Genomic DNA, 60,454 nt, shown 5'->3' with positions numbered 1-60,454 from the left:
GTGGCGACTCCATTTTTCATATAAAAACCCTTTTTGAACTATTTTTCTTGGGTCAAATCGTCGCATTTTCAAAAGTCCCATTTAGACCCATTTTTGTTTTTATCAATAAAATTCATTTTTCCCAAATCAATAAAATTCAACAAAAGACAATTATTTTATTTTTTTCCAAAAAAAGTGGGGCGCGACAGTTGGCGACTCCACTGGGGACTTCCTAAGTGGGTCCAAGCATTTGATTTAGCCATTCTTTTCCTTTTTTCTACCCTTTTTATGTATAGCATTTGGATATTAGGATTGCATTTTCCCTTTCTAGGACTTTTTGCCACGTACGCGCATATCAAACTACTCCCTCACTCACGTATGTATGATTGGATGATGGGATGTATGATTGTACTTGCTTTATCTCGCGCTTTGCATTTGCATTTTGGGGGGGGTGTGTGTCACCCTTAGAGCCACGCGTTGGTTCTTGATCCCTCCCCTCCAAACGAGCACTAGCATACGTGCATACGCTTTAGTTTTTTCACCCTTCATTTATTTTTCTTTTAGTGGCTTGTCACGCCACTCCACCCTATTAGGATTTTAGGCGACCCACTTGGACATGTGATCGTATCACGACGTGTGCGTAGCATGATCCGAGGGGTCACTCAATCTTCCGCTTTAAACTTTGGGTTGATAGCCTTTAGTTTTTAGTCGAAGGTTGAGGGTTTTTTATAGATTCACTCAAACATGCAGCCGTAACACGACGTGTGCGTAGCGGTGTTTGGGGAATCGCTCGAGCCACCGACAAAGGGCCTTGGGATTGATGACCCTTGGCCACGAGTCTGAAGGCTTGGGGACCTGAGCTTATTGAGTCTAGATGCATTAGTGAACCCCAACCGCATGCATCCATATAGTTCACCTAGGGTAGAGTCTGCCTTGCCCTAGTAGGGACACCATTCACGAGGGGAGGGATCCCACCCTTTTCCTTATTTACTTTTCCTACTTTTTATATCATTTAATTGTCCAACGTGTTATGTGATTATGTGTTGAACTAACTTTCCTTGTCTCTTGCCTTTGCATTCACAAACGTTAGGAAATAAGAGGTCGGGCATGACCTTCTTTTAGGACCTACCCTTAGATAGGCTATTGCACATTTAGAAATTTCGGTATATTTTGTTCATAAATTAATGTCATACCATTTTTAGGCTTACCCTGGCAAACAAAGGGCTCCTTAGGTCACGTCTCATTTCAAATCGTATTTTTCCCTGCTTTGATAAGAATGGCATCATGCATAAGCCTTAGAAAGGGAATGCCACCTAGGGAATCCCGCATTAGGGACAAGCCAACCTAAATCCCATGGGTATTTAACCCAATTTTTGGGATTTGCACGTTTAAATTCCTGTTAACCAGAGAAATGGGACCTGTAGGTTAGGTATTTAACTCCGGTTTTGGTTTCTAGATGGAAAGCCCTCGCCGAGTGCAACAGATGTTAGTAGTGCCGCCGGAGGTACAAAGATGGCCCACGTTACTCTCACCCAATGAGATTAACCAAATAGCTGATCGATTAGGACACATCGGGGATTTCAAGGACGTTAAGTCCGATGGATATTTGGTAGAAGCTTTGGTGCATCTATGGGACCCCACTTGTTCTGCTTTTAGATTTGGAAAAAGGGAGATGACCATAACGATTGAGGAAGTCGCCGGATTTCTCAGTTTGCCGATTCAAGGAACTGCCGTGGTATTGCCGCTAGTATCTAACAAAGCTGAATTTTGCCGTTTCACTGGGTTAAAGGAATCAGTACTACAAGGGGCAGACCAAAATATAGAGGTGAAGTTCTTATTTGATCGATTTGCGCTAAGAGATGGTTTTGAGAGGCATCGAGGGGACTTCTCGTTTACTTCCAAGGAAGCGTGGGATCGAAAGAGAGTCTGGGTATACGGTTTAGTCATGACGGGAACCTACTTTTTTCCTAGGAAAGACAAAAAAATAGCCTTCAAGCTCACTAGAATCCTGTATGACTTGTTTCTCGGAATTAATGATAGGCCGTGTTCCATTATTCCTACCATTTTGGCCGACATCTTCATAGCCTGCACTACCTGTCAGAAAGGGAAAAAGTTCTTTTGTGATTCAAATTTGATCTTACATATATGGGGAATGGAGCATTTCATGAGGCGACCGGCTATTTCATCGAGTCTACCAATGTTCGCATACAACTGGATAACCACGCATCACAAGAGAATTAACAGAGACAGTTTGCCGCGCAATGCATCTGAGTTTGTGGATTTCTTGAAGAACGTGACCGATCAAAATATTAGATGGGTGTTGGATTGGACCGATTGTACTAAACCTGTTCTTTGCACTCAGGCATCCGAATTCATTCTCCTACTGGGTACTCAAGGGATTACCGCGTACGTTCCAAAAAGGTTTCTCAGACAATTAGGGCGTACTCAAGAAATACCACCCGTGCTTGACATGAGCGAAATCACCATTATTTTTAACTGGGGAATGTGCCCAAATCAAATCCCTATGAAAGATCGGATTATTGACGCCTGGGTGACGCTATCTGATGATGTGAGTTTTAGATACATCCCGGAGCTCAAGCAGAAGGGTTTGACGACTTCACAATACGAAGACTGGGTAGGAAGATCCGTTGCGCAAGAAATTCAAGATGAGCCATCTGAGGAGGTGAAAAAGTTGAAAGCCATTATCGAAGCAAAGGATAAGGAAATTCTGCAGTTAAGTAAGTCTGCCGAATCATACAAAGGGATGGCCGAGCAAAACAAGCAATTGTATGAAAATGAACGAGGAAAGCGTCAAGAGCTGAAAAGGAAATGTGCAGAATTATATGACCAAACTGAATGTGTTAGAATTTCATATGCTAGGGAAACAAAGGACTCTGTATTGGATAGGTTCAAAAGTTTTGGCAATCTTGTACGGAATCGTCTTCGTGACATGATGTAAATATTGGCAGGTTTATCAATGAAGATGATTTTTCTTTTGCTCTCATTTTGGATTATTGTCGAAAACAGGTTTGTATTACGGGTCCCATTTCAAAGGTGTTGCATCATGCTAGGCCTACCCTTGGCACAAAAAGGGTTCCCCAAATAGGACATGCATCCGAATTGTTTGAATAATTACTAACTCATGTCTTTTTCTTTTTTCTCTTTCTGAATAAATTGCAGAAATTCAGTAATCATTGGTTTATCTAAAGGAGTTCTTTCTTCATTTCAGGTAAAATTTCAAAATAGCTTTTCGAAAAAGCCCCATTATTACGCGATCCCGAAGTAGAGCCCAAAGGAATCGTGTAGACATGAGTACTCAACCAGAATCATCCGAAAAGTTCGTTGCAACTACCCAGCCGGAAGCCGCAAGTCCTGGGGTTCAGTTGACTGAGTTACTCACAAAATTTGGGGAAATGGCGTCAGAAATGGCCACTCAGAAGAAGTTGATTGACGAGCTCGTTAGTAGCGGAGTGCAACCTGAGCCTGTACCCGCTACACAACCACAATCCGAACCATTTGTTATTCCTCCATTTCAAACCACCTTTGAGGGAACTTTTAACCCGCAATATGCTTTTACTCAAAATCCTCCTTTCTACCCTCCTTATGGTCAAGGATTTCAGCCTCAAAGCGACCCAAACATGCATCAGAACCCACCAGCTTTTTATCAAACCACCGCGGAGCCCGTGGTGCCGGAGCACACTTTTCAAAATAAGCCAGAAATGGGAGAGTCGTCTGCCCAGATTAATATGAAGTTACTTAAACGCTTGGATCGTTTTGATGAATTTATCAGGAAAAGCCAAGGTTTAAGCAAGCAAGGGGTGCTGGATTACGATGATTTGTGCCTATTTCCAAACGTACAACTGCCGGAGGGGTTCAAGACTCCGAAGTTCAACAAATATGATGGCACGGGCAACCCAAAGACGCACTTGCGCTTGTTTGCTAACAAGTTGGGCAAGCCAGTGGATGACGAGAATTTGCCGTTGAGATTATTCCCAGAAAGTTTAGAAGGGGATGCTCTCGACTGGTATTCCAACCTAAAGCCGGAGGAAGTGAAGACCTGGCTTGATCTGTCCAATGCCTTCATTAGACAATATGAGTATAACTGTGAGCTAGCGCCAACTCGGACTACTCTGGAAGGAACGAAAAGGCGACCATCTGAAGATCATAAGACATATGCTAAGAGATGGAGAAAAATAGCTGCGAAGGTGGAACCACCGATGACTGAGGATGAAATTATTCGCACATTCATAAAGGCGCATGATCCTCCATATTTCGAAGAAATTTTCCGTATGACTGGTTGTTCATTTGCTGCCATTGTGAATAAATTGGAAGAGTTTGATGACTTTGTAAGAGCCGGGAAAATTGTCAACGTCTCTGCTCTCAAATCCCAGTTGGATGCTTTACAAGGTCAAGGAAGCAATGTGAAGAAACCGCCATTCAAAAAGAAGGAGGGGGATGCAACCTTTATTTGGAACCAAAGCCCTTCACCCCGACCCCGATACCAACACAATCCAACCTACCAACCACATTACCCTTACTATCCAAACCCGTATCCTGTATATACCACCAACATCCACCACCCTCGACCTCGCCCAAACTATCCAAACCCACCTTCAGCCCCTTTTCAAATTTCCCAACCAAATCCACCTCAAAACCGACCTCGCCCTCCATATAACCCAAGATTTCCTCCACCAAATAGACCTGTTTACAACCATCCTCAACCTCTTGAATCTTACAACCGACCACCTAGCCGTACATTCACCAATTTAGGCAGGCCTCTGGACCAATTATATGACCAGTTGAAGGCCGCCGGGAAAATTGGTACAGTACCCCCTCCTACCTACCCATATGGCATGCCCGCGTGGTATAATCCACAAGCTGTCTGTGCTTATCATTCTGGGGCCCCCGGACATGCCACCTTTGATTGCAAGGCGCTTAAGCATAAAATCCAAGATATGGTTGAAGCCGGGGAGATTGTAATTCGGAAAAGGGAGGCGCAAGGGCCGAACGTAAATAGGAACCCTTTACCGGAACATGCAAATATCATTGGGATTATTCTGGATGACACGGAGTATGTGGAACCGGTCAAAGAATTGACAAGGGAAGCTGAAGTGTTTGGGGTCACAGACCAACCCTTTGTCATAGAATTGCCATTTGAAGAGGACGAAAAGCCCTTTGTTTTGGATCTCACGCCAGCGGAGAGTGAGGCTTTGGAGCCAGTAATCATCGAATTCCCGAAGCAGGAGCCTGTTCTGAGTCTGCAACAAGTGCCATGGAATTACAATGAACCTACTGTACAGATTGGGGAAAAGTCAATCGCGAAGGAAGAAGTGTCAGTGGTCACCAGATCAGGGAAAATCGTAAGTCCATTTGAAGCTACCATCCCGATTCAAGCAAATAATTCCGAGCCACCCGCCAAACCAACAATCACTGAGAAGGAAGCCTTGGATTTTCTTAAAAGGCTCCAGAGAAGTGAATACAATGTGATTGAGAAGCTAAGCAAGTCACCTGCCCAGATATCCATGTTGGATTTACTTTTTTCTTCAGATGTGCATAGGGATGCGTTGATCGAGGTATTGACTAAAGCTCAAATCCCTAGGGACATTTCTGTTGATAATTTTTCGCACGTGGTTGGGAGTGTGTTATTCACCAAGCAAATTACTTTTTCTGACGAGGAATTGCCGGCGGAAGGCATTGGACATAACAAGGCCCTGTATATAGTTGTTAGGTGCAATGGGAAAAGGCTGCCGAAGGTTTTGATTGATAATGGATCCGCGCTTAATATCTGTCCTTGGAGCACCTTGGAAAAGCTGGGATTACAAGACATCAAGTTGAGGCCTTCAGGGACCATAGTCCGAGGTTTTGATGGAGCACAAAGAGAGCCAATAGGAGAAGTGGATTTAGTAGTTGAAATGGGACCTGCCCAGTTTCAAATAACCTGCCAAGTCATGCACTTTCCTAGTGTTTACAACGTTTTGCTTGGAAGGCCCTGGATTCATAAGTCCGGAGCTGTGCCGTCTTCATTGCATCAGTTGCTGAAATTTGTAGTAAATGACAAGCTGATAACTATATTTGCCGAAGAGGATTGCCTTGTAATCACCGATTCTGGGTCAAAAGAGGATGGAAGCCGAAACGTCACCATGACTCCTCATAGCACGGCTGATATCGTCTCTGTAAGTTGGATCACAAACGAGGAGCGAGTTCTATCAAGGGCCAGTGTCATGATGGCTAAAGAAATGATCCGTGGAGGCTATGAATTTGACAAAGGGCTGGGACGAGATCTGCAAGGAATTTTAAAGCCAGTGGAGATCGTGGAGAAAAATGATTCGTTTGGTTTGGGTTTCCGACCAACTGCTAAGGATATCAGAGAAATGAAGGAGCGCAAGAAAGCGGAGAAAGAAGGAAGGCAAAGGGCTCTTGACATTCCACCCCTGCATTATACTTTCCCACGACCAGCCGAGGTGATCATGTCAGAAATCAACCCAATTGACGAAATTGAAGCTAGTTTGGCCCAATTGTTCGTTGGGGCAACCTTTGAAGACAGTGTTCCAGGCGAAGCTGAGTTTCCTGACATCCCCGAAGGATCAATTCCCAATTGGACAGCCGAGTTCCTGCCTGTTCGGAAGGAGTTTCGGTAAACTGAAAGGGGTTTATCATTCATGTGAATTCATGAAAAGTTGCATCTGTAAATAGGCAATGAAAACAATTTTACTTTTTGACTAACATTTTCGCATGTAAATATTGTTAAGTTTTCATTTCCATTTGCTTTCTGCTTTCAATCAATGGTCTTTATGAAAATGCACAAGTTGTTCTTGTCATTGTTGTGTTGTTTATTTGCTTGTTTATATTCATATTGCTTGATTCATTTGTTTGTTGTATGCTTATTTACTTATTATCCCACATTCGTTAATTCTTTCAGATGGCCAAAAATAAAATTATTTGACCCTTTGGATATCACAGTTCTGGAATACGATAATGGCAATCTCTATATCACTCACGACTTGGAGATCTGTGAATCCGAACTCCAAAGCGAGAGTGATAATGAGGAGGTATTCGATTCTTTTGCAAAGGACCTTGAACAATATGAGGAAAAACCAAAACCGAACCTGGAAGAAACAGAAAAGGTTAACATTGGCACTGAGGATGAGGTTAAGGAGGTGCAAATTAGTATTCATTTGAATGAAAGGCAGAAAAAGGAGATGCTTGAATTTTTGGCTATGTTCCAGGATGTATTTGCGTGGTCCTATGATGATATGACTGGCATTTCAACTGACGTGGTGGTGCACAGGTTACCCACAGACCCTTCTTTTCCACCCGTAAAGCAAAAACCCAGAAAATTCAAACCAGATATGAGCCTCAAAATAAAAGAGCAAATTGAAAAACAACTCAAAACCAACATTATCATTGTTTCCCATTACCCAATTTGGCTTTCAAATCCTGTCCCTGTTCCAAAAAAGAGTGGAGAGGTGCGAGTTTGTGTTGATTATAGAGACCTTAATAAAGCCAGTCCTAAAGATGATTTCCCTCTACCAAACATTCACATTCTCTTAGACAATACTGCCGGACATGAGATTGAATCCTTTTGCGATTGTTTTGCTGGCTACCACCAAATTTTAATGGCAGAGGAGGATAGGGAGAAAACGGCTTTCATTACCCCTTGGGGTACCTTTTGCTACCGAGTCATGCCTTTCGGTTTAAAGAATGCTGGAGCAACATATCAGAGGACCATGACAACCCTATTTCATGATATGATCCATCGGGAGATGGAGGTCTACGTGGATGATATTATAATCAAGTCTAAAAGGGCAGAGGATCACTTGGTTGATCTGAAGAAATTATTCGAGAGGTTACGGAAGTACAATTTGAAGCTAAATCCTGCAAAATGCGCCTTCGGAGCACCTGCGGGTAAGCTGTTGGGATTCATTGTTAGCAAGAAGGGCATAGAAATAGATCCGGCAAAAATCAAAGCAATTCGAGATATGCCAGTGCCGAAAACTCAGAAGGACGTGAAAAGCTTCTTAGGGAAGATCAATTTCATTGGGAGGTTCATCGGCCAACTAACTGCCACATGCGAGCCGTTGTTCAAATTATTGAGAAAGAATGTGCCGTTGTATTGGAATGAGGAGTGTCAACAGGCTTTCGACAAGATTAAAGATTATTTGTTGCATCCACCAGTCTTAGTGCCGCCCAAACCGGGCCGACCTTTGATTATGTATTTATCTGTACTCGATGGAGCAGTAGGGTGTGTTCTAGGTCAGCACGATGAATCCGGAAGGAAAGAACAAGCCATTTACTATCTAAGCAAAAAGTTCACGCAGTACGAGGCTAATTATTCATTCATTGAGAAAAGCTGCTGTGCATTGGCCTGGGCAGCCCAGAAGTTGAGACACTATCTGTTGAGTCATACCACGTATCTTATTTCCCGGTCTGATCCTTTGAAGTATCTTTTGGAGAAGCCGATGCTGACTGGGCGTTTGGCGAAATGGCAAATAATTCTATCAGAGTTCGACATTGTTTTCACCTCACAAAAGGCGGTCAAGGGGCAAGCTATAGCTGATCATTTGGCGGAAAATCCAAGGGATGATGATTATCAACCACTCCGTACTTATTTCCCCGACGAGAGGGTCCTATTTGTAAGCGCTGCAGATGATATAAGTGAACAAAGTCCTGAATGGAGGCTTTTCTTCGATGGAGCTTCAAATTCTCTCGGAGTTGGAATTGGAGCTGTTTTGGTGTCACCCGAAGGGAAGCACTACCCTGCCGCTGCCAAATTGCAATTCGCTTGCACGAATAACATGGCTGAATATGAAGCCTGCATTTTTGGTCTCAAAATGGCTTTGGAAATGGAAATCAAGGAGTTGATAGCTTTTAGTGATTCAGATTTGCTCGTGAACCAAACTTTGAAGCAATGGATAACCAAAGATTCAAAAATTCTACCCTACCATTGTAGTCTGCTCACTCTGGCCAAGCAATTTCAAAATTTGGAATTCAGACATCTCCCTCGAGCCCGAAACGCATTTGCTGATGCTTTGGCCACTTTAGCTTCCATGATCCAGTATCCAGATGAATTAAAAATCGAACCAATCCAAGTTCAACTTCAAGACAAGCCTGCCCACTGCTGGGTTGCAAATGAGTCTTTTGACAATGTTCCTTGGTATAGTGATCTTAAGGAGTTTCTTAAAACTGGGTCTTACCCTCTGCATGCTGGTACAAAAGACAAGAATTTTCTGCGTAGAATGGCTTCCAAATTCTTCTTAAATGGAGAAGTGTTATACAAAAGAACCTCGGATTTGAACCTTTTAAGGTGCATTGATGAGGATGAGGCTCAATATATGATGAAAGAAGTGCATAGTGGCGTTTGTGGACCTCACATGAATGGCCATTTGCTAGCAAAGAAAATCATGAGAACCGGATACTTCTGGCTTACTATGGAGCATGATTGTATAGACTTTGTCCGGAGATGTATAAAATGCCAAATGCACGGTGACATTATACGCGCTCCACCCACTGAGTTGCATAGCATGACCGCCCCGTGGCCTTGTTCAATGTGGGGTATGGACATGATTGGTACAATCGATCCTCCTGCTTCAAATGGACATCGATTTATATTGGTGGCAATTGAGTACTTTACCAAGTGGGTTGAAGCAGAGTCATTCAAACATGTCACGAAGAAGGTAGTGGTCAATTTCCTGAGAGATCACATCATCTGTCGCTTTGGGGTACCTGAAACGCTTATCACGGACAATGCCAAGAATCTGAACAATGACATGGTAGATGGACTATGTGAGCAGTTCAAAATCAAACACCGCAATTCTGCCATTTATAGGCCTCAGATGAATGGAGCTGTAGAAGCCGCAAATAAAAATCTGAAGAAAATTATCCGCAAAATGACAGAAAAGCATCGCGATTGGCATGAAAAGTTGCCTTATGCATTAATGGCGTATCGGACTTCTATCCGGACATCAACTGGGGCAACGCCGTATTCACTCATGTATGGAATGGAAGCTGTGTTACCAGCTGAGGTTGAAATTCCTTCGTTGCGAATCCTTATGGAGACTAAATTGGAGGAGGCCGATTGGATCAAGCAGCGCCATGAGCAATTGACTTTGATAGATGAGAAGCGATTCAATGCTATCTGTCATGGGCAATGCTATCAAAAACGTGTGGCCCGAGCTTACAACAAAAAAGTTCATCGGAGGGCATTTGAAAAAGGTGATAAGGTACTGAAGCGAATTTTGTCAATGCAAGATGAAGCTAAAGGCAAGTTCGCTCCAAATTGGCAAGGGCCGTTCGTTGTCCAAAAGGTATTACCTGGCGGAGCTCTTATTTTGGCGGAAATGGATGGACGGGTTTTCCCTCAACCCATCAACTCAGATATGTGCAAAAAGTTTTTTATTTGATCATGCAAATTTTCTTTAGAAATTCATGCAAATGGCGAAATGCAAGTCAGGCCATTTTCTTTTACACTAAAAACATTTTATCTCTACTTGTCCCCTTTGAGCCATCAGAATTGACAAAATTTTCGTTTGATAACCCCTGAGAATTGCAAACCCCACACTGGGGCAAAATTTTAATTTTTGAAAGAGAGATGAGCAAAAGAAAGGGAAAAGAACCCCACACTGGGGCAAATTTAGTTTTCAAAGAAAAATGCAAAAAGTGAGGAAAATGCAATGAAAAATGCAAAAAGAGAAAAAGCTGATCAAACTGGGGCAAATTTTCCTCAGTCTTGGAGTTGTTTTCGGATAGTGCAATCTCAAGTTATTTCACCCTTCGTATCAAATCTGCTTTCAACCTTCAACCTTTTTCAAAGCACCCCACCTGACCTCATCACAAAGCCCAAAGTCCTGGCTTCCGTCATTTGTTGCATTTCTATTAGCAAAATTTGATAATCAACTGGCAAGTGATGTCCGTAATGCCTTCGCCTAATCTACAAGGGAAGTGCATTTTACTGATGCCTGAAACCTTTAACTCATATTTCTGAGTCGATCATGGTCGAGATGTGTCTTTATTCTTTAGGTGAAAACCCGAAAGGGCGCCTTGTCAAAAAAAAAAAAAAAAAAAAAAAAAAAAAAAAAACAAAAAACAAAAAGAAAAGACAAAAACAAAAAGAAAAAAAACAAAAAGGAAAAGGAAAAGCAAAAACAAAAAGGGGAGGGGCAACCTTGGTGAAAACCCGGAAGGGCGTCAAGGAGGGTTTTTCGCAACGGACGAGCGCAAGAAGGAACAGCTGGTGACCTGGTTCATTTAGGGGCTTCCTCATATTTGTGATACTTCTGCCAATATCGGATTCCGAAGAGAAAATATCCAAAGTTTTGAATATGATATTCGTTGGTTAAATTTGTATTTGTTCTTTACAAATATTCTTTTGCAAAATGTATCTTTATAAACCTCTTGGTTGTTCTCAATTATTTGTGTATGAATGCTTATGATTGTATACATTCTTTTGCATGCTCATTTTTGTTTAACATAGGAAATCATCTTGCATATACGTTGATTTTATATGACTAATTTTCATGCATCATTCTTGCACCATCGAATTCAAATGAATGATAAACCCTGAGGTTTGTGCAAAGATAGGGGATTCAATCATCAGTTACAGGGAGTAACATACAACAAAGCTACCACCTGGATTGGGTGACGTGGTAAATCCGTATTTTATCAGTCTCAGAAATTGAAAGGTTTCAAGTTCGACTAAGGCAGACGCCGCCGAGCCGAAATAAAAGCATCACAAGACTTATGTTTACACGATTCTCTCAAGGCAAACCGGATCAAACAATGGTGGCAAGTCCATTATTTCTTCTTTTCTTGCAGGAATGTTGCATTCACAAACAAAAGCAGTCACTCTCTTTTTGGCACCTAAACCGATGTCAGACAAAGCTTCCCAGTAAACAAGGATAGATGTTATTTGCAAGACTCGATCATAAGAAACAGCATCAGCTATCGTTTCAGTCACAGAAATCCAAATTTCCCTCTTGGTACAAAAGTTGAACTATTCTCAGGTAAAAAATTTCAATCATCTCTCAAAACTTCTCCCTCTCTATGTTGATCAGCCCGTTTTAAATTCTGTTCGGGCCAGTCCCGTTTTTAATTCCTGTTCGAGTCAGTCCTCGTTTTAAATTTCTTGTTTCGGGCCTGTTCCCTCCTTAAAACTCCTTTCGCGGCCATCCGTTTTAATTCTGTTCCGGCCAAGTCCCGTTTTTAATTCTGTTCGGGTCAGTGTCCTTTTAAATTTCTTGTTCGGCCAGTCCCGTTTAAACTCCCGTTCGGCCAGCCCCTTTTAATTCTTTCGCCAGTCCCGTTTTAAATTCTGTTCGGCCAGTCCCGTTTTTAAAAATTCCTTGGTTCGGGGCCAGTCCCGTTTTAATTCTGTTCGGCCAGTCCCAAGTTTTAATTCCTTGTTACGAGCCAGTCCTTTATAACTACCTGATTCGGACCGTCGTTTTAAATTACAAATGGTTCGGGCCGAGTCCCCGTTTTAAATTTCTGTTCGGGCCTAATCCCGTTTTTAAAATTCTGTTTCGGGCCCAGTCCCTTTTAAACTCCTCGTCGGGCAGTCCCGTCTTAAATTCTGTTTCGGCCAAGTCCCGTTTTAAACTTCGCTGCTTTCGGGTTCAGTCCCTTTTAAATTTCTGTTCGGCCAGTCCCGTTTTAAACTCCTGTTCGTCCAGGTCCGTTTTAAATTAAATTCTGTTCGGCCAGTCCCGTTTTAAATTCTGTTCGGGCCAGTCCCGTTTTAAATTCCTCCCGTGTTCGGGCCAGTCCCGTTTTAAATCCTGTTCGGGCCAGTCCCGTTTTAAACTCCTGTTCGGGCCAGTCCCGTTTTAAACTCCTGTTCGGGCCAGTCCCGTTTTAAATTCCTTGTTCGGGCCAGTCCCGTTTTAAATTCCTTGCTCGGGTCAGTCCCGTTTTAAATTCCTTGTTCGGGTCAGTCCCGTTTTAAATTCCTCGTTCGGGTCAGTCCCGTTTTTAAAAATTCCTGTCCGTTCGAATCATTTTGCAGCCGAATACCACAGGTAAGTATTTGGTGTCTACTTCTTTGTCTCAAGTTTTTTCAAAACTCAAACAAAGAGGGGCAAACTGTAGACACCAAATTTTTAAATAATTTGTATGTTGCATCTAATTCATGATTTTGTTTTAGATTGTCTGCATTTTAGTTGTTACCTTTTTATTTGTCTTTTATTTGCTAATTATTTGTCATATTAATTTTGTTCACGTTTTAGTTTTAGTTTTAGTTTTAAGTTTTAACGTAAAATTTGTGAAAAAAAGAAGGGAAAAATGATGAAAAATGATGAAAATGAAAGAAAAATCGAAAATGGTAATTTTGTTATTTTAGTTTGTTTACTTTGATGTGTTTGTAATTAAAATTGTTGTTTTTATTTAGTTTTACTATTATTTTTGTTAAATTATTAAGTTGAGGAAAAGAAAAAATGATGAAAATTGATGAAAAATGGAAAATTGTATTTTTGTTGATTCTAGTTTATTTAGTTTTTACTCATTGTTAATTAAATTACTTTTTTTTGTTGTTTTTGTTGTTTGTTATCTTTTTCTATTATCAGTTTTATTCAATTAATTTCAAAAAAGGAAAAAAATCAAAATAAAAATCACAACTCCATTTCGGCCGAATCCATTTTTCCACTTCATATACTAGCACCTTCCATCCTTATTGCCGGTTCCATCTTCCATTATCACATATATACTCAACCTCCACTACCGCGAATGACTGGATTATTCCAGCTTCTACTACTCAACACAATATCTCCGGATTCCATTTTTGCTTGTCTGCCTTGAGCCGTGAGTGACTAACTACTTTGGAGTTAACGACAGAGAGAAAAAGGGAGGACCGAACTTCAATCCCAGCTTCACCGTAAGACCAACCGAGAGAGTGTGAGTAAGAGGAAGGGTGTGGACCGTCTGCCTTCACCTCCTTCACCACTGCTGAGATATCATTTTCTTCTTCATCTTCCATCAGCTGGGCTCGACCACAACCACCAACTCCACAGCTTACACAAACCGAGCTCAGCCTTGAGCTGAGACGCAAGCTTGAGCAAGGGAGAGGAAGAGTTGCGGGCTGCAATTTCTGGACAGCCGAGAGGAGGGAAACATTTTTTGGCAGCTAGCCGAGGGTGTTGAGCTCCAAACTGAGGTAATTTCTGGACCTAGACTAGATGTTTATAGGTTGATGAAGTTGTTTAAGGGCATGCATGTGAGGATTGTGTGGTTAGATGATAATTTAAGTTATAGAAAAATCTGTTTGTGAAGAAAATGGTTGCCGAGAGTTTAAGCTGGAAATTTGCAGTTTCGGTTGACCAAGTTTTGGTGATCTGAGCTATATGTATGTTTAACTAACCAAAGTCTGGATGATTTAGCTCTGCATGAAACTAATTAACCTTGATTAAGTCCGAAAATTGAAAAGATACAAAGTCAGATTGCATACAAGCCAACCGGGAGCAGGATTGTTTGAAATTCTGGTTAGATATAAAGCTCCTGCCGTGAGCTTGATGCACTTGTTTTATTTTGGCTGCTGAATGGGTCTGAATTTGGACAATCTGAGCATGAAAGATGTTTATCTAATTGGATTTTGGATGATTATCAGGATTAGAGTCTTGCATGTGTTAAGTTTCGCAATCAAATGGTAAAAACAAAGCTGTGGAAAATTCTGTCTTGGCTAGAAATTTTGCCGTGAGCTTGCTTGGAGTAGTGCAGCTTAAATTGGTTTTGATTTTTGTAATTTGGGCTTATAATCATAAATATGCAGCTAATAATGAGTACTTAGGCCCTGCATGTAGCCAATCAGTTTGATAAAACAGAGGAATAAAAATTCAAAAGTGCAATCTGCCTTAAGGCAAGATCATCCGGGCTAAACAGAAAAATTTCTGGAAATTTTGATGGTTATGGATATTATTTGAACTTGATTTCGGATCCAATCTGATAGATAGTTTGTTATTTGGTCTTGCATGTGATCTTTATGGCTGGGAATTCGGTTGTATGGCTGGAAAATTTTGTTGGATGTTGCTGGATTGTTAGACCAATCTTCCAGCTTAGCCGATGGAGTTGTTTTGGGTATTTTAGTATGAAATTTGCTGGAAAGTGCTTGATCCTCGCTTGGTTGTGTGTTTAGCTAACTAAATACTGGATGATTAAGCCCTGCATGAGATTAATTGGCTGTGTGTTTAGCTAACTAAATACTGGATGATTAAGCCCTGCATGAGATTAATTGGCTGTGTGTAAACCAGAAATTTGAGTGAAACAAAAATCTGTTGCACGCATGTTTATTCCAGAAATTTGCATGATATCTTCTTGGGTTTTTTGTTTGTTTGGATTATGATGGTGGGTTTAGTTATGGGCTTGGTCTAAAGTTGTGACGTTGAGTTTAATTACATCTAATCAAGATTGTGATAAGTATCTGAGTTTATAAGAAAATTGCAGAAACGTTTCTCACATCATTTTTGCTGTATTAGTTTTATGCTCTATTCGGCAACAGCTTACAAGTCGGTTTCATCACTTTGTTTGTACATTTAAATCTTGGGTTTGATTTAGTTGATAATTGATAGTTAAAATCTGGGTTTGGTGAACTCGTTTGCATGATGAAATCTCGGCTGAAATGGTGTAAAAATTGCAAAGAGATTGCAGCAGCCTTTTGTTTTTTTTTCCCTTTACATGTTTGCATGATTTTCCAGAGTTTGGCATGAAATATTTCTAAATTTTCTACCTGATTGGATGGTGGTGAATATGAAGTTTGGGTCTAGATTAAAGTTGTGTGTTTGGGTTTGAAATCCGAGCTTGAACAATAAGCTGTGCGTTTGGTTTTGTCTTGGAAGCAAAAGAGAGCATGTTGCATTTTTAGTTGCAGTAGTTTAAGTCTCACGTAGCTTGCATGAATTTGCATGGAAAAATTGTTTCAAAATTGCCTCTTAACCCCCTCAAGTTTCCCCTTATGCCAGTATGACCCAAAAAATTGGGAAAATCAATCAAATTGACCTCTCAAATTTCTTTAGTTTTTGCAATCAAGTCACTACTTGTTTTAAATTTTACATGGGCTGTTCACCTTCCTTTAAATGCCTTGGATTGATCCAATTTCATGTTTACTTTTATCTTTTGTGATTATTTCTGGATTAAAGTGATGCTTTGTCTCTTGCTTTTGCTGCATTACCTGCTTCCTTTGAGTGTAGTGGAGAAAGATATTTGACTCACAGTAGCGAATTGGTCATACCTGATTTTAATAGGGATCTATTGCAGTCTACTTTTATTGATGTTATTACATCTATTTTCTTCTCAAAAGGTCCTAAGGAGGTGTTAAGATTCTTCATTTTTTTTGGCACCCTTGTTGATGGAAAATCTGTATTCCGAGGGGTTTAGTGTGTGTTTGGAGGATTTTTATATACCAAAGAAACAAGTTTCCTTCGTAGGTTGCATGTTTTTGCATGAAAAGAGTTCTTATAATAGCTCTTTAACCCCTCAAATCCCTTCTTATTCTATCATGGCCTAAGCAATTGAAAAGATTAATCAATTGGGTCCTTCGAGTTTCCTTTCCCTTTTAACTTGGATTTTCATTTGATGAATATGGACTTGTTTGATTATCTAAAGGGATCTAATGGTTCAATTTCATAGTTATTAGTGGTTCTTTAATTTTTGTTTTTGAAGAATTTGTGTTGTTTGATTTACTATTAAATTGGTACATTAATCCTTTGTTTAGTGGTTGTAGCTCCAATTTAGAACCTTTTCCAACTTATTAGCACCACAAAAGGGGACGGTATACTTTCTTTTATTTTTTTTTGTATCTCCCTATGTGATCCAATTTGCTAAATGAAAATTGCATGCCTACTTGGTTTTCTTAAATGTTTATTAATGCCTTTCATTTATTTACTTTTATTTTATTTTTAAATCTTTCTTTTATTTTCATTTATGGGGTATGTGTACACCTCTTGGCTTGTAATAGATAGGGCATAGCAAGTAATTTGGTCCATTTTCCCTTTCCTCTTTGTTTTAGCTAGCAAATGTAATAGTTAGGGCTTTAATCGTCTTATTTGTCTTGCATGCTTAGTTACTATGTGTTAATTTGCTTTGTTAGGTCCTTGCATCTAGTCGAGCATGCTAAGTGTTATGTGCTATATGTTTATGAGTGTTTTGCATGTCTACTTGCTTTCTATATTTATAAATGAATGTGATGGATGAATGTACGTTTCCGCTAGTCCAATGCTAGTCGGAATTCGTAGAATGGGCTAGTCCAACGCTAGACCCTTAGGGATTTCCCCTCGTTAGTACATGTTTGCATGTTCACTGCATTTCATGCATTTTTTTAGTTTTATGGCATTTGGCATGTCTCTCTAACCTTTCCCTTTCATTTTAGACCTTTGCATTTCATGCTAGTTATAGGGTCCATTTGCCTGAGAAACCCCCTTGGGTAAGGGAAACGAGCGAGTGTGGCTTCAAAATAGCCTTAGCACGCTAGTTTTTCCTTCTAATCAAAGGGGAAATTAAAATCACAAAAATTAGAGGTCATTCCCGTACCCGACCTGATGCATTCCTCTAAGTTCATGCATTTTCATATCATTTTCTCACTATTTTCCTCACTAATTATATATTTTAAGTCCACACTCATTCACTTTCTTTACCTTTCACTTCACACATTGCACCTATTTTACTTATATATTTACTATTTTCATTCACTTGCACACGAGCATTCATATTTTTATTCATTTGCACACAAATACTTTCAAATTGCACACATGCACCTTTTTTCTACACTTTGCACGCTTACACTCTCATTTGAGTCCTCATTTGCGTCGTTCATGATTTTCTATGAGGTCTTTCCTTATTGACCTTCACAATTCATGTGAATGGGATCAAAAGCCTCATCAGAGACATTTCTAGACTTAAGATTGCATTTCTCATCCATTAGTCATATCCAATTTGCAATACATACTTTGGGTAGAAAATATAGGAAAATAAGGGTTAAATCACGCAACTAGCCTTGGTTAGGTCGAAGGGGTGCCTTGGATTTTTATCCTTGCCTTCCCCTTCGTCAAATGTGACTCCCGAACCTTTTTCTTTGTTTTACGTGGACTAGGAGTCGTTTAAAAAGGGTTTTCTTACTTTTTTCTTTAAAAATTTCATTTTTTGGGTGACTTGGTACACCCTAACTCTATACCAAGTGGCGACTCCATTTTTCATATAAAAACCCTTTTTGAACTATTTTTCTTGGGTCAAATCGTCGCATTTTCAAAAGTCCCATTTAGACCCATTTTTGTTTTTATCAATAAAATTCATTTTTCCCAAATCAATAAAATTCAACAAAAGACAATTATTTTATTTTTTTCCAAAAAAAGTGGGGCGCGACAGGACTCCTAGTGCAAATCAATTTTTCATTAGCACAAAGATAGGAAATCCGTTTCTGCTCTCCATGTGGGCCAGGTTTGTGTAGCTTTTAGAAGTCTCCCACGTGTGGAGCAATTATCTCAAGAAGGTCCCCCTTTTCAGCACATTTCAGTTCCACTTCCTGTAAATAGGTCCAAATACCAAATATAAGTATATGTTAATAATTAAAATAATATTTAGCAAGGACAAAGAGGAAAATTAACAATAAAATTACTAATAATTGACACCCTATCATGCACACTTGCACATACAAAGACGGGTAAAATATTTCAATGGCTCTCAAACTGTTACAAAATTTAACTTTTGACTCTACAATTATTAATTGATAAGTTACTCTTCCAACTAATTAAACCATATAATCCTAACCCTTCCGTCAATTTGAGTCATTATGTTTAACAACAATAGCATCATATGCACAACATTGGCCCTCAAACTATTATAAAATTTAAATTTTAACCCTTCAACTATTTATTAATAAATTTTACCCCTCTAACTAATTAAAACATATAATCCTAGCCCTTCCGTCAACTTGAGTTGTCATGTTAAATAGAAACATTGCCACTACGTGATAGGGGCATAATGTAGATTTTTTTTTTTGGAAATAAGATTTTTGAATTTTTTGGGAATAATGTAGATAACATTTACTCAAAAGAAAATTCATGACATATTAAAAATAAGAATAAATATAAACCACTTTGTAAGTGAGTCAAAACACACTTAAGTAGGATGGAACTTAATTAGCGATTTTCATGATAGGAGAAAATTCTAAATATTTGGTGTAAATGAATGTAGAAGGAACTCATGAAGTGGTTTTCTTTCAAAAAAAAGGGAAAAATTTATTTTGTTTGAAAAAATTTGTGTTAAACATTTTATGGGCCGTTGTCATTAACCTTTAGTTTTGATAGGAGAGGACTAAATTATTTTCATGGAAAATTCAGGAGCTACTCCAAAGAATTGGTATAAATAAATATAAGATCTTTGGTTCCAATACAATGTCTAGGAAGGAACATTTTTTTTTTAAAGCGTAGGTAGGAGATTTCGAAATCACGACTTCTAACTTATACTCTTTGCCCTAGTAACACACATCCCATCCCTTATTTATTTTCACGGTAAGTTTAGGTGACAATTCAAAAATTTTGCTGCATATAAATATTGGAAGGACCCACCACATTTTCTTTAAAAAAAAATTCATTTTCATCTAAAAAAATTTGGTATGAATTCTCAAAGGGACTTTGTCTTTAAGTACCTTGGCTTCAATCCACCAATTATGAGGGAATTAAATTATTTCCATTGTAAAATTTAAGGACAAATCGCCAATTTGGTCCTTAAACTTTTTCACTTAAACCAATTTAGTCCTTCACGGTTTTTTTTTTCACCAATTTAATCCTCAAACAATTTTATCGAGTTCAATATAAGATTTATTGGGCGGTGCCACTGCATTTTATGTATTTTCCACAGCGGACCAGGGGTATAATTGGAATGACAGGTATAATTGTCTAATTATAGGGATTAGAATAGCAGCTCTGTTTCACGATAAGCAAAAGAAACCTCTGCAAATCGACCCACAGTAGCTGATAGAAATTAGGGCAGAAACTTCGACAAGCAGAAACTGAGGGAGAGACTTCGACAAGCAGGTGAAATGCAATCAAGCAGAAACTTCGACAACTCCGCCTCAAGTTTATGTAGCAGCCAACACTCAAATCTGGATAGCCGAGCAAGTGGGCATTCGACAGGGGTGAAGAGAGAGAGGGTAGAATTCTACAATGGGAATGAGGTAGTATTTTGCCATTGCCGTGAAGAATGTAGAATTGTAACTTCATGGACATTTGCGAACCCAGGCAAAAGATTTCATGGATGCATAAATTATGGGGTAATTTTTACAATTAATCACGACATATTGTTTGTATATTTTGATGTATTATGTAATTTACTACAACTAATGGCTGATATTAATGGTCATTGTAGACCTCAAAAGCCTGCAATTATTTTCTGTGGTATGATCCACCTATGCAACAGATGACAAAAAATATGATGGCGAGAATTTTGAAGAATTTGAGGAAAGCTGAGGAAGAAAATAATTTCATGAAAATTGAAATGTGTAAGTTTGAAAAATAGAACAAGGCGCTCAAAAGTGAAATTAGGAAGTTGAAAGCAGCAAGGAAGTGGTTGATGGTAGTCGTGGTTTGCATATATATTATGGTTATTGTTGTACTATTACCCAGTGGCAATGAAAGGAATGTCAACTTAAAAATGCTACATTAGATCCTGTTGTATGAAGTTAGAAGTTGAGTAATTGCTTCATGTAATTTGAATGCCGTAATGTTGGAATGTAGACATGGGTGTATGGAACATGTTTATGCATTAAAATGGAACATTGTCTCGAATGATGTTTTTGTAAATTAATCGAGAGATTTTGTCAGTTGTTGCTGGGCACATTTACTGAAACGAAATGGCTATAAAATGATTGAGAGATTTTGTCAGTTGTTGGGCATATTACCTTGAAAGATGTCTTTGTTAAAATTTAACAGAGATTCACCTCAAGTTGTATAAAAAATTTGACAGCATTTCATCCTAAATTTCGATAATCCCTACTCGCACAAATACCCCATATAAACTGCTAAACAACAAGAAGAAAGTCAAAGTAAATGGTATAGGAAGAGTGCGAATAGAAGTTCATAGTCATCAACATAGGTGCGACATTGCCAATATAGCAGGCTGATTTTACTTCAGCATTGAATTCGTTTTAGACAAAATGCAGCCACATCAAATCATTAGAAGTTGACACATGTATATTGATCAAAATACATCAAATTCCTATTGTTAATCCAATTAGTATCCATTGACAAAACAAAAGCTCTTAATGTACAAAACAGAGCATGTCCCACAAAATAGAAGCTTTTTATTCCCAAGCTCTATTCAGTTGACTGGGCGACAATATCATCTTCTTCATCCAACAGCCTATGTGCCTACACAAATAAAGGCACATGTCAAAAGCCATAAACAGTCTTGTTTTAAGTCATGTCAAAATCATTGTCCAGCAAATGTGCAAGACATGCTGTTTGTTTCTGTTTTAATTACTTGAACTTACTTTCTCCTTTTTCCTAGTCATTTTTCCCTTTGATGGAGGGAATGGACCAAAAACAGTCATAGCAGCCTTTCTTTTTCTCCATGCTTGAGCTTGCCAGGTTGCACATGTTTGCCGGTTATGTCCTAAGCCATGACAGAAGGAACACTTGGTGAATTTCTTTTGCACTTCAGGTAGTTCTTCTTGACCCGATGGTTGTAAATCAATAACCTCTTGTTCATCAATAACAGCCTGTGCTTTATCACCTGACCATGAAATAAAGTTAAAACAAGTAACAAGTACAAGAATAAAATTATCATGAGTTACATGGAAAAATCCTAAATTGCTGACCACTTGGAACATCTGGCATTGAGCTAGATTCCAGAGGTACTTCAGTCGGCTCCTTCCCGAACACTTGATCTGCACATGTCAAAGCATCATTAGTTAAGTATTACACCATAAATCAGTGGATGAGGGATAGGTCAAATTACCAGATTTTTGTGGACAAGTTCTCTTGTTATGGCCAAGTGCCTTGCATTTGCTACACTTGTTGGAGTTGGACGGTGGTGGCCTTTTATTGGTAGATGCACCAAGCTCATTAGAAGGTACCAGCAGTGGACACTTTCTCACTGTATGCCCCTTTTGATAGCATTTTGTACATGTCATTCTAACAAGGCCAGATCTAGAAAGTTTGGTAACCCCCTTCGAATTAGGCCTAGGCTCTTCTGGTTCCCTTCTTCTTACTTTCTTTGGCCGACCAGGTAACTTCAACTTCAAGGGTGGTAAGACAGGATCTTTATCCGATTGCACCCAAACATTTGGACCACTCAAAGGAGCAATTGCTGGCTCATAAGCCTTCAAGTAACTTTCTCGCAAGTAGTAATGGTGAACAAGACTTTCTGGCTCTTGACCTATTAAAGAAATACAACAAATCACATGGCAGCATGGCAATCCAGTCAACTCCCATCTCCTGCAGCTACAAGTCTGCTGCTTTAAGTCCACCACATGTTTGCCTCCATACATATGTGTAACCTCAAATTTATCTTGATCAGACCATCTCGCGATGTTTGCAGCTGCTTCTGTTTTTGCCTTCTCCAGTTTCTTTTGAATTTTTGGGCAGATCTTATCACTCCTCTTCTTCATCCACTCCCTTTTTGTACGAAGCCTTTCCATTAGATAGATTCTAATAGTCTCAAGCATTCCAAGGATTGGCTTTTCCCTTGCATCCATTATGACCGAATTAAAGCTTTCACATAAATTATTAAGGAGAATGTCACACTTGGCAGCCACTCGAAAGTGTGATCTTGACCAGTGATAGGGAGAGGTGTTGTCACTTAACCACTTCCAAGCAGCTACATCATAATCCCTTAAACACTCCATATGATTTTCGAACATCCTCATGTACGATGACCTTGCACATGTCCAAAATCTTTCCTTCAATGCTTCACCCGGATGATTTTTTTTGAAGTTGTTGTGCAAGTGCCTTACACAATGTCTGTGCTCAACATCTGGAATGACTTCCTGAATTGCAGATCCTAAACCCTGCAAAATAGACAAATGCAAGTTTAGCACAATCAGTAAGCATTCATATATATGTAATAAACATATATAAACAATGTAAGTTGATCTTATTCACCTTCTGTCTATCACTTATGAAGCTCCAATTTCTTTGATCATTGATAGATAGGTCATATTTCAAGAATTCAATAAACCACTTCCACGACCTCTTATTTTCTGCTTCAACTACTGCATATGCAACTGGATAAACACAGTCATTTGGATCTATCCCAACTGCAGTTAATAACACACCCGGATGTGGACCTCTCAAGTGGCAACCATCAGCTCCAATTATCTTCCTACAACCAGATTTAAATCCTCTCTTCAGTGCCTTGAAACAAATGTAAAGTCTTTGAAATTTTTGTTTTCCAGAATTTTTATCTAATGTAGTCTCTATGTACACTGTAGAACCAGGATTTGCCTTCATTAGTTCATCACAATAACCCCACAATCTCTTGTACTAATCTTTGTAGCTCCCATGGATCAAAATTTTTGCCTTCATGAATGTCTTATAAACTTGAGTTTTAGTAATGTTTACATTCAACTCTATGTGTACCTTATCCTTGAACTCAGAAACTGTTATTCTCTTGTTCATCCTTAGAAAGTCCACATATTTTCTTGCTAAGAAACCTGAGGTAGCTCTGATAAGGATTTATTTTACGTATTTTTAAGTGCATTTTATTAGTTAATTTTGGTTTGATTATTTAATTTTATTACTAAAATAACTAGGTTTTGGTAAAAATATATGTTTTTGGTAAAAGTGGCTAATACGGCATTTTTATGGATTTTAATGGTAAAAACTTCATTTTCTTGCAGGTTAATGATCCAATTACCAAATGATGTCAAATGAGGTGAAAAGTAGATAGTTGGTGATGAATTCAAGTGGTAAAAAAGAGAAATGAAGTGAAAAACATTTAAGTGAAGAAGTGCATCAAGACAATTTTGACACTCTTCAATATTTCGACTATATTTAGAGCTATCCTTATCGGATTGAGGTGATCTTTATACCATTTTAAAGCTAAGAAAGAGACCTACAATTGTTATGAAGACATTGAAATCAAATTCTACTATTTTCATGGACAAAAAGTTAGAATACAAAAGCTGCATTCTGTGGTCGAAAATCGAAACAGGGGTTTGACCAGGTGATAGTATTTCGATCATATATCAGGCTACAAAGCTCCGATTTGGATGATTTTTAAAGCATTGGAAAGCTAACTCAAAGAGTTACAACTTTTGTGTTTTGCACAAAAGCTAGTTCAGCCTTCATCATAGAGAAAATCGCAGTTGAAACAAGGCCAAGTTGAAAACGTGAGTTGATGCCGCGTTTTGTGTAGTCGCGTTTTGTAGCCGAAAATCTCCAATTTGCTCAGCCATTTCTCTTGTGTTCAGACTACTTTCTAGCTATAAGTTGCAAGGGAATTCGATGCACATGTTTCAGAAGATAAAATGGCAGACAATATGGCTTATTTTCAAGTAAAAAATATTGGTTATTGACTATCCTAACAAAGTTGAGATTTGGGAATCAAAAGGTAGAATTTGACTTGGAAAAATGAAGTTCTTCAGCAGTTTTTATGCAGAGACATTGGGAGAGGTCAGGAGAACCATACGTAATCAGATTTTCTGCTAGCAAAAACTCTCTCTAGCTAGAAACTTGCAAGAGGAATTGGGGCTTCATTTTGTAATCATTTACATTCAAGACAAAGGAGATTTTTGGAAGGCTTCACCATATCTTGGCTAAGATTTTCTTCACTCTACTTGTACTTGTAATTTATGATGTTTTACATTAATGAAGTTATGAGTGTTTTACCATTCATGAGTAGCTAATTTCCTTTATCTAGGGAGTAGATGAAACTTATGGCCAAGTGATATAAATTGAATGTGATTTATACTTGTTGTATCTTTTATTAACTTGTCTACTTGTGTATGTTGGATTACTTGTTGTTGTTTGATCACCAATAGTAGGTTTATAGTTATTTTTACTCATTGAAAAATGGTAAAAATAATGGAAAAATATAAGTAGAGCTTGAGTAGTATATTCATGAGAATAGAAATACATTCAAGTGGATAAAATTTGTATTTCATGCATGTAATAGAACAGATTTAGTATTTACCAAGAGATTAGGATAAACTAAACTGATCTAGACCATTATTATCATGAGAATGTGATTTATTTTTTTTGGAAATAAATTCCTGGTTAAACAAGAGTAATAACAAGTATTAAGATAGTTCATTTGGATCTTTTGTGCCATAAGTGGAATCTACATTTCTAGATTTAATCTTTAGTGAAAATTTCTCCATTTGCATCTAGATCTTATCAAATCAGATTTATAGATAGTAGTAATATAATTTTTTCTGCTCAAATTCACTATAAGTCTAAATAATAGAGAAAATAAGGTCCTAGTATTTGTATACATTGCTCCTCGTGGGATCGATCCGATTAATGCCCTAAACTATTAAATTGACCTGTATACTTGTAGTCAAACGGGTATAAATTCGGATTAAATTTGCATTGATATAAAAATTTCGTCAAGTTTTTGGCGCCGTTGCCGGGGAGCGGCAATATTAGAGCCTAATCATTTTTATTAATTTAGACAGCTTTATTTTTTTAGTTGAGTTGATTATATTTAATCCTACATTATAATCAATTTTTGACAATTGAAGTTGCATAATATCTCTTATTTCTGTTTGTAGTGTATGCACCGGGTGTCTCGAGAAGTTGCACTTTTCGATCCAAAAATTGAGAGCATACTACGTAGACAAAAGAGGAGCACACTACAGGAAAAGGAACAAGAGATTTGGCAACCAATAGAGGAAATCTTAATAGAGTTTCCATTTGAAGAAGAAATGGTAGAAAATGAAGCAAATAAGCGAGTTCTACGAGATTTTGCTCTACCGGGAACACAAGGATCTCAAACGAGCATAGCAAGGCCTTCGGTAAATGCTAACAATTTAGAGATTAAACCATCACTTATCCAAATGGTTCAACAATCTCAATTTGGAGGTAATGCAGTAGAAGATCCTAATTCACACTTAGCTACATTTTTAGAAATTTGTGATACAATTAAAATGAATGGAGTTAGTGATGATGCTATAAGGCTAAGATTGTTCCCATTTTCATTGAGAGATAAGGCCAAACTTTGACTACACTCTCATGCTCCTAATACTTTCACCGGATGGGATGATTTATCAAGAGCATTCTTGAATAAGTATTTTTCACCAGGTAAGACTGCTAAACTAAGAATGGATAGCACTAGTTTTAGCCAATTGGAAGGTGAATCATTATATGAGACATGGGAAAGGTTTAGAGATTTGTTTCTGAAATGTCCACATCATGGACTGCCGGAGTGGTTAATCATACAAACCTTCTATAATTGTTTAGTTTTTTCTACTAAAACTATGATCGATGCAGTTGCAGGTGGAGCTTTAATGGGTAAATCACCCCAAGAAGTTAGAATTTGATAGAAGAAATAGCCGCAAATAACTACCAATGAGCCAATGAGAGAGGTAATACAAGACGTCACGCAGGTTTGATAGAAATGGACACTCTCAATATGCTGAGTGCTCAAATGAATAATGTGATGAAATTGCTAAATAGACAAGGTGGAGTTGGCCCAAGTTCATCTAATGCACATGTAGCGTGTTGTTCTATATGTGGAGATGAACATGATACTAATGAGTGTGTTGATTCTGAGGAGATACAATTCGTCAATAATTACTGTGACAGCCCCACCTTCCCCTAAGGCGAACCAAAGGGGTTAGCGGACTGCCTGCCCAGCTCTCGCCAGGACTACGGTACAGTTTACATCGTTCTAGAACGTTCCGGAACTCACCATTCACGCAAACAATTCAAAATCACAAGATAAAAAAAATGAAAATTTTGCGCCGAAGATGAATAGTGCAGGACACGTCAGAATCCGGCCGGAATCTGGCCGGATGTCCGGCCGGATACTAGGCCGAGAGCAATCCAAAATTTTTCCAAAACCCTTCGTAATCCGGCCGGCAATCCGGCCAGTTTCTGGCCGGATTCCTGGCCGGATTCAGTCCAGTGACTTTTCGTTCAAAAATTTTCTTTTGCCGTTTGAAATCCAAATCGATTCAAAGGTCATCCAAACATCAATTTAACATATACACATTGAAATCCAACATTTCCAAGCCAAATCGGCATACCAAAATATCCATCTAATCCATACATGTACAATAACCATTTACAAACCAAACATTGGAGGAAACAAAACACTTAGGGTTTCACCCTCAAGGAGCTATTCAAAATACATGTACATGAGCTCAACTTGTCATTCAACTATTACAATCTTTTCCAAAAGTGTTCATTTTCCTGTAAGGAAAACAAATGGAACGGTGTGAGCTAAAGCTCAGTGAGCAACTATCACAATAGCAATTAAGATCACATAAGCATAACCATTCATTTCAAGTATGCAATTTCGAAGTAAAGCAAATCAGTGAAAGGATACGGTCGGCTCTCAAGAGCCCATTGCCACGCTTATATTCTTGATCCAATCTCATTGACTCTCCGTCAACGTTTATGAGTAGCAACCGTAGAACCCACTTCACTCCCATTCCTTCCACCAAACATACCCCAACCGGGCCCGCACTCCATTCAGTCATTTTGGTAATACTCGAGTATACCGGAACCAAAGGTCTCATTACCACAAGATTCCACAGTACAGTCCCCGTGGCATGACAATTTTCACGACCAAGCCCTCGCCGGCTCGATCCAATTGACTACCAAACGGGGTTGAGCTCAGTGATACAGTAAGGCCGTTGGACATTCGTCCAAACGACACCAATTCAGTTTCCATGAAATGGAATTCACCATCCACTATATCAAGTTCAGTAATGCAGTAAAACGGTAGCCAATCAGTGGTACTATCAACAGGGGTGAGGGCGGTCAAGTACACCCTCACCTTAATCAATTCCAATATCCAAGTAAGCCTTCAAGGCATCACATATACATTTAGCAAAGCCACATAGTAACAATTAAGTGAGTAGTATACTCACCAAGTAAGAAAATGATGTTTCATGCACCGTCGTTAAACGAACGTCGTGCACCACCGTTTCCTCCTAGAACAAGTGAACAATTACCATAAGACTCGATAACGAGTCACAAAGCCATAACCCAATAGGGTTTCATATGCATAAACAAGCATAATAGCAAACCAGAAAATCAAGAATTGGAACTCATTCGTCCCAACTACAAAAACAGTTTTTGGCCTCCAAAAGCGGTAATGGCACAAAATGCGCTACGCTTCTCGGATGAGGGCGTAAGACCCACCATCTCGAAGCTAACAGACAGGGATACAACAATGTAGAAGGCCTCTCAGTCCAAATCCTAGCACAACTAGGTCAAAAATGCCGAAAACCAACCCAGAACCGTCATTGCAGGTTCCAAAATCACAGAAAACTGTAATACGTCTATCTCAGCCTACACAGGTCCAAATGCATTGATTCCAAAGGCACATGAAAGCTAAGACATCCAGCTACATTTCATCAGAAGGCACCAACTTCAAAATCCAAACCAATTCCAGTCAAAACAATCGATTACTATCGCAGTTCGGACATTCTGTTCACCAAAAACAGCAACAGTAAAAATGGCATAACTCTCTCTATACTACTCCAAATGCCCTGAAATTTTGCAGGCACATCAAACTCATCAATACCTACAACTTTCATGTTTTGAGCAAAGTCCAATTCGGCCTCTATCCATGACCTAAAATTTCGGACAGAATAGGGGTTCATGAACCCTAACTTTTTACAATTCACTTCAAATCCAAAATTGGTTGCATTAATCCACAATTCACACCTACTAGAGTCATTAGAGTCCATTGCCAATCATCAAAGATGGCTACAACATCCATTTCATATTAAACCAGAAAATTCATCATAAAATTAAAAACTTCACCAAATCAAGCCAAACCAAGAAATAAATCATATAATCCATCACTCAAGCCACTTCTAAGCATAATATAACCATCATTAGGTGTAGTAGGGGGGTTCAAGCATCACTTACCAAGTAACAAGAGAAAGAGAGATGTTGACCACCTTAGAGCTTCAAACAAACTTCACTAATACACTTACTATCACTAGAAGAAAGGTTTTTATGGAATGAAATCAAACCTAAACTCTTGTTTGTGGAAGATTGAGTGAAATGGAAGCTTGAAAGTTGGGAAGTTTCCTTCTTCTTTGAGAGAGAGAGGGCCGGCCAACACAAGGAAGAAAAATGGTGAATTTTGTGAATTTTTGGAGATATTAACTAATTTTGGTCAAAAGTAAAAAATGTGAATAGTAATTCTTAAAGTCCACCCAATGAGAAGGTGACACTTGTCACCTCATTAAATGCATTCTTATCTTTCTTTTCTCTCTCACATCAATCACTTCACACACACTACTTATCTCTTAACACCCGATAAATTTTACACAGTATCCGAAACTTAACCGTATTGGCCGAATTTTTCCGAACTTTCCGCACTAGTGGGTCCGACGTCCAATATATATTCTTAATTTTCTAAAAACTCTCCAATACTAGAAAAATCATCTAAAAACTATAACTGCTCATAAAATCCACCAAGAAAATATTCCTAGGCCAGAAAATGCAGAAAACATGAAATTTAAGGGGGGAAAAACCCTAGGAAAATATTAGGGCAATACGGGTTCTCACACTCTCTCCCCCTTAAAAGAATTTCGTCCTCGAAATTCCTTATCATTGACTACTCCGGGATTAAATTGAGCATTATACTGATCTGTACCCCTTCACTGGCCAGGTTCATTAAATTCTTACCTTCCACGTCCTCTGATGGGTCAACATCTAAGGAGTACACCCGAGAGGACACTTTCGATCCATCCTTGTCCCCCTTCGACTGGGCAGGGTTGGTCGTAGTTGGTGGCAGAGTCCCTTGCCGCTCGCGCAGGCGAGCTGGACAGTTAGCAAGTTGATGTTCGGCACTCCCACAGAGCAAGCATTTTCCTCCTTTCTTCCAGCAATTGTCCTCCGAATGGTTTAATTTTCCACAATACCCGCAGGGTCCGCGTGCTGTAGAAGCCGAGCTTCCTCTTGACAGGCTCTCTTGTGACACTCCCGGCATTCTTACTCCTCCCGTTCCCCGCCCAAACTTGGGAGGGGTACTTTCATCCCCCTGCCCCGAACTACTTCCAGGGAATCCCCTCTTTTTTGCCTGGAAGTTTTTCACCTGGAGCCTCGCATTCTCCACTCGTTGGGCCTTCTCCACCGCTTCGCTGAAGGCGTTAATTTGGGCTGCCGCAAGGGCCTTCTGGATTTCTACGTTCAGACCCTGGACAAATCGCCGTATTCTTCGTTGCTCGGTCATGATGAGTTCGGGCGCAAATTTGGATAGGCGGGTGAACTGGCTCTCATACTCCGCCACAGTCTGAGCCCCTTGCCGGAGCCGGATAAACTCGTCCTCCTTCCTCTCCTGGACTAGAGAAGGGAAAAACTTTGCATTAAAGTCTCGGATGAAATTCACCCAAGTCCTAGGCGTCTGCTCCCGCTCCCATTTCTGCCTAATTACGTTCCACCAGGAACGGGCTGCCCCCTCAAGCTGGAACACGGCAAAAGTCACCTGCCGCTCGTCAGGGTAGTGTAGGGCTGCAAATATATCCACCATCTTTTCAAGCCATCTTTCGGCAACGTCAGGATCGGGTCCCCCAACAAACTTTGGCGGAGCGAACTTTTGAAATCGTTCGAGAGCTCTATCCTCGCTCTCAATATGATGGCCAGGGTTTCCGGGGTTTCCAGGGTTAGGGTTTGGGTTCTGGGCTTGCTGCTGCACTACTTGTGCAAGCAGGTTTGTCATTTGCTACATAGCAGCAGCTATCTGGGCATTAGGGTCGGCTTGGGGTTCAGGATCAGGTCCAGTCGAGGTTTCCCCCGTACCCCTAACCGGTATGGGTTGTCTAGTCCTGCGTCCACGGCCTCGACCACTCCGAGTGCCTTCCATCAATCTAAGTCAATCTAGGTCACCAAATGAAGATACTGTTAAAGGGCACCTAACCCTCCTTTCCGTAGCACCAGACAGGAACAATGAAACAAGAGTAAGCAACTCAAACATTTACTGCGAAGAGCATTTAAACACGTAACACGTATACATAGATCACATAACCAAGTTAAGCAATCATACGGAACAGTCAGTCAAGTACATACGAAGTCATTGCATGAAACAATAGGGTCCTCAATAGTACTATGAACAACTAGGTCACAAATGCAAAAGAATTCACGAAAAGCTTTTCCCCTTCTAGGGTTTCGTCCAAATATTTATATCTTAATCAAGGTCGATCACGCTTAACCACACCCGAACAAACCACACGAAATTCCATAGAATCGCCTTTCTAGTTCACCAAATCCTTTCTAACCTAGGCCTTCATATCTTTCGTATCCGGGCGCAAGAATCTTGTCTAAGATAATTCACATCTCGAGCCGGCCGGTCCCAAGAGTAAACCATCCTTATTAAAGATTCCTATCCGACATACATACCTAGCTTCCTCGAGTCCCATGATAATGATTCGTACACTTATCACATGCCCGGTTCATAACTTACGCTCAAACGAGCACTTAGACATATCCATGAGATTAGGACCACAACACCACTTGGCCCAGTCTCACTCCGCGCAGAGACCACGCGAAGTGGCTCTGATACCACCTGTGACAGCCCCACCTTCCCCTAAGGCGAACCAAAGGGGTTAGCGGACTGCCTGCCCAGCTCTCGCCAGGACTACGGTACAGTTTACATCGTTCTAGAACGTTCCGGAACTCACCATTCACGCAAACAAGTCAAAATCACAAAATAAAAAAAATGAAAATTTTGCGCCGAAGATGAATAGTGCAGGACACGTCAGAATCCGGCCGGAATCTGGCCGGATGTCCGGCCGGATACTAGGCCGAGAGCAATCCAAAATTTTTCCAAAACCCTTCGTAATCCGGCCGGCAATCCGGCCAGTTTCTGGCCGGATTCCTGGCCGGATTCAGTCCAGTGACTTTTCGTTCAAAAATTTTCTTTTGCCGTTTGAAATCCAAATCGATTCAAAGGTCATCCAAACATCAATTTAACATATACACATTGAAATCCAACATTTCCAAGCCAAATCGACATACCAAAATATCCATCTAATCCATACATGTACAATAACCATTTACAAACCAAACATTGGAGGAAACAAAACACTTAGGGTTTCACCCTCAAGGAGCTATTCAAAATACATGTACATGAGCTCAACTTGTCATTCAACTATTACAATCTTTTCCAAAAGTGTTCATTTTCCTGTAAGGAAAACAAATGGAACGGTGTGAGCTAAAGCTCAGTGAGCAACTATCACAATAGCAATTAAGATCACATAAGCATAACCATTCATTTCAAGTATGCAATTTCGAAGTAAAGCAAATCAGTGAAAGGATACGGTCGGCTCTCAAGAGCCCATTGCCACGCTTATATTCTTGATCCAATCTCATTGACTCTCCGTCAACGTTTATGAGTAGCAACCGTAGAACCCACTTCACTCCCATTCCTTCCACCAAACATACCCCAACCGGGCCCGCACTCCATTCAGTCATTTTGGTAATACTCGAGTATACCGGAACCAAAGGTCTCATTACCACAAGATTCCACAGTACAGTCCCCGTGGCATGACAATTTTCACGACCAAGCCCTCGCCGGCTCGATCCAATTGACTACCAAACGGGGTTGAGCTCAGTGATACAGTAAGGCCGTTGGACATTCGTCCAAACGACACCAATTCAGTTTCCATGAAATGGAATTCACCATCCACTATATCAAGTTCAGTAATGCAGTAAAACGGTAGCCAATCAGTGGTACTATCAACAGGGGTGAGGGCGGTCAAGTACACCCTCACCTTAATCAATTCCAATATCCAAGTAAGCCTTCAAGGCATCACATATACATTTAGCAAAGCCACATAGTAACAATTAAGTGAGTAGTATACTCACCAAGTAAGAAAATGATGTTTCATGCACCGTCGTTAAACGAACGTCGTGCACCACCGTTTCCTCCTAGAACAAGTGAACAATTACCATAAGACTCGATAACGAGTCGCAAAGCCATAACCCAATAGGGTTTCATATGCATAAACAAGCATAATAGCAAACCAGAAAATCAAGAATTGGAACTCATTCGTCCCAACTACAAAAACAGTTTTTGGCCTCCAAAAGCGGTAATGGCACAAAATGCGCTACGCTTCTCGGATGAGGGCGTAAGACCCACCATCTCGAAGCTAACAGACAGGGATACAACAATGTAGAAGGCCTCTCAGTCCAAATCCTAGCACAACTAGGTCAAAAATGCCGAAAACCAACCCAGAACCGTCATTGCAGGTTCCAAAATCACAGAAAACTGTAATACGTCTATCTCAGCCTACACAGGTCCAAATGCATTGATTCCAAAGGCACATGAAAGCTAAGACATCCAGCTACATTTCATCAGAAGGCACCAACTTCAAAATCTAAACCAATTCCAGTCAAAACAATCGATTACTATCGCAGTTCGGACATTCTGTTCACCAAAAACAGCAACAGTAAAAATGGCATAACTCTCTCTATACTACTCCAAATGCCCTGAAATTTTGCAGGCACATCAAAATCATCAATACCTACAACTTTCATGTTTTGAGCAAAGTCCAATTCGGCCTCTATCCATGACCTAAAATTTCGGACAGAATAGGGGTTCATGAACCCTAACTTTTTACAATTCACTTCAAATCCAAAATTGGTTGCATTAATCCACAATTCACACCTACTAGAGTCATTAGAGTCCATTGCCAATCATCAAAGATGGCTACAACATCCATTTCATATTAAACCAGAAAATTCATCATAAAATTAAAAACTTCACCAAATCAAGCCAAACCAAGAAATAAATCATATAATCCATCACTCAAGCCACTTCTAAGCATAATATAACCATCATTAGGTGTAGTAGGGGGGGTTCAAGCATCACTTACCAAGTAACAAGAGAAAGAGAGATGTTGACCACCTTAGAGCTTCAAACAAACTTCACTAATACACTTACTATCACTAGAAGAAAGGTTTTTATGGAATGAAATCAAACCTAAACTCTTGTTTGTGGAAGATTGAGTGAAATGGAAGCTTGAAAGTTGGGAAGTTTCCTTCTTCTTTGAGAGAGAGAGGGCCGGCCAACACAAGGAAGAAAAATGGTGAATTTTGTGAATTTTTGGAGATATTAACTAATTTTGGTCAAAAGTCAAAAATGTGAATAGTAATTCTTAAAGTCCACCCAATGAGAAGGTGACACTTGTCACCTCATTAAATGCATTCTTATCTTTCTTTTCTCTCTCACATCAATCACTTCACACACACTACTTATCTCTTAACACCCGATAAATTTTACACAGTATCCGAAACTTAACCGTATTGGCCGAATTTTTCCGAACTTTCCGCACTAGTGGGTCCGACGTCCAATATATATTCTTAATTTTCTAAAAACTCTCCAATACTAGAAAAATCATCTAAAAACTATAACTGCTCATAAAATCCACCAAGAAAATATTCCTAGGCCAGAAAATGCAGAAAACATGAAATTTAAGGGGGGAAAAACCCTAGGAAAATATTAGGGCAATACGGGTTCTCACACTCTCTCCCCCTTAAAAGAATTTCGTCCTCGAAATTCCTTATCATTGACTACTCCGGGATTAAATTGAGCATTATACTGATCTGTACCCCTTCACTGGCCAGGTTCATTAAATTCTTACCTTCCACGTCCTCTGATGGGTCAACATCTAAGGAGTACACCCGAGAGGACACTTTCGATCCATCCTTGTCCCCCTTCGACTGGGCAGGGTTGGTCGTAGTTAGTGGCAGAGTCCCTTGCCGCTCGCGCAGGCGAGCTGGACAGTTAGCAAGTTGATGTCGGCACTCCCACAGAGCAAGCATTTTCCTCCTTCTTCCAGCAATTGTCCTCAACGAATGGTTTAATTTTTCACAATACCCGCAGGGTCCGCGTGCTGGTAGAAGCACGAGCTTCCCTCTTGACAGCTCTCTTGTGACATCCCAGGGCATTCTTACTCCTCCGTTCCCCGCCCAAACTTGGGAGGTACTTATCCCCCTGCCCGAACTACTTCCAGGGAATCCCTCTTTTTCGCCTGGAAGTTTTTCACCTGGAGCCGTCGCATTCTCCCATCGTTGGGTCCTTACTCCACCGCTTCGCTGAAGGCGTTAATTTGGGCTGCCGGCAAGGGCCTTCTGGATTCTACCGTTACAGACGCTGGACAAATCGCCGTATTCTTGTTGCTCGGTCATGATGAGTTCGGGCCAAATTTTGGAGTAGGCGGTTGAGACTGGCTCTATACTCCGCCACAGTCTGTGAGCCCTTGACCGGAGCCGGATAAATCGTCCTCGTTTTCCTCTCCTGACTAGAGAAGGGAAAACTTTGCATATTAAAGTCTGCCGGATTGAAATTCACCCAAGTCCTAAGGCGTCTGGCTCCGCTCCCATCTGCCTAATCTCGTTCCACCAGGAACGAGCAGCCCCCTCGAGTTGAAACACGACAAAAGTCACCTGCCGTTCGTCTGGGTAGTGTAGAGCTGCAAAAATGTCTACCATCTTCTCAAGCCATTTCTCAGCCATGTCAGGGTCGGGTCCCCCAACAAACTTTGGCGGAGAAAACTTTTGAAAACGTTCTAGAGCTCTATCTTCGCTCTCGACATGGTGGCCAGGGTTTCCGGGGTTTCCAGGGTTAGGGTTTGGGTTCTGAGCTTGTTGTTGCACTACTTGTGCAAGCAGGTTTGTCATTTGCTGCATAGCAGCAGCTATCTGGGCATTAGGGTCGGCTTGGGGTTCAGGATCAGGTCCAGTCGAGGTTTCCCCCGTACCCCTAACCGGTGTGGGTTGTCTAGTCCTGCGTCCACGGCCTCGACCACTCCGAGTGCCTTCCATCAATCTAAGTCAATCTAGGTCACCAAATGAAGATACTGTTAAAGGGCACCTAACCCTCCTTTCCGTAGCACTAGACAGGAACAATGAAACAAGAGTAAGCAACTCAAACATTTACTGCGAAGAGCATTTAAACACGTAACACGTATACATAGATCACATAACCAAGTTAAGCAATCATACGGAACAGTCAGTCAAGTACATACGAAGTCATTGCATGAAACAATAGGGTCCTCAATAGTACTATGAACAACTAGGTCACAAATGCAAAAGAATTCACGAAAAGCTTTTCCCCTTCTAGGGTTTCGTCCAAATATTTATATCTTAATCAAGGTCGATCACGCTTAACCACACCCGAACAAACCACACGAAATTCCATAGAATCGCCTTTCTAGTTCACCAAATCCTTTCTAACCTAGGCCTTCATATCTTTCGTATCCGGGCGCAAGAATCTTGTCTAAGATAATTCACATCTCGAGCCGGCCGGTCCCAAGAGTAAACCATCCTTATTAAAGATTCCTATCCGACATACATACCTAGCTTCCTCGAGTCCCATGATAATGATTCGTACACTTATCACATGCCCGGTTCATAACTTACGCTCAAACGAGCACTGAGACATATCCATGAAATTAGGACCACAACACCACTTGGCCCAGTCTCACTCCGCGCAGAGACCACGCGAAGTGGCTCTGATACCACCTGTGACAGCCCCACCTTCCCCTAAGGCGAACCAAAGGGATTAGCGGACTGCCTGCCCAGCTCTCGCCAGGACTACGGTACAGTTTACATCGTTCTAGAACGTTCCGGAACTCACCATTCACGCAAACAAGTCAAAATCACAAAATAAAAAAAATGAAAATTTTGCGCCGAAGATGAATAGTGCAGGACACGTCAGAATCCGGCCGGAATCTGGCCGGACGTCCGGCCGGATACTAGGCCGAGAGCAATCCAAAATTTTTCCAAAACCCTTCGTAATCCGGCCGGCAATCCGGCCAGTTTCTGGCCGGATTCCTGGCCGGATTCAGTCCAGTGACTTTTCGTTCAAAAATTTTCTTTTGCCGTTTGAAATCCAAATCGATTCAAAGGTCATCCAAACATCAATTTAACATATACACATTGAAATCCAACATTTCCAAGCCAAATCGGCATACCAAAATATCCATCTAATCCATACATGTACAATAACCATTTACAAACCAAACATTGGAGGAAACAAAACACTTAGGGTTTCACCCTCAAGGAGCTATTCAAAATACATGTACATGAGCTCAACTTGTCATTCAACTATTACAATCTTTTCCAAAAGTGTTCATTTTCCTGTAAGGAAAACAAATGGAACGGTGTGAGCTAAAGCTCAGTGAGCAACTATCACAATAGCAATTAAGATCACATAAGCATAACCATTCATTTCAAGTATGCAATTTCGAAGTAAAGCAAATCAGTGAAAGGATACGGTCGGCTCTCAAGAGCCCATTGCCACGCTTATATTCTTGATCCAATCTCATTGACTCTCCGTCAACGTTTATGAGTAGCAACCGTAGAACCCACTTCACTCCCATTCCTTCCACCAAACATACCCCAACCGGGCCCGCACTCCATTCAGTCATTTTGGTAATACTCGAGTATACCGGAACCAAAGGTCTCATTACCACAAGATTCCACAGTACAGTCCCCGTGGCATGACAATTTTCACGACCAAGCCCTCGCCGGCTCGATCCAATTGACTACCAAACGGGGTTGAGCTCAGTGATACAGTAAGGCCGTTGGACATTCGTCCAAACGACACCAATTCAGTTTCCATGAAATGGAATTCACCATCCACTATATCAAGTTCAGTAATGCAGTAAAACGGTAGCCAATCAGTGGTACTATCAACAGGGGTGAGGGCGGTCAAGTACACCCTCACCTTAATCAATTCCAATATCCAAGTAAGCCTTCAAGGCATCACATATACATTTAGCAAAGCCACATAGTAACAATTAAGTGAGTAGTATACTCACCAAGTAAGAAAATGATGTTTCATGCACCGTCGTTAAACGAACGTCGTGCACCACCGTTTCCTCCTAGAACAAGTGAACAATTACCATAAGACTCGATAACGAGTCGCAAAGCCATAACCCAATAGGGTTTCATATGTATAAACAAGCATAATAGCAAACCAGAAAATCAAGAATTGGAACTCATTCGTCCCAACTACAAAAACAATTTTTGGCCTCCAAAAGCGGTAATGGCACAAAATGCGCTACGCTTCTCGGATGAGGGCGTAAGACCCACCATCTCGAAGCTAACAGACAGGGCTACAACAATGTAGAAGGCCTCTCAGTCCAAATCCTAGCACAACTAGGTCAAAAATGCCGAAAACCAACCCAGAACCGTCATTGCAGGTTCCAAAATCACAGAAAACTGTAATACGTCTATCTCAGCCTACACATGTCCAAATGCATTGATTCCAAAGGAACATGAAAGCTAAGACATCCAGCTACATTTCATCAGAAGGCACCAACTTCAAAATCCAAACCAATTCCAGTCAAAACAATCGATTACTATCGCAGTTCGGACATTCTGTTCACCAAAAACAGCAACAGTAAAAATGGCATAACTCTCTGTATACTACTCCAAATGCCCTGAAATTTTGCAGGCACATCAATCTCATCAATATCTACAACTTTCATGTTTTGAGAAAAGTCCAATTCGGCCTCTATCCATGACCTAAAATTTCGGACAGAATAGGGGTTCATGAACCCTAACTTTTTACAATTCACTTCAAATCCAAAATTGGTTGCATTAATCCACAATTCACACCTACTAGAGTCATTAGAGTCCATTGCCAATCATCAAAGATGGCTACAACATCCATTTCATATTAAACCAGAAAATTCATCATAAAATTAAAAACTTCACCAAATCAAGCCAAACCAAGAAATAAATCATATAATCCATCACTCAAGCCACTTCTAAGCATAATATAACCATCATTAGGTGTAGTAGGGGGGGTTCAAGCATCACTTACCAAGTAACAAGAGAAAGAGAGATGTTGACCACCTTAGAGCTTCAAACAAACTTCACTAATACACTTACTATCACTAGAAGAAAGGTTTTTATGGAATGAAATCAAACCTAAACTCTTGTTTGTGGAAGATTGAGTGAAATGGAAGCTTGAAAGTTGGGAAGTTTCCTTCTTCTTTGAGAGAGAGAGGGCCGGCCAACACAAGGAAGAAAAATGGTGAATTTTGTGAATTTTTGGAGATATTAACTAATTTTGGTCAAAAGTAAAAAATGTGAATAGTAATTCTTAAAGTCCACCCAATGAGAAGGTGACACTTGTCACCTCATTAAATGCATTCTTATCTTTCTTTTCTCTCTCACATCAATCACTTCACACACACTACTTATCTCTTAACACCCGATAAATTTTACACAGTATCCGAAACTTAACCGTATTGGCCGAATTTTTCCGAACTTTCCGCACTAGTGGGTCCCACGTCCAATATATATTCTTAATTTTCTAAAAACTCTCCAATACTAGAAAAATCATCTAAAAACTATAACTGCTCATAAAATCCACCAAGAAAATATTCCTAGGCCAGAAAATGCAGAAAACATGAAATTTAAGGGGGGAAAAACCCTAGGAAAATATTAGGGCAATACGGGTTCTCACACTCTCTCCCCCTTAAAAGAATTTCGTCCTCGAAATTCCTTATCATTGACTACTCCGGGATTAAATTGAGCATTATACTGATCTGTACCCCTTCACTGGCCAGGTTCATTAAATTCTTACCTTCCACGTCCTCTGATGGGTCAACATCTAAGGAGTACACCCGAGAGGACACTTTCGATCCATCCTTGTCCCCCTTCGACTGGGCAGGGTTGGTCGTAGTTGGTGGCAGAGTCCCTTGCCGCTCGCGCAGGCGAGCTGGACAGTTAGCAAGTTGATGTTCGGCACTCCCACAGAGCAAGCATTTTCCTCCTTTCTTCCAGCAATTGTCCTCCGAATGGTTTAATTTTCCACAATACCCGCAGGGTCCGCGTGCTGTAGAAGCCGAGCTTCCTCTTGACAGGCTCTCTTGTGACACTCCCGGCATTCTTACTCCTCCCGTTCCCCGCCCAAACTTGGGAGGGGTACTTTCATCCCCCTGCCCCGAACTACTTCCAGGGAATCCCCTCTTTTTCGCCTGGAAGTTTTTCACCTGGAGCCTCGCATTCTCCACTCGTTGGGCCTTCTCCACCGCTTCGCTGAAGGCGTTAATTTGGGCTGCCGCAAGGGCCTTCTGGATTTCTACGTTCAGACCCTGGACAAATCGCCGTATTCTTCGTTGCTCGGTCATGATGAGTTCGGGCGCAAATTTGGATAGGCGGGTGAACTGGCTCTCATACTCCGCCACAGTCTGAGCCCCTTGCCGGAGCCGGATAAACTCGTCCTCCTTCCTCTCCTGGACTAGAGAAGGGAAAAACTTTGCATTAAAGTCTCGGATGAAATTCACCCAAGTCCTAGGCGTCTGCTCCCGCTCCCATTTCTGCCTAATTACGTTCCACCAGGAACGGGCTGCCCCCTCAAGCTGGAACACGGCAAAAGTCACCTGCCGCTCGTCAGGGTAGTGTAGGGCTGCAAATATATCCACCATCTTTTCAAGCCATCTTTCGGCAACGTCAGGATCGGGTCCCCCAACAAACTTTGGCGGAGCGAACTTTTGAAATCGTTCGAGAGCTCTATCCTCGCTCTCAATATGATGGCCAGGGTTTCCGGGGTTTCCAGGGTTAGGGTTTGGGTTCTGGGCTTGCTGCTGCACTACTTGTGCAAGCAGGTTTGTCATTTGCTACATAGCAGCAGCTATCTGGGCATTAGGGTCGGCTTGGGGTTCAGGATCAGGTCCAGTCGAGGTTTCCCCCGTACCCCTAACCGGTATGGGTTGTCTAGTCCTGCGTCCACGGCCTCGACCACTCCGAGTGCCTTCCATCAATCTAAGTCAATCTAGGTCACCAAATGAAGATACTGTTAAAGGGCACCTAACCCTCCTTTCCGTAGCACCAGACAGGAACAATGAAACAAGAGTAAGCAACTCAAACATTTACTGCGAAGAGCATTTAAACACGTAACACGTATACATAGATCACATAACCAAGTTAAGCAATCATACGGAACAGTCAGTCAAGTACATACGAAGTCATTGCATGAAACAATAGGGTCCTCAATAGTACTATGAACAACTAGGTCACAAATGCAAAAGAATTCACGAAAAGCTTTTCCCCTTCTAGGGTTTCGTCCAAATATTTATATCTTAATCAAGGTCGATCACGCTTAACCACACCCGAACAAACCACACGAAATTCCATAGAATCGCCTTTCTAGTTCACCAAATCCTTTCTAACCTAGGCCTTCATATCTTTCGTATCCGGGCGCAAGAATCTTGTCTAAGATAATTCACATCTCGAGCCGGCCGGTCCCAAGAGTAAACCATCCTTATTAAAGATTCCTATCCGACATACATACCTAGCTTCCTCGAGTCCCATGATAATGATTCGTACACTTATCACATGCCCGGTTCATAACTTACGCTCAAACGAGCACTGAGACATATCCATGAAATTAGGACCACAACACCACTTGGCCCAGTCTCACTCCGCGCAGAGACCACGCGAAGTGGCTCTGATACCACCTGTGACAGCCCCACCTTCCCCTAAGGCGAACCAAAGGGATTAGCGGACTGCCTGCCCAGCTCTCGCCAGGACTACGGTACAGTTTACATCGTTCTAGAACGTTCCGGAACTCACCATTCACGCAAACAAGTCAAAATCACAAAATAAAAAAAATGAAAATTTTGCGCCGAAGATGAATAGTGCAGGACACGTCAGAATCCGGCCGGAATCTGGCCGGACGTCCGGCCGGATACTAGGCCGAGAGCAATCCAAAATTTTTCCAAAACCCTTCGTAATCCGGCCGGCAATCCGGCCAGTTTCTGGCCGGATTCCTGGCCGGATTCAGTCCAGTGACTTTTCGTTCAAAAATTTTCTTTTGCCGTTTGAAATCCAAATCGATTCAAAGGTCATCCAAACATCAATTTAACATATACACATTGAAATCCAACATTTCCAAGCCAAATCGGCATACCAAAATATCCATCTAATCCATACATGTACAATAACCATTTACAAACCAAACATTGGAGGAAACAAAACACTTAGGGTTTCACCCTCAAGGAGCTATTCAAAATACATGTACATGAGCTCAACTTGTCATTCAACTATTACAATCTTTTCCAAAAGTGTTCATTTTCCTGTAAGGAAAACAAATGGAACGGTGTGAGCTAAAGCTCAGTGAGCAACTATCACAATAGCAATTAAGATCACATAAGCATAACCATTCATTTCAAGTATGCAATTTCGAAGTAAAGCAAATCAGTGAAAGGATACGGTCGGCTCTCAAGAGCCCATTGCCACGCTTATATTCTTGATCCAATCTCATTGACTCTCCGTCAACGTTTATGAGTAGCAACCGTAGAACCCACTTCACTCCCATTCCTTCCACCAAACATACCCCAACCGGGCCCGCACTCCATTCAGTCATTTTGGTAATACTCGAGTATACCGGAACCAAAGGTCTCATTACCACAAGATTCCACAGTACAGTCCCCGTGGCATGACAATTTTCACGACCAAGCCCTCGCCGGCTCGATCCAATTGACTACCAAACGGGGTTGAGCTCAGTGATACAGTAAGGCCGTTGGACATTCGTCCAAACGACACCAATTCAGTTTCCATGAAATGGAATTCACCATCCACTATATCAAGTTCAGTAATGCAGTAAAACGGTAGCCAATCAGTGGTACTATCAACAGGGGTGAGGGCGGTCAAGTACACCCTCACCTTAATCAATTCCAATATCCAAGTAAGCCTTCAAGGCATCACATATACATTTAGCAAAGCCACATAGTAACAATTAAGTGAGTAGTATACTCACCAAGTAAGAAAATGATGTTTCATGCACCGTCGTTAAACGAACGTCGTGCACCACCGTTTCCTCCTAGAACAAGTGAACAATTACCATAAGACTCGATAACGAGTCGCAAAGCCATAACCCAATAGGGTTTCATATGCATAAACAAGCATAATAGCAAACCAGAAAATCAAGAATTGGAACTCATTCGTCCCAACTACAAAAACAGTTTTTGGCCTCCAAAAGCGGTAATGGCACAAAATGCGCTACGCTTCTCGGATGAGGGCGTAAGACCCACCATCTCGAAGCTAACAGACAGGGCTACAACAATGTAGAAGGCCTCTCAGTCCAAATCCTAGCACAACTAGGTCAAAAATGCCGAAAACCAACCCAGAACCGTCATTGCAGGTTCCAAAATCACAGAAAACTGTAATACGTCTATCTCAGCCTACACAGGTCCAAATGCATTGATTCCAAAGGCACATGAAAGCTAAGACATCCAGCTACATTTCATCAGAAGGCACCAACTTCAAAATCCAAACCAATTCCAGTCAAAACAATCGATTACTATCGCAGTTCGGACATTCTGTTCACCAAAAACAGCAACAGTAAAAATGGCATAACTCTCTCTATACTACTCCAAATGCCCTGAAATTTTGCAGGCACATCAAACTCATCAATATCTACAACTTTCATGTTTTGAGCAAAGTCCAATTCGGCCTCTATCCATGACCTAAAATTTCGGACAGAATAGGGGTTCATGAACCCTAACTTTTTACAATTCACTTCAAATCCAAAATTGGTTGCATTAATCCACAATTCACACCTACTAGAGTCATTAGAGTCCATTGCCAATCATCAAAGATGGCTACAACATCCATTTCATATTAAACCAGAAAATTCATCATAAAATTAAAAACTTCACCAAATCAAGCCAAACCAAGAAATAAATCATATAATCCATCACTCAAGCCACTTCTAAGCATAATATAACCATCATTAGGTGTAGTAGGGGGGGTTCAAGCATCACTTACCAAGTAACAAGAGAAAGAGAGATGTTGACCACCTTAGAGCTTCAAACAAACTTCACTAATACACTTACTATCACTAGAAGAAAGGTTTTTATGGAATGAAATCAAACCTAAACTCTTGTTTGTGGAAGATTGAGTGAAATGGAAGCTTGAAAGTTGGGAAGTTTCCTTCTTCTTTGAGAGAGAGAGGGCCGGCCAACACAAGGAAGAAAAATGGTGAATTTTGTGAATTTTTGGAGATATTAACTAATTTTGGTCAAAAGTAAAAAATGTGAATAGTAATTCTTAAAGTCCACCCAATGAGAAGGTGACACTTGTCACCTCATTAAATGCATTCTTATCTTTCTTTTCTCTCTCACATCAATCACTTCACACACACTACTTATCTCTTAACACCCGATAAATTTTACACAGTATCCGAAACTTAACCGTATTGGCCGAATTTTTCCGAACTTTCCGCACTAGTGGGTCCCACGTCCAATATATATTCTTAATTTTCTAAAAACTCTCCAATACTAGAAAAATCATCTAAAAACTATAACTGCTCATAAAATCCACCAAGAAAATATTCCTAGGCCAGAAAATGCAGAAAACATGAAATTTAAGGGGGGAAAAACCCTAGGAAAATATTAGGGCAATACGGGTTCTCACACTCTCTCCCCCTTAAAAGAATTTCGTCCTCGAAATTCCTTATCATTGACTACTCCGGGATTAAATTGAGCATTATACTGATCTGTACCCCTTCACTGGCCAGGTTCATTAAATTCTTACCTTCCACGTCCTCTGATGGGTCAACATCTAAGGAGTACACCCGAGAGGACACTTTCGATCCATCCTTGTCCCCCTTCGACTGGGCAGGGTTGGTCGTAGTTGGTGGCAGAGTCCCTTGCCGCTCGCGCAGGCGAGCTGGACAGTTAGCAAGTTGATGTTCGGCACTCCCACAGAGCAAGCATTTTCCTCCTTTCTTCCAGCAATTGTCCTCCGAATGGTTTAATTTTCCACAATACCCGCAGGGTCCGCGTGCTGTAGAAGCCGAGCTTCCTCTTGACAGGCTCTCTTGTGACACTCCCGGCATTCTTACTCCTCCCGTTCCCCGCCCAAACTTGGGAGGGGTACTTTCATCCCCCTGCCCCGAACTACTTCCAGGGAATCCCCTCTTTTTCGCCTGGAAGTTTTTCACCTGGAGCCTCGCATTCTCCACTCGTTGGGCCTTCTCCACCGCTTCGCTGAAGGCGTTAATTTGGGCTGCCGCAAGGGCCTTCTGGATTTCTACGTTCAGACCCTGGACAAATCGCCGTATTCTTCGTTGCTCGGTCATGATGAGTTCGGGCGCAAATTTGGATAGGCGGGTGAACTGGCTCTCATACTCCGCCACAGTCTGAGCCCCTTGCCGGAGCCGGATAAACTCGTCCTCCTTCCTCTCCTGGACTAGAGAAGGGAAAAACTTTGCATTAAAGTCTCGGATGAAATTCACCCAAGTCCTAGGCGTCTGCTCCCGCTCCCATTTCTGCCTAATTACGTTCCACCAGGAACGGGCTGCCCCCTCAAGCTGGAACACGGCAAAAGTCACCTGCCGCTCGTCAGGGTAGTGTAGGGCTGCAAATATATCCACCATCTTTTCAAGCCATCTTTCGGCAACGTCAGGATCGGGTCCCCCAACAAACTTTGGCGGAGCGAACTTTTGAAATCGTTCGAGAGCTCTATCCTCGCTCTCAATATGATGGCCAGGGTTTCCGGGGTTTCCAGGGTTAGGGTTTGGGTTCTGGGCTTGCTGCTGCACTACTTGTGCAAGCAGGTTTGTCATTTGCTACATAGCAGCAGCTATCTGGGCATTAGGGTCGGCTTGGGGTTCAGGATCAGGTCCAGTCGAGGTTTCCCCCGTACCCCTAACCGGTATGGGTTGTCTAGTCCTGCGTCCACGGCCTCGACCACTCCGAGTGCCTTCCATCAATCTAAGTCAATCTAGGTCACCAAATGAAGATACTGTTAAAGGGCACCTAACCCTCCTTTCCGTAGCACCAGACAGGAACAATGAAACAAGAGTAAGCAACTCAAACATTTACTGCGAAGAGCATTTAAACACGTAACACGTATACATAGATCACATAACCAAGTTAAGCAATCATACGGAACAGTCAGTCAAGTACATACGAAGTCATTGCATGAAACAATAGGGTCCTCAATAGTACTATGAACAACTAGGTCACAAATGCAAAAGAATTCACGAAAAGCTTTTCCCCTTCTAGGGTTTCGTCCAAATATTTATATCTTAATCAAGGTCGATCACGCTTAACCACACCCGAACAAACCACACGAAATTCCATAGAATCGCCTTTCTAGTTCACCAAATCCTTTCTAACCTAGGCCTTCATATCTTTCGTATCCGGGCGCAAGAATCTTGTCTAAGATAATTCACATCTCGAGCCGGCCGGTCCCAAGAGTAAACCATCCTTATTAAAGATTCCTATCCGACATACATACCTAGCTTCCTCGAGTCCCATGATAATGATTCGTACACTTATCACATGCCCGGTTCATAACTTACGCTCAAACGAGCACTTAGACATATCCATGAAATTAGGACCACAACACCACTTGGCCCAGTCTCACTCCGCGCAGAGACCACGCGAAGTGGCTCTGATACCACCTGTGACAGCCCCACCTTCCCCTAAGGCGAACCAAAGGGGTTAGCGGACTGCCTGCCCAGCTCTCGCCAGGACTACGGTACAGTTTACATCGTTCTAGAACGTTCCGGAACTCACCATTCACGCAAACAAGTCAAAATCACAAAATAAAAAAAATGAAAATTTTGCGCCGAAGATGAATAGTGCAGGACACGTCAGAATCCGGCCGGAATCTGGCCGGATGTCCGGCCGGATACTAGGCCGAGAGCAATCCAAAATTTTTCCAAAACCCTTCGTAATCCGGCCGGCAATCCGGCCAGTTTCTGGCCGGATTCCTGGCCGGATTCAGTCCAGTGACTTTTCGTTCAAAAATTTTCTTTTGCCGTTTGAAATCCAAATCGATTCAAAGGTCATCCAAACATCAATTTAACATATACACATTGAAATCCAACATTTCCAAGCCAAATCGGCATACCAAAATATCCATCTAATCCATACATGTACAATAACCATTTACAAACCAAACATTGGAGGAAACAAAACACTTAGGGTTTCACCCTCAAGGAGCTATTCAAAATACATGTACATGAGCTCAACTTGTCATTCAACTATTACAATCTTTTCCAAAAGTGTTCATTTTCCTGTAAGGAAAACAAATGGAACGGTGTGAGCTAAAGCTCAGTGAGCAACTATCACAATAGCAATTAAGATCACATAAGCATAACCATTCATTTCAAGTATGCAATTTCGAAGTAAAGCAAATCAGTGAAAGGATACGGTCGGCTCTCAAGAGCCCATTGCCACGCTTATATTCTTGATCCAATCTCATTGACTCTCCGTCAACGTTTATGAGTAGCAACCGTAGAACCCACTTCACTCCCATTCCTTCCACCAAACATACCCCAACCGGGCCCGCACTCCATTCAGTCATTTTGGTAATACTCGAGTATACCGGAACCAAAGGTCTCATTACCACAAGATTCCACAGTACAGTCCCCGTGGCATGACAATTTTCACGACCAAGCCCTCGCCGGCTCGATCCAATTGACTACCAAACGGGGTTGAGCTCAGTGATACAGTAAGGCCGTTGGACATTCGTCCAAACGACACCAATTCAGTTTCCATGAAATGGAATTCACCATCCACTATATCAAGTTCAGTAATGCAGTAAAACGGTAGCCAATCAGTGGTACTATCAACAGGGGTGAGGGCGGTCAAGTACACCCTCACCTTAATCAATTCCAATATCCAAGTAAGCCTTCAAGGCATCACATATACATTTAGCAAAGCCACATAGTAACAATTAAGTGAGTAGTATACTCACCAAGTAAGAAAATGATGTTTCATGCACCGTCGTTAAACGAACGTCGTGCACCACCGTTTCCTCCTAGAACAAGTGAACAATTACCATAAGACTCGATAACGAGTCGCAAAGCCATAACCCAATAGGGTTTCATATGCATAAACAAGCATAATAGCAAACCAGAAAATCAAGAATTGGAACTCATTCGTCCCAACTACAAAAACAGTTTTTGGCCTCCAAAAGCGGTAATGGCACAAAATGCGCTACGCTTCTCGGATGAGGGCGTAAGACCCACCATCTCGAAGATAACAGACAGGGCTACAACAATGTAGAAGGCCTCTCAGTCCAAATCCTAGCACAACTAGGTCAAAAATGCCGAAAACCAACCCAGAACCGTCATTGCAGGTTCCAAAATCACAGAAAACTGTAATACGTCTATCTCAGCCTACACAGGTCCAAATGCATTGATTCCAAAGGCACATGAAAGCTAAGACATCCAGCTACATTTCATCAGAAGGCACCAACTTCAAAATCCAAACCAATTCCAGTCAAAACAATCGATTACTATCGCAGTTCGGACATTCTGTTCACCAAAAACAGCAACAGTAAAAATGGCATAACTCTCTCTATACTACTCCAAATGCCCTGAAATTTTGCAGGCACATCAAACTCATCAATACCTACAACTTTCATGTTTTGAGCAAAGTCCAATTCGGCCTCTATCCATGACCTAAAATTTCGGACAGAATAGGGGTTCATGAACCCTAACTTTTTACAATTCACTTCAAATCCAAAATTGGTTGCATTAATCCACAATTCACACCTACTAGAGTCATTAGAGTCCATTGCCAATCATCAAAGATGGCTACAACATCCATTTCATATTAAACCAGAAAATTCATCATAAAATTAAAAACTTCACCAAATCAAGCCAAACCAAGAAATAAATCATATAATCCATCACTCAAGCCACTTCTAAGCATAATATAACCATCATTAGGTGTAGTAGGGGGGTTCAAGCATCACTTACCAAGTAACAAGAGAAAGAGAGATGTTGACCACCTTAGAGCTTCAAACAAACTTCACTAATACACTTACTATCACTAGAAGAAAGGTTTTTATGGAATGAAATCAAACCTAAACTCTTGTTTGTGGAAGATTGAGTGAAATGGAAGCTTGAAAGTTGGGAAGTTTCCTTCTTCTTTGAGAGAGAGAGGGCCGGCCAACACAAGGAAGAAAAATGGTGAATTTTGTGAATTTTTGGAGATATTAACTAATTTTGGTCAAAAGTCAAAAATGTGAATAGTAATTCTTAAAGTCCACCCAATGAGAAGGTGACACTTGTCACCTCATTAAATGCATTCTTATCTTTCTTTTCTCTCTCACATCAATCACTTCACACACACTACTTATCTCTTAACACCCGATAAATTTTACACAGTATCCGAAACTTAACCGTATTGGCCGAATTTTTCCGAACTTTCCGCACTAGTGGGTCCCACGTCCAATATATATTCTTAATTTTCTAAAAACTCTCCAATACTAGAAAAATCATCTAAAAACTATAACTGCTCATAAAATCCACCAAGAAAATATTCCTAGGCCAGAAAATGCAGAAAACATGAAATTTAAGGGGGGAAAAACCCTAGGAAAATATTAGGGCAATACGGGTTCTCACAATTACAATCGTAAAGCTCAAAATAACCCCTATTCGAATACTTACAATCCGGGGTGGAGAAATTATCCAAACTTTGAATGGAAGACCAAGGAAATCAACTAAGGCCGGCCAATCCACCGGGATTTCAATCAAGGCAACAACAAACTGAAACTAAACCTGGTTGGGAGATTGCAGTGAAAAAACTTGCAAAGGTTACGTCGGACAGATTTGAGCGAGTAGAAGGAAGATTTGACCAACTCACTACAATGTACAGGAATGTAGAGGTCCAAATTGGTCAAATTGCTAGTTCTTTGAATAATCAAAATCAAGGAGAATTACCTAGCAAAATGGAGGTTAATACTAAGGAGCATGTCAAAGTCATTACTCTTCGTAGTGGTAAACAATTAGAAGATCCTCCAGTGGTGGAAGTTGAGAAAGATGAGAACGAAAAATAAGAAGAAAAGCAGAGGAACCAAGAGGCAATAGTGGAAGAAAATAGCCGGGAGAAACCAAGAGAAAATCAACCATCATCTTCCGCTACCATTCCAATACCTCATGTGGTTCCATTTCCACAAAGATTAAAGCAGAATAAGTTTGATAGAGATTTTGAAAAATTTGTTAAAATTTTCAAACAATTGTACATTAACATTCCTTTTGCCGATATTATTTTACAGATTCCGTCTTATGCGAAATTTCTCAAGGAAATCATGACTCGGAAGAAAAAGCTGGAAGACTACGAAACAATAGCATTAATGGAGGAATATAGTGCAATTATTCAAAATAAACTACCACCGAAGTTGAAGGATCCGGGGAGTTTTTCTATACCTTGCACCATAGGTAACGTTGATTTTTCTAAGGCATTGTGTGATTTTGGTGCTAGTGATCATTAATACCTTTAACGGTGGCTAGACAATTGGGTTTGCATGAGTTTAAACACACTAACATTACTTTGCAACTAGCGGATCGGTCTATTAGATATCCATTGGGAGTGTTGGAGAATGTATTGATAAAAGTTCAAAAATTTATCATTTCAGTAGATTTTGTAGTGTTAGATATGGAAGAAAATATATCTATACCCATTATTCTAGGTAGACAATTTCTAACTACTGCAGGTACTATTATTGATGTAAAAAATGGCAAGCTTAAGTTTCAAGTAGGTGAAGAAGAGGTAGAATTTAATTTGAATGAAATGGAAAAATACCCTTCTTTTACCGATCATGCTTATTCTATTGGCACAATTGATAAACTAACCCCCAAGAGATGAGTCAAGTCAACTTTGACTTCGATCCTCTTGAGAATTGTTTAATGAGTTTAGGTAAGCAAGAAGATGTTTGTGAAGAGATTGAAGAATTGGCCAAATATTTGCATTTTCAAGTACCTTATAAAAGGGGTAATTTGTATGAAAGTCTTGGCCAAGGAAAATGGCTTTCACCACCTTCAGAAATTGAATCTCCAAAGTTAGAGCTCAAGCCACTTCCAACTCATCTAAGGTCTGAATTTTTTAGAGAAAATAGCACTTTACCTGTAATTGTTAGTGCTGACCTTGATGATGAGCAGTGTGCAAAGTTGTTAAGAGTTCTAAGAAGGCATAAGAAGGTAATTGGATGGACAATTTCAGACATTAAAAGTATAAGTCCTTCTATATGCATGCATCGAATTTTATTGGAGGACAATTGCAAACCAGTAGTGGAAACACAAAGAAGACTCAATCCAAACATGAAAGAGGTGATAAGAAATGAAATTCTTAAGTGGCTAGACGCAGGTAGAGTTTTTCCTATCTTCGATAGTGTTTGGATTAGTCCAATTCATGTGGTACCAAAAAAAGGTGGAATAACTACAATCGTGGGTAAAAATGATGAATTGATTCCATCTAGACTTGTGGTAGGGTGGAGAGTGTGTATTAATTATCGTAAGTTAAATACGGTAACAAGAAAAGACCATTTTCTCCTACCATTTCTTGATCAATTATTAGAGCAAATAGCTAGATATGAATTTTACTGTTTTCTTGATGGTTTTTCAGGATATAATCAAATAGCTATAGCTCCAGAAGATCAAGAGAAGACCACATTTACATGTCCTTATGGCACTTTTACCTTTAGAAGGATGCCATTTGGTTTATGCAATGCACCTATGACTTTTCAACATTGCATGATGGCTATATTTTCATATTATATTGAGAAAATTATGGAGATATTTATGGATAATTTTTCTGTGTATGGTTCATCTTTTGACCATTGCGTTCATAATTTGAAATTGATTTTGTAGAGATGCGAGGAAACAAATCTTATACTGAATTGGGAGATATGTCATTTTATGGTAAAAGAAGGAATTGTCTTAGGACACAAGATTTCCTTCAAGGAAATTGAGGTGAATCAAGGCAAAATAGAAGTCATCGAAAAATTACCACCCCCAAACAATGTCAAGGGGATAAGGAGTTTTTTAGAACATGCTGGCTTTTATAGGCGTTTTATTAAAAAATTTTCTAAAATAGTAAAGCCATTATGTGATTTATTATGTAAAGATACCTCTTTTCAATTTGATGACAATTGTTTGGTTGCATTTGAAAGGTTGAAGAAGGAATTGATTTCGGTCACTATTTGAATTGATGTGTGATGCAAGTGATTATGCGGTTGGGACAGTTTTTGGACAAAAGAAAGAAGGACGATTGCATGTCATTTACTATGCTAGCAAGTTGTTAAATGAGGCACAACTCAATTATGCAACGACAGAAAAAGAGCTATTGACATTGATATTTGCCTTATTTAGTAGGATCTAAAGTTATTATATATACGGACCATACAGCTCTTAAATATTTGTTACATAAAAAAGATGCAAAACCTAGACTAATTCGGTGGATTCTTTTATTGCAGGAATTTGATGTGGAGATAAAAGACAAAAAGGGAACGGAGAATCTAGTAGCGGATCATCTATCACGCTTAGAATATATTCCAGTCAAGGATCAAGTTCCTATTCAAGAGAATTTCCCGGATGAGTTTGTCCTAACAATTATCAATTCTCCATGGTATGCAGATATTGTTAATTTTTTGGTAAGTGGAGAGATTCCAAGGGGATTTAATTACCATTAAAAGAAGAAATTCTTACATGATGTCAAAAGTTACTTTTGGGAGGAACCATTGCTGTATAAATATTGTGCCGATGGTATGGTACGTAGATGTATTTCCGAAAATGAAATACATAATATTTTATATCATTGTCATAACCTTGAAACAAATGGTCATTTTAGCACTTCAAAGACTGTGGCAAAGGTATGGCAATCAGGGTTTTATTGGCCAACTATGTACCGAGATGTTCGAAAATATGTTAAAAGTTGTGATGCATGCCAAAGAACTGGAAATATATCTCGAAAGAATGAAATGCCCCTAACTACCTTCTTAGAAGTTGAGTTATTTGATATATGGGGTATAGATTTTATGGGACCATTTCCAAGTTCTTTTAATAATAAGTACATCTTAGTAGCAGTGGATTATATTTCTAAATGGGTAGAAGCAATCGCTTCACCTACTAATGACTCTAAGGTTGTACTCCGGTTCCTTAAAAAGAACATTTTTTGTAGGTTTGGTATACCTAAGGCCATAATAAGTGATGAAGGAAAATATTTTTGTAACAAACAACTGGATTCCTTATTGTTTAAATATGGCTGTAAACACAAGACATCACTCCCGTACCATCCTCAAGCCAACGGACAAGCGGAGCTAGCTAATCGTGAGATAAAGCTCGTTTTGGAGAAAACTGTGAATAAATCAAGCAAGGATTGGGCTACAAAACTAGATGACACACTATGGGTTTACCGAACGGCATTTAAGACTCCCTTAGGGATGTCGCCGTATCGTTTAGTCTATGGAAAAACTTGTCACTTACCTGTAGAGATTGAACATAAAATTTATTGGGCTATTAAAGCAATTAATATGGATTTTAATCTTGCAGGGGGAAGAAGATTATTTGAACTGAATGAATTGGAGGAACACCGGCTACATGCATATGAAAATGCCAAAATATATAAAGAAAAGATCAAATATTGGCATGACAAGCATATTATTCCTAAACAATTTCAGGTAGGGCAAAAAGTGCTTTTATTCAATTCACGCCTGAGGATATTTCCAGGAAAATTGAAGTCAAGGTGGTCGGGACCATTTGAAATTACTCAAGTATTTCCTTATGGAGCTATTGAAGTGGCAAATTCAAGAAATGAGCGGTTCAAGGTCAATGGACAACGATTAAAACCCTATTTGGCAGGTGAAATCGTTCCCAAATGACTCATATGTCTTTTGGGCGACTCTTCTTCAATTTAAGAAACTGAACGTGTGAATCGAGCCAACGACTATAAACAAAAGTGCTAATTGGGAGGCAACCCAATGATTAAGTTATATGTGTTAATTTGGGGTGATTTGGTATTTAAATACATGTATTTTAGTTGATTTGTTGTTTTTGTGTTGTAGGGTTGACAATTGGAAGCAAGAATGACCATTTGAGGCGAAAAAGGCGAACTTTGATCAAGCAACTCAACCCTTTGATTTGCGTTAAAGGTGTATTTGATCTGTTTAAAAGGGGTAAAATGCATGTCTTTATCATTTTACATATGCGCACATTGATAAATTTTGCAAACAAATGATCTATGATGCATTTTGAGTGATTAGGGTACCATTTGTAATTTTTCAAAAGTTGAATTTCTGTAACAATTCGCAGCAGAAAACGCGTGCGTTTTCAATTCTGCAACAGCAAAAAAAAAACGCGCCTTCGAAACGCGACTCGAAGGAAGTCGCGTTTTGAAGGAAGTCGCGTTTTAGCACCTGGATCAAGGATAAAAAACGCGCCACCTGAAACGCGACTTCATGTCGTGTTTTCTCAAAGAAGCGCGTTTTCAGTCCTACGACATTTGTGAAGAAAACGCGACTTCAGAAACGCGAGTTGAACGCGCGTTTTCAGTCGCGTTTTTGTTGACCAGATAAAACCTTCTTCAGGCGCGTTTTCTTCTCCATTTTTTCTCTTCTTCCTCAGGCGCGTTTTTCCTCTTCCTTTCTACCCAACTCACAAATCTTCATTTTTACTCTATAATCTTGCTAGAAATCATCAACCCAACACCTTTTGAGCTTCATACAACCTTTTTAACCGATTAAAATCCAAGAAAAACACCTAAAATCAGGTTTTTGAGGGATTGACGGTTAGGGTTCTTGAACTCTAATTTCTTCAATTGGAGGTTGTTTTATAGGGCTTTTCACATTTTTAGCATCACCAAACATCCTTCTACGTGATTGAGGTAAGTTTCTTCATCAAATCTTTTGATTTTAGAGGTTCATATTTTTTATCCTGAGTTTTCTGACATCTTTTAATTTCAAAAATTTGATGATGTATATGACTATTTTTTAATTTATTCATGCTTATTAAGATTGTTTAAGCATGTTTATATGTTTAAATGTAGCAATTTGTTGGTCATTATTGCTTTATAAATTCACAATTGCTATATTTTGAGGAAATTTGAAAATGGATTTAGGATGTTTTTGAGCCATTAGTGGTTATTAATTATGGTTAAGAATGGTTAGTTGATGATGTTTGAGCATGTGCACTGTGTATAATGAACAATTTGGTTGATTTTGTGAGTTAATTAGTTTTATTTTTGCCTAAACATGGTTATAGCTAATTGCGAATTATTATTGTTAATTATAGATGGCTATAATCATGATTGATGCTATTTTCACTGATTAAATTATAATTCATATATATCTTGTTTAAGTTGGTGATTTTGGACAATTTTGATTAGAAAATATGTCTCTTTTTGTATGATCATTGAATGATTATAACTTGAGGAAATGTATTTGAGATTAATTCTGAAATTTTGTTGCCAAATAATGAGTTGTAGTACATGTGGATAATTGAAATATTTTTTTTTAGGTACTATGCCAAGGGGAAGAAGAGCGATACTTTCATTCTCTAGTAGTGAGGAATGAGGAGATGGAGGTGACTGAGGGGGAAACGTCATCTTCTCCTCCACCAGTTATCCGTCAACCTGGTGAGGGCACCTCTCGTGGAGCAGAAAAATTTGTATTTAACAGTGCTAGGTTCAACACTCGCAGGAATCAGAAGTGTCATGAGGAGCATGCTAATTTGGAGTTTTTGTTTGAGGTGCACGTCAGTCCACCAGTTGACATGATGTACAACATCTCAGATGCTTTTGCTCAGCTTGGATGGGCTCCGATTCTCACCCTTCCAAATCATTACTACCCCGACTTGGTGCGAGAATTCTACGCCAACATTGAGAGTAAGGCGCGCCATAGTGGAGAAATAGTTGAGTCCTGGGTACGTGGAAGACGAATCGTCTTGTCACGTCAAGATTTGGCCACTATTTTGGGGTGTATGGATGACGGACGTCCAGTAGATCTGAAGAAGGAGTTTGTTCCCCCGAATAGGTTTGGCTAGGTTTGGTCTCGAGTACCAACCTTTTCGCTGTACAAGGAAGGAGACCATAGTGGCAAATGTCTTCGAGCCTCGTCATCGTCTTATCATTTATATGATGGCTCACAATGACATCCCAAAGAAGACGGGGCACACGGAGGTCCGCAAGAACGATATCTACTTCTTGGATTACATGTTCCATAACCGGACTTCTCCATATGCTCGCATTTCACTGCATAACATCATCATTAGCCACATTCGGTCTACGGCGAGACGTAAGACAACTTCTTTCAAATTATCTTTTCCTCGTCTACTAACCTTGATCTTCCCGCGTTTTGAGGGAATTAAATTATTTCCACCGTAAAATTTAAAATGGCTCCAAATAAATTTGGTGGAAATAACTATATGACTTTGGCATTAGTACTCTGTGCAGGGGAGAACTAAACTGTTTTTAAGATAAAATAAGGAGGGAATTTAAAAAGATTTGGTGTAAATAGATATGCAAGGTAGATCAGTTAGTGTTTAAAACGTATTAATTTTGTCTAAAAGATTTGATCAAATTCTTAATTCTTTGCCTTTAACATTTGGATCTTATACTTTTATGCAGAAGGGTACTAAACTTTTTTTTAACTGTAAATTTAGGAAAGCATCTACAAAAATTTTACATAGATACCGGAGGGAATCAAAAAAGAATTTTATTTTACTCATATAAACTTGTCCTGTTACAAGTTCGGATTAACATGCCAATGTTCAACCGCTATCAAGTTACTAATATGTGATTTGTGTCATCCAATGGATTAACGCAATATGACCTATTTTGGATACGTCCTCATAATCATGTCCACCTAATTGCTTCGTAAATTCTTTTGATACTGTGTTTCCGTTACGTTTTCTCGGAGTTGTATTCGTATTGTGTTATTACTTAAAACGCTGTGTTTAAAATTGCCACTCTACTTAACTTGAGTCCTCTTAAAAAGTGCCACCGCACATGATTTCTCACATACTTCACTGTACACATACCCCAAAGAAGAGGATTTGTTGACACAAGAGATGAGAGAGGAGAGAGTTTGGGGGAGGAAAAGTTTAACGTTTTTAGTTGAGAAGGAGAGAAATTGACATAAGAGGGGCGGCTATTCCCTTAGCATGTTTTACGAACATACAGATAAGTTCAATAGTTTTGTTCCATTAGAAATTGAAAGGGAAAATTGAACCAATCATCCCTTATATATTACTGATGTAAAATTTTAGTCTTTCAGAATTAAAACGAGTGATTTTGGTTCCTTAACAGATTAAAAAAAGCTCACTTTTGGTCCTTGGCTAACTTCCTGGAAAAATTTTGGTTGAAATTTTGGTCCCTTTTTGCGGATTATAGGGTACAAAATTCTCATGGGTCTTGTTCTTTAGAATCCTAGAAATCATTGGATGTAATTATGTTACAACTTTATTTGAGTCTTGTGGAGAAAATAGAGTGGGAAATTTGAAAAATTTAAAGTTTTGGATTTCTCCTTTGATCCTTTGATTTGTATTTACGTGATGATTTTTATTTGATTTGAAGCTTTAGATATGTTTGAAATGATTTGGGTACTTGATTGATGCCAAAATCAAGTGGTAAAATTTGTCAAAATAACTTTCCTAAGAGTTAGACCAAAAAATATGCAAAACTCAGTGAGGAAGATGATGGGATCCAACAAAATTCGGCCAAAATTCAACCGGAAAGTTAACTAAGGATCAAAAGTAAGCATTTTATATTTGTTAAGAACTAAAATTGTTCATTTTGGTTCTAAGAACTAAAATTTCACATCAATAATATATGAGGGAGAATTGATGAAATTTTTCCAAATTGAAATAATTCCCTCAATTTTCCTCAATTGGTTGATAGCGGAAAAATTAGGTACTTGATCTGTTTAGGGAGCATTGAATTAAGTAACAACTAAAAGACACCTAAACTTTAATTATCCCTTGGAAAACATCAAATTTTCAATACTAAATTCTATCTACATTGACCAAGATATTAAAATACAACTTAGTTGGTAGGTAAGACGTTCCTCCTATAATAAAAAACTTTCAAGTCATCAAAGCATATAAACTCTTTTTTGTCAAAAATAATAAATAAATAAATAAATAAAAATTAGTACTAAGTTCAGTACAAAGATGAAGTTCTTCATTGATCCACAACTTGTAGGGCACAAACTTAAAATGTTTAATCTAACAGTAACTTCTAAAGACGAGATTAAATGATCAAAATAAAGATTCAAGGCCTCTCATCCATGTACCAAATAAATGCCAATATAGATAACAATCGACTTTATTATAGGATGACCCAAATCAAACGTACATTGTACTGTGAAAGACAAGTACAAGCAAAAGAGTAAAGTGAACAACATCAAGAAAAATACATATCGGCGCTTAATACATGACACTACTGCATATGATTTCTCACATGCTTTATTATGTGAAGGCGCCCTACAAATCCCTTGGTTCTACAAGAGATGAAATTAAGTGATAATTATGGAGAAACTAGACACAGTGTTTGATGAGAGTGAGCTGGATATATTCGCATCTAGTCTTGCCACAAAGTTTATTGGTACACTCGCCATCAGTAACGCATGGGAAAGGGCAACGTCCTCCAGTATCAGTTAAAGTTGACTCCAGAGTTGTTATCAATTGTTCAGCTATAGCTTCTGCTTCAGCTTCAGCTTCAGCCTCAGCTGGTTGGACTCTTGAGGCTTCCACCTTTGCTATTGGTCCCCCTATGACCACTGCAAATGAATTTTGCAAGTTCAGTTCAATAGTTTATAGTTTAAAACTACACCAATCATATTGGTTAACCCGTCAAATAGTTTATATGTCGTTCGTTTTTCATTGTATCTCAAGTTATTTCGAATGCCTAATGTCCCTGTAGATCATGAGTAGTTTCTATGTCTTCACACTAAAATTTTCAAATAAGGAGTTGATACGGGTAAATTTTGATAAGATTTAGCAATTTAAGATTAAACAAGGTTAAACTTAATAATGATCATTAGGCCTCAATAGTTACTGAAGTCCCATGTCAACGTGTCTGTGCTTGTTTAGCGTGTTTGTGTGCTATGGTTGAACCAGAAGTTGAGCTATGCAAAAAGCTCGGTGAGGAAGTCTAACATCTACCTACATAATTGAATATAATTGAGAACTCTTAGAATTTCAGTGGAACATAAAATGATTTCTAAAATCTTAGGAGAGGCAAATTCTGCATTTTACAAATATATATATGTAAGAAACCTTAACTTTTATGGGATGTGGAAGCATTTTTCTTTAATTTGTGTGTGCATGCATGAGGGAAAGACTTACATGAAGCAATCACAAAGAAAGCAATAGTATCAGCTTTTTTGATGCTTTCTCCATTTCTTCTCAATGCTGAATTTTCGAGCTACAAATGACTGGCTAGAGATCTCCGAGGCAAGTTTGATGGTTCAAGTCTCAGTTCACAGAGCGGTATATATAGGGCAAACCAAGAACCTTTCTAAAACTTGTAGCTACTACTGGGGTTGCTTCCTTTCTGCACTCTCAATAATTGTAAATTCGTACTTTTTTTTTTTTGTCGAAACGATAGGAATATATTGATTGGAAAAGGATAATACACAGGCGAGACTAGCTCGATGCTGTACAAAGTGCATTTTGCACTATAGAGTGGGGTTAACCCATTCTTCATCAAAAAAATTGCTCAAAGCTTGAGCACTGAACAAACAAACTAGATCATTCCTTCTATATTTTCCTATGCAAAAGGAGCATTTGTGAAACATCTTACTTAGCTCGCGGATATCCTCTATTAGGGTCGCTAACCACAAGCCAACTGTTTTTGTTCCCTGTATTTGCTGCAACAGGTCCATATTAGGAACTCCAATACATACCAACCTCCATCCTTGTTCTGCTGCTTTGATCAGGGCCCATTTAACACCTTCAGCTTCATGTTGAACTTGGTTTGACCTTTCTCTATCTCTCATTTTCCATCCCATCACATCCTGTCCTCTACAGTCAGCTGCAACAATGCCATATCCGATGGACTTTGATGCCTTGTTCCACTTGGTTGCTATTCTTAACTGCATTCCTACTACTCTGTTGTCTGGAGTTTGACTAGCTTCTTGTTCATTCCTGTGAAGTGAAGCTGTTGTTGATTCAATACTACAACTCCTAGTCTTTTTGGTCCCTTCATTGAACTCCATCCATGCATTCCAGGCTTTGGTGATTACTTGTATTGGCTCATGTGTTTTGTTGTTAAACTCTTTATCATTCCTACTTTTCCAGATATGCCATAGGATATAAGCTGTGAGAGAAATATGGTCTATCCCTTGGTCTCTTTGAGTTGCTTCAGATAATGCAGCCCACCATCTGTTGAAATTCCCAGTCTGCTCCTGGATCCCATCCCATTGTAACGGTGCAACTTTCCAGACCTCCTTAGCTTTCTTGCACTGCAAAAGAAGATGTTCCAATGTTTCTAAATCCTCTCCACACCCTGAGCATATAGGGTCTCCTTTAGACAATCTTCTCCAGATTAATTCCTTGACTGGAATTGCTTCTTTCAGGCCTTTCCATATGAAGATCTTAACTTTGTGACTGA

At 40.0% G+C, this 60,454-nt stretch overlaps 1 non-coding gene across 1 annotated transcript; it reads right to left on the bottom strand.

The window, feature by feature from the left end:
- Positions 1-26,206: 26,206 nt before the first annotated feature.
- Positions 26,207-26,313, bottom strand: LOC113758279. Its single transcript, XR_003466664.1, has one exon. It is a non-coding gene; the product is annotated as a small nucleolar RNA R71 (small nucleolar RNA).
- Between the last annotated feature and the right edge of the window lie 34,141 nt (positions 26,314-60,454).

This window comes from Coffea eugenioides, unplaced genomic scaffold (assembly GCF_003713205.1).
Source record: "Coffea eugenioides isolate CCC68of unplaced genomic scaffold, Ceug_1.0 ScVebR1_447;HRSCAF=1126, whole genome shotgun sequence".
Classification (NCBI taxonomy): domain Eukaryota; kingdom Viridiplantae; phylum Streptophyta; class Magnoliopsida; order Gentianales; family Rubiaceae; genus Coffea; species Coffea eugenioides.
The sequence above is the reverse complement of the archived record's forward strand: the minus strand, read 5'-3'. Positions and strand labels throughout refer to the sequence as shown.